At 34.4% G+C, this 60,948-nt stretch overlaps 5 protein-coding genes and 5 pseudogenes across 5 annotated transcripts; 5 read left to right on the top strand and 5 right to left on the bottom strand.

Annotated features, from left to right (window-relative positions):
- Window positions 1–753: 753 nt before the first annotated feature.
- Window positions 754–2,130, bottom strand: LOC128127410 (putative pentatricopeptide repeat-containing protein At5g40405; annotated as a pseudogene).
- Window positions 2,131–2,456: 326 nt separating this feature from the next.
- LOC128125921 (protein PELPK1-like) lies at window positions 2,457–2,807 on the top strand. Its single transcript, XM_052765895.1, has one exon. The coding sequence runs from the start codon at window positions 2,457–2,459 to the stop codon at window positions 2,805–2,807; it is 351 nt and encodes a 116-aa protein (XP_052621855.1).
- A 15,838-nt stretch (window positions 2,808–18,645) lies between these two features.
- LOC111894414 (putative pentatricopeptide repeat-containing protein At5g40405) lies at window positions 18,646–19,987 on the bottom strand (annotated as a pseudogene).
- Window positions 19,988–20,347: 360 nt separating this feature from the next.
- LOC128127411 (protein PELPK1-like) lies at window positions 20,348–20,698 on the top strand. Its single transcript, XM_052765896.1, has one exon. The coding sequence runs from the start codon at window positions 20,348–20,350 to the stop codon at window positions 20,696–20,698; it is 351 nt and encodes a 116-aa protein (XP_052621856.1).
- A 5,243-nt stretch (window positions 20,699–25,941) lies between these two features.
- Window positions 25,942–27,284, bottom strand: LOC128127412 (putative pentatricopeptide repeat-containing protein At5g40405; annotated as a pseudogene).
- Window positions 27,285–27,643: 359 nt separating this feature from the next.
- Window positions 27,644–27,994, top strand: LOC128127413 (protein PELPK1-like). The gene has a single exon (XM_052765897.1). The coding sequence runs from the start codon at window positions 27,644–27,646 to the stop codon at window positions 27,992–27,994; it is 351 nt and encodes a 116-aa protein (XP_052621857.1).
- A 5,243-nt stretch (window positions 27,995–33,237) lies between these two features.
- On the bottom strand, window positions 33,238–34,580 carry LOC128127414 (putative pentatricopeptide repeat-containing protein At5g40405; annotated as a pseudogene).
- A 357-nt stretch (window positions 34,581–34,937) lies between these two features.
- Window positions 34,938–35,288, top strand: LOC128127415 (protein PELPK1-like). Its single transcript, XM_052765898.1, has one exon. It carries the CDS (start codon window positions 34,938–34,940, stop codon window positions 35,286–35,288), a length of 351 nt encoding a protein of 116 aa, XP_052621858.1.
- A 5,246-nt stretch (window positions 35,289–40,534) lies between these two features.
- On the bottom strand, window positions 40,535–41,877 carry LOC111895000 (putative pentatricopeptide repeat-containing protein At5g40405; annotated as a pseudogene).
- Window positions 41,878–42,237: 360 nt separating this feature from the next.
- LOC111894090 (protein PELPK1-like) lies at window positions 42,238–42,588 on the top strand. Its single transcript, XM_023890196.1, has one exon. The coding sequence runs from the start codon at window positions 42,238–42,240 to the stop codon at window positions 42,586–42,588; it is 351 nt and encodes a 116-aa protein (XP_023745964.1).
- The last annotated feature ends 18,360 nt before the right edge of the window (window positions 42,589–60,948 follow it).

Genomic DNA, 60,948 nt, shown 5'->3' on the forward strand with positions numbered 1-60,948 from the left:
TGAAATCTTGTTATGTTATATGGTTGACAAGATTTACATAATTAAAGGATGTTGTATGAGAAGTAAAACTAGTGAACCATGTATGCAAGTTTTGTAAAGGGGAGTTCGTATACTATGTTCATATATGTACATAATTTGGGTCGTAAACTTGTAATAACAAGAGCTGAACATAATCCGCGTTAGTCCGATTCTAAACCGGTCCATAAATCGGGTCCCATCACTACTATCTTCATACCTATTTAGGTGGTGACATGTGTCATTCAATTTAATTTAGATTAGATTGAGATTTTAAATCTGTACATTTGTTACAATCTTAAATAGGTAGGAATAAAAGGTAGGAGTATATTGAATTTCTCTGAAATAAATATAGTTGAGACAATTGTAAAGCCATGGTACCGTTTCGGTTTTATTAGATTCCTTTTGTCCGATCTAATGTGCTTCAACTGATTTTTTTTTATAATAAAAACAATTTTTAATACCATATAATACTTTTAAAAATTATTGAGCATTAAGTGGTACAAATTTATAAATTGATTTTTTTAAAGAAATAAACTAAATGTTTTATAAAACTTACAAAAATGCATGGAAACTAAAAAATTACGAAACAAAAAATGCATTGAAATGACAAGAACTAAAATACCCATTAAAATTGCAAGAATTACAAAAAGATGCAATGAATGCTTAAATACTTTTCAAAATGAAACCATTGTCAAAAAGTCAAAACAAAGTTAAATACCATTGAACATGTTCAACTTAATTCCTATCGATAACCATAACAACATGGATCTTCACAACACCTTTTGACTTCATTTTATGCCTCACGCCATCAACACCACTCAAATTCTTGAAATCCGCAAAAACATTCGACAACTCCACATACGCAGCATCATTGTTAGCCTCTAATTCCACCATCTTTCTAGACGCAAGTTTAGCCATTTCCACATTTTTATAAATCTTGTTGGCATTTAGACGGTGCACCCCATGCTTCAGCAATCGGTGCACATGGCATACTCTGGATGAAGCGTAATGATTCATCCAAACGGATCAATCGGCCGTATAAATCAACCATACATCCATAATGCTCTACTCTTTGGTCATAGATTCAGAATGCTTCCAAACCTTCTTCAACATGACCCGCTACACTAGAAGCCTTTAAGATTGAAATGAAAGTGACCTCATTTCGTGTGATGTTTTTTTGTTGCATAAGGGTAAAAAGGTCAAGATACTCTTTACCATAACCATGCATGGCTAGTCCTCCCATGGCACCACTCCATGTGTAGACATTCTTTTCTTTCATCACCCAAAAAAACATTCATTGCCGTGTTAAAACCCCCACACTTTTCGTATATATGGACTAGTGCACTACCAAGAGTTGTGTTGATTTGTAGTTTTTTTATACTTTATATATCTATATGCCGGTTGTCCCGCATCTAAAGCACTTAACCGAGTGCATGCAGATAATACATGAACCTTCAAACCTTTCATTTCCATTGCGTTAAACAGTTTGAGTCCGTTTAAAGGCTCCCCGAAACGCACGTAGCCTGCTTTCATTGCGTTCCAGGCAATCACATCTCGGTCGAGCGTTATTTCAAACTCTTGGCGTGTTAATTTGATATCTCCTAACTTTGCACAGGCGACCACCATTGTTGTCTGAGTTACCAAATCTGGGTTGTTGATGCTAAAAAGCAAATCTTTTAAGTCCCTAAGAGACCCCATTTCAGCGTACAAATTAATCAACCCGCTTTGAACATGTGGGTCTTGATCCAAGGCGTATTTCAAAGCAGTCCCATGTACAGCCAAACCAAAATTCTTATCCACTAACTGTGCAGCAGAATTGATCAAGAACGTAAACAAGTAATTATCAGGTTTATGATTCGATTTTACAATTCTTTTATAGAAATCGAAGCTTTTTTCAGTAGTTGAGCTCTCTTGGAGTAAACTTTGATCCGAGAGTTTAAAGCAAAGACCGGAGGGACTTTCACATTGGTCCAATAGTTGAACAGAATAATCCATATTTTGTGGGTGTTTGAGGGCCATTGATGCAGCAAATTTAGATACAAGATCTGGGCCGTTTAGGAAACCATTGACTAGCAATTGTGAGTGAATTACTTTTTTTTTTTTTTTTGTCATTAATTTCATAAAAGGAAAACTCTCGATATTATGTGGCAAAATAGCTTACCTAACATATACGAGGGTTAATAAACGATTTCTTGTTATCAGGAAGTTGTTTAACAACATTACATGCCTTGGATATCTTCATACCAACCAACCTAATGTAAGTCTCAACAAAACTCATGACACGTTAATTATTTATGGATCAATCATTATCACTGTGCATTACCTATATATACATGGTCTCTTGTACATTATTTTTCACAGGTTAATCAACTTCATTAATCTTTGATCACCTCTCAGAGTCTTTTGACTCATCTTTAGCGACTCAAAAAAATCCTACAATGGCTTCCACCTCCTACCTTTACATTTTTGCAATTGCACTATTCTCAATTACAACAAATGAGATGTGTTTTGCTTCCCGCAATTTGCTGCAAGCAACCACATTCCCGACACTGCCACAACCACAGATACCAACAATCCCGACAATGCCACAGCCACAGATACCAACAATCCCGACAATGCCACAACCACAAATGCCCACCATCCCCACACTGCCACTACCACAAATACCCAGCATCCCTAACATGCCCAAAGTTTCATTGCCTCCATTGCCTTCTATGCCTACCATCCCTAACTTTCCAACAACTCTTCCCAATATTCCTTTCTTTGCTCCACCACCTTCCAAGAAGTAGATTGTACAACGATATCAAAAAAAGAAAAGAAAAATCCATTATAGAGCTCGGGCGATTTGATTGATCCGGAGATTATAATCTTTTTTATTTGATCGCATTCATGATATTTGTGGCTAGATTAAATTGTTGTCGAGTGCTATCATTCACATGTTTTTGTGTTTTGTGTAATTTGATATACTTTGTAATATATTTTTTCTATTAAGGTTGATGATTTCCATTACTTTTATCTCAAGTGTTTCCTGGTATACAAAATTAGGCAACATGCTTGATATATGTTAACATTACATAACAAAAATTATTAAAAATATACTTTATAAAAACAATTATTTCATTTTACGTTTACTATAAAATACTTAAAATCTTATAATAAGATGAAGTATATATTATAAAACAAATATATATTACAATCACATTAATCAATGACTTCAATCCATGGTTTGAGTGAAAATAAAACAAAAATTTATTTTTAGATTTAATGATAACTTTTTAACTATTGTTATTATTAATTAGTAAAAGCTTATCTATTTGGTTATTTTTATGTTCGATTATGTAGCTTTTTTAAAATATTAACCATTATGTATAGTTAATTAATGTAATTTTATTTATCAGTTTACGTTAATACTTTATTTTTTAGACAAAATTATAAAAATAGTCCTAATGGTTTGACAAATGTCACAAAGTCGGTCACTATTAATTTTCATTATGCAAATGGGAATTGTGGTTTGCAAAACATGCACGTGTGGCCATTTTACTAACTCCGTTAGTATTCAGGAATGACATTTTCGTCTTTTCAAGTATAAAATGACTGAATTCGTGACATTTGGTAAACCAGAATGACCATTTTTGTAACTTGTTTTAAAATAATATAGATGATAGAAAATGAGTTTTTTTTTTTATACTCAAAAGTTTGAGGCCATATGGGATTAATATTTTTCTTGTGTTTCACCTTGCATGTTTTGACTTCCCGAATAATAACATTATTCAAACCATCCACAACCGATCATACTTTGGAAGTAGGTATGAAAGAAGACTGTCATGAATCTGACTGTAGATTGTCTAAAGTGTCTTAGACATAACAAAAGTTTGTTGCAGGGTTCATCAGTGCTCCTGTAAGATTACAGTATTGGATTAAACACATGCTCACTTGGATCGCATCATGGATTTTATCACGAGTGATTAGTGAGACGATATTATCCTATATTCTTGAAACCGAGACGTGTGAATTTTATTCTGTAATTCGGTTGCACATTGATAATATGTAAACGCACCAGTAACTTGGTGTTATAAAACATATTGTTGTGTGTGATTTGATGAGTAGGTACAAGCGAGCATTGAGTCCAATTTTATCCGTTCCTTTTACCCAAAGTGGGATAAAAGCGATATATATGGGGCCCTCGATGATTTAGTGATGACACCCTAAGCGCTTGGCAGAGCCGGGACTAAGTTGATGTGTTGAATTGTAGTGTGTTGTCAGTCGTCATAAATCGGAAATCGGGAAACAACACATGAACAGAGAGTCTGATTAAAATCCATGTCTCAGTTCATACGATATCTAGAATGGAGGAACATATGATCCCTTATCTAAAGGACACGTTTCTGATATGATCAGAGTTCGACAACGGCTTTAGAAAGCTACGGTTGCTGATCAGGTTCCGAAGTCATATGCAACTGATAGGATAAACTAAGGAGAAAGAGGATTAATTATGATTTATTAATATATCATATGGATAATATATTATAAGAGAAATCATATTGTTTAATAAATATTAGTTAACAATTAATAATAATTAATTTTGTGGCTAAAAGAGATTAATTAAATAAAGGGGACTGATTGTGTAATTATAAGATAGTTGCATAAATGGGCTAATGGACTCCATAGAAGTTGGAGTGGATGAAATCTATGGGGAAACCCATAAGAATTCGTCCAAGGCCTCTAAAGAGGGAGTTCATGGGCTCCTTAGGGCCTAAGCAGTGAAATTAGGGTTTCCTAGTTCAAAACCCTAATAGCCTACCAATATAAGGAACCCCTAAGGCCCCCAAAATGTGGTGAAGTAATCCATAAGGGTCCTTGGACATTTTTGGTGCTCCTCCTCCTTCTCCTAATGTAACGCCTGTGTTTCGGGCTTGCCATTTGTAGCAATGTAATAGTCTAGGTTAACCTCTGTAACCCGTTTTGAAATAATAAGATTGTATTATTTGAGTATTGTGTGTTTTGTGCTTAATTGCTTAATTATGTGGTTTGATTAATTAAGAATAAAAATAAGCGTCAAAATTTAAAGTGTAAAATAAACTTAATATATTTGGTTAATGTTGTAGTAGTTGAAACGAGGTTTCCGAATATATATAGAACGCCCAAATCTGACTTCGTATGAGGAAGTTATGATTTATCGAAGTTCCGGCTTAGCGATATACAGCCTGTTTTACTCGATTTGAGATCGAGCGGTTGTTAGCCGAAGCAATCTAAATGAGAATCGAAGATCTCATTGTTGGTATTGAAACGATAAAAAGTTAGGCGAGAACGGACGTCAAACGAAGAAGTTATGAATTTATAACGAAAGTTTCTGTCCCGGCCTATTAAAAATAATTAATAAAAATAAAGTCAAAATTAGCCGACGGAGTCTAAACGAAAGTCGTAGAGCGTGGTCTCACCTTTCCGTGGATATAAAGAACGTCGAAAACGGAGTTCGTATGAAGAAGTTATGAATTTCCGAAGTTTATTAATCATTTTGTATTTATATTTAAATCAAAATTCGGAAGCATTATCCGAAGGAGTCACCGATCTGATCCGAGGTACGCCCCGCGTACTCGAGTACGCCCAGCGTACTCCGAGGGATGTCGACACTCGCACTCGAGCACTTCGGATACGTAAGCAATGACGTTTTGGGCAGTACGCCCCGCGTAACGCAGTACGCCCCGCGTACTCCGAGGCTCCAGCCTCCTATAAATAGGATGCGAGGGTTCCGGGTATTTTTGCCAATTCCCTCTCGTTTTCGTGTCGAAGCTCTGTGCAAAAACCCCCGAAGCTACCCCGAAGTCCCGGTATCATACTCTAGCCCCGAGGCAAGTCCCGAGATCCCGAAGATCCCGAAAAGTGCGGTTCCCGAGTCGAAGCTCTGCCCGCGAGAAGTTCGATTTTTGTGGAGATCTTCCAGATCTGCTGAGGAATACTACTTCTATAAGCCGTAGTGCTGTCCGATCATCTTCTGATCAAGTGAGTGTGTAGTTATTTCTTCTAATACAATAATACGAAGTATTTTATATAAAAATACGTGCTATGTGTATATATTTGGTTGTGTTATGTGTGAATGAGTATTCACTCTCTTCTATCTTATAGATCTGCTTATTTCTTTATGAGATATGTGTTATGTGTGTGTGTGCCTCATCTGTTATGTGATATATGTGTTGATTAAAGCATGCTATACAGGTTTTCTTTAAACTATGTATACAAATGTATATTTTTATCTACTAATATGTTGGGTAGAACATGGGTAGACAGTTGGTGTGTAATAAACAGATGAGAGGCCTCGTTGTTGTTTGATTGAGTCATCTAGCGGAGTTTAGATGACGACCACTGGCTATTCTAGACAGTCTTGTGGAAACATTAGCAGGTTCGCCACCTGTAGGTGTTAATGAACTTGGGTGTTCATTCGCTGTACTCCATCCCCCTCATGGTTGCCTTATTTGACTTATATTGCTGAGGTACCCCCGAAGCATGTGTTGTCGCCCCGATGAAATATTCTTAGACTAGGTCCCTTATGTTAGTTGTTTTAGGGACATTAAAGTGAGAATAACGGGAATGGGTAATTGGGTTATTGTTGGTTGGTGAAAATTAAATATGATATTTATTGTGGGTTGAAAACCCTATATGCTCACCAGGCTCCCAAGCCTGACCCACTCAGTTTTAAATTGTATTACAGGTAGTGGCGGAAGGGCATGAGATGGATGAACCATCAAGTTGTTTTGTTTACAAGTCTGCATATGTTTATATTTGTTATATGACTTGTAATGTATTCGTTTATGCTTATTGGTCTGTATCGGAACATGACACCCCGAGTTTTGATTATAATGAAAATACATTTCTTTTATGAAATGCTTCGATAAACAATGTTTTATCATGTTTTGTTTTTGGGAACAAATTCCGCAACTCTTTCAAATCAAAAGGATTTACTCTGAAAATATTTAAAAGCATAAATGAAAATCGGTCTTTTCTGGCCGAGATTTTGGGGATGTCACAGTTGGTATCAGAGCATTAGTTTAAGCGAACTAGGAATTTGTAGGATTTCTAGACTTAAACTTAGAATGCTAAGTGAAGTTTTGAGATGTGTGTCTGTTGTGATTTAGACACGAGCACTAGTTTATTTTAGGAAAGTTGCCTAAAATGCTTTATGTGCTAAATGTTATATGTTGCCATATATGATATTATTTGTTCGGATCTATGGTCTGTTGCCGACCGGATCTAGAAACCTTATGTGTGTAGGATTCTAAGCGTACATCTACGATATTAGAACTAGCATGTAAACGTTTCGGAGTGATAAGGATGATTTGAATATCTATCATGATTGAGGATCTAATTTCACCTTATTCGGTGTGTAGATCAAAATGGTGAGAACAAGAAGTGGAGTTGGAAATGCTGACGAAAACAGGAATCAACCACCAGTGATTGAGCCAATACCTGTCGTAGCAGCAGCACCTGAGCCAATAACCATGGCTGGTGTGCAATTGATGATTCAGACGATGTTGGATCGTCAGATGGATGAAACTAGACGGTTGCTTCAACAAAATCGTGAAGAACTGTCGATTCGTGTGGAAGAACCTGAACTGAATGAAGGGCACTCGGAAGGTGGAAACTTCAGTGGGTCTGTTGGTCCAGCCAACCCACCGATAGTTAGGCAAGATAACCATGAAGGAAGGAATGATGGAATGGGATGCAAGTACAAGGACTTTTTGACTTGTAAACCATCGACCTTCAATGGAAAGGAGGATCCGATTGGGGTTATGGATTGGATCTCCGAAATGGAGTTAGCCTTTATGACATGTGGCTGTAGAGGCAAGTTGCAAACTATCTATGCCGTGCGTCAATTCCGAGGTGGAGCTGTTCGTTGGTGGAACACTCTAGGGAAGACCTTAAGCCCTAATGAGCCACTGCAATTGTCATGGGCAGAGTTCTTGGTGCAGTTTAAGCGCAAGTTCTGCTCGGCTCAAAATCTGTTGGAGTTGGAGAACAAGTTTTTGACATTGACGAAGGGTAGCATGTCAGTGGATGAGTACACCAATAACTTCACCGATAAGATGGAGTTTGCCTTGCGTATCGTTCCAGACGAGCTGACAAAGGTGGATCGGTATGCGAAGGGACTTCCATGGGAGTACGAGGTGCCAGTACGTCAGGCACTTACTCTAGAGGCAGCTATCTGGGCTGCCAAGTCTGTGGAGAACATGATCAAGGGGAGAACCACCGTCAAGGTTGAGGTTGGTGAGAAAAGGAAGTTTGAAGGAACATCTGGTTCCAGTAAGAAGAGTAAATTTTCGAAATTTGATTCGAAAAAGTTTGGAGGAAAAGGAGGCGAAGCGAAGTGGTGTGATAAGTGTAGGAAAAAGCACTTTGGGAAATGTAGCGAGGATGTAACCTGCTACAAGTGTGGAAAGGTTGGACATTTTGCCAATGAATGTCCGAACAACAAAAGGATGTGTTTTGGGTGTAATGAAGAGGGGCATATTTTGAAAGACTGTCCGAAGAAGAAGGAGGCAGCTAGGCCCAACATTCCACCAAAGCCGAAGGCAAGAGCCTTCCAGATGACACTTGAGGCTGCGAAAGATGAAGCTGATGTCGCTTCAGGTACCTTTCTCGTAAACGAATTACCTGCTCATATATTGTTTGATTCTGGAGCCAACTACTCCTTTATTTCGCATGAGTTTGGTAGAAAGCTAGCTTTGCCTGTTGATAGACTAAATAATGCTTTATTAGTCGAAGTAGCTAGTGGCAAGTTTGTACCTGTTAGCCATCGTATGAAAAACGTCTTGATCGACCTTAATGGGAATAAGTTTCTCGAGGAATTATTGCCTATCGAACTAAATGGTTTCGACATCGTCTTGGGAATGGATTGGCTTAGCGCCAATGATGCCGAAATTTTGTGCAAGAAGAAGATAGTTAAAGTAAACCCGCCTGGAAAAGATTCGTTTATGGTGTATGGGGACAAACGCAGAGTGAATTCTGGAATCATTTCTCTAATGAAAGCCAGAAAGTGTTTGACCAAGGGATGTACATCATATTTAGCATTCGTGATTGATGCTAAGAAAGAAAAGAAGGTGATGCAGAGTATTCCAGTGGTGTGTGATTATCCGGAAGTATTTCCCGAGGATCTTCCTGGATTACCACCTGATAGACAAGTGGAGTTCAGAATAGACTTGTTACCAGGAACCACGCCAATAGCAAAAGCACCTTATCGATTAGCACCGACGGAGATGAAGGAGCTGATGATGCAACTTCAGGAGTTATTGGACAAAGGTTTCATTAGACCTAGTTCATCGCCCTGGGGAGCTCCGGTGTTATTTGTAAAGAAGAAAGATGGAAGTATGAGAATGTGCATCGATTACAGAGAGCTGAACAAGGCAACAATAAAGAATAGATATCCGTTGCCGAGGATTGATGACCTGTTTGATCAATTGCAAGGTTCGAGCTATTTCTCGAAGATCGATCTTAGGTCAGGATATCATCAGCTGAAAGTAAGAGAGCAAGATATCGAGAAGACTGCATTCAGAACTAGATATGGACACTACGAGTTCTTGGTTATGTCGTTTGGACTAACCAATGCTCCAGCAGCGTTCATGGATTTGATGAATAGGGTTTGTAATCCTTTCCTTGATAAATCCGTGATAGTGTTCATAGACGACATTCTGATCTACTCGAAAAGCCAGGAGGAGCATGGCAGACACTTGCGAGAAGTGTTAGAAGTTTTGAAGAAGGAGAAGCTTTATGCGAAGTTCTCCAAATGTGATTTTTGGATTCGTGAGGTCCAATTCTTGGGTCACGTGGTCAACCAAGAAGGGATAATGGTTGATCCAGCGAAGATTGAAGCTGTGACGAAGTGGGAACAACCGAAAAGTCCCACGGAGATTCGAAGCTTTTTAGGATTAGCCGGATACTACCGAAGGTTTATCCAAGGCTTTTCTTCGATTGCTACTCCATTAACAGCTTTGACCCACAAAGGAGCTACTTATGCTTGGAGTGAGAAGCATAAAGAAGCATTCGAGAAGTTAAAGAAGAAGCTATGCGAGGCACCGATACTTTCTCTACCCGATGGAGTTGAAGACTTCGCTGTTTATAGCGATGCGTCTGGTGTTGGATTGGGTTGTGTTTTGACCCAAAGAGGAAAGGTGATAGCATATGCGTCTCGACAGTTGAAAGAGCATGAAAAGAATTACCCGACTCATGATTTGGAGTTGGCAGCAGTAGTTTTCGCTCTGAAAATATGGAGGCATTACCTCTATGGCACGAAGTGCAAACTTTTCACTGATCATAAGAGTCTCCAATACCTCTTTAATCAGAAAGAATTGAACATGAGGCAACGACGCTGGCTAGAACTTCTCAAGGACTATGACTGTGAGATACTTTACCACCCAGGTAAAGCAAATATTGTTGCTGATGCTCTCAGTCGGAAAGTCAATCTTGAAAGGAAGAGGCCAAGAGCGTTGAAAATTGAAGTTGTCTCGACCATTGTGGAAAGTATAAAGAAAGCTCAAGAGGAAGCTTCTGAGAAAAATGACCGAAAGGAGGAACGTTTGGGTAAAACGTTGGTGTTTGGTACTAACGGTCATGGACTGAAAGTATTCCAAGATCGTATTTGGGTACCTAAGTCAGGAGGAATCAGAGATCTTCTGATGGAAGAAGCTCACAAGACCATGTACTCGATTCATCCGGGTAGCACTAAAATGTATAGGGACCTGAAACCCTACTACTGGTGGCCGACGATGAAGCTTGATGTTGCAAAGTATGTGGCCGAGTGTGTGACTTGTGCGAGAGTCAAGACACAACATCAGAAACCTTACGGGAGTTTAGAACCATTGCCTGTGCCTATGGGTAAGTGGGAAGACATTGCTATGGATTTTGTCACTAAACTGCCCAGAACAAAGAATGGTCACGACATGATTTGGGTGGTCGTTGATCGATTCACTAAGAGTGCACATTTCATAGCGGCCAGGGAGAAATGGTCTATGGAAAAGCTTGCGAATTCTTACGTGAAGGAAATTGTGAGGCTTCACGGTGTTCCGTTAACGATTGTATCGGATCGTGATAGCCGTTTCACCTCAAGGTTTTGGAAAAGTCTACAAGAGGAAATGGGTACCAAGTTATGTTTAAGCACAGCTTACCATCCGCAGACTGATGGTCAGAGTGAAAGAACAATACAAACACTTGAAGATATGCTGAGAGCATGTACCTTGGAATTCCTAGGTAATTGGGATGAACATTTACCGTTGGTAGAATTTTCCTATAATAATAGTTTTCACTCGAGCATTAAGATGGCACCTTATCAAGCTTTGTATGGACAGAAGTGTCGTACGCCGTCTTGTTGGCTTGAGGCTGGGGAAAAGCAGTTTATGGGACCGGAGTTGGTTCATCAAACTGCTGAAAAGTTGAAAATAATTAGGGAAAGAATGTTAGCAGCTCAAGATCGTCAAAAGAGCTATGCTGACAAGAAGCGAAGACCGATGACTTTTGAGGTTGGAGATTCGGTTTTGCTTAAAGTCTCGCCGTGGAAGGGACTTATAAGATTTGGTAAAAGGGGAAAGTTGAGTCCAAGGTTTATTGGACCGTTTAAAGTCCTTCAGAGGATTGGGAATCAAGCTTACAAGCTCGAATTACCCGAAGAACTGAATGGAATTCACAACACCTTTCATGTGTGTTATTTGAGGAAGTTCACGGGAGAAGTTCCCGATATAATTCCAATTTCTGAATTGAGAATTGATGAGAACAAAAGGTTGATTGAAGAACCAGAGGCAATTGTTGACCGAAAGACTAAGAAGTTGCGACGCAAAATGGTTGGGTTAGTGCTTGTCCGATGGAAACACACGAATGGGCCGAATCTCACCTGGGAGACGGAGAGTGACATGTTGAGTCGCTATCCGCATTTGTTTGTTGATGTGTGATTCCGGGGACGGAATCATTCTAAGGTGGAGAGAATTGTAACGCATGTGTTTCGGGCTTGCCATTTGTAGCAATGTAATAGTCTAGGTTAACCTCTGTAACCCGTTTTGAAATAATAAGATTGTATTATTTGAGTATTGTGTGTTTTGTGCTTAATTGCTTAATTATGTGGTTTGATTAATTAAGAATAAAAATAAGCGTCAAAATTTAAAGTGTAAAATAAACTTAATATATTTGGTTAATGTTGTAGTAGTTGAAACGAGGTTTCCGAATATATATAGAACGCCCAAATCTGACTTCGTATGAGGAAGTTATGATTTATCGAAGTTCCGGCTTAGCGATATACAGCCTGTTTTACTCGATTTGAGATCGAGCGGTTGTTAGCCGAAGCAATCTAAATGAGAATCGAAGATCTCATTGTTGGTATTGAAACGATAAAAAGTTAGGCGAGAACGGACGTCAAACGAAGAAGTTATGAATTTATAACGAAAGTTTCTGTCCCGGCCTATTAAAAATAATTAATAAAAATAAAGTCAAAATTAGCCGACGGAGTCTAAACGAAAGTCGTAGAGCGTGGTCTCACCTTTCCGTGGATATAAAGAACGTCGAAAACGGAGTTCGTATGAAGAAGTTATGAATTTCCGAAGTTTATTAATCATTTTGTATTTATATTTAAATCAAAATTCGGAAGCATTATCCGAAGGAGTCACCGATCTGATCCGAGGTACGCCCCGCGTACTCGAGTACGCCCAGCGTACTCCGAGGGATGTCGACACTCGCACTCGAGCACTTCGGATACGTAAGCAATGACGTTTTGGGCAGTACGCCCCGCGTAACGCAGTACGCCCCGCGTACTCCGAGGCTCCAGCCTCCTATAAATAGGATGCGAGGGTTCCGGGTATTTTTGCCAATTCCCTCTCGTTTTCGTGTCGAAGCTCTGTGCAAAAACCCCCGAAGCTACCCCGAAGTCCCGGTATCATACTCTAGCCCCGAGGCAAGTCCCGAGATCCCGAAGATCCCGAAAAGTGCGGTTCCCGAGTCGAAGCTCTGCCCGCGAGAAGTTCGATTTTTGTGGAGATCTTCCAGATCTGCTGAGGAATACTACTTCTATAAGCCGTAGTGCTGTCCGATCATCTTCTGATCAAGTGAGTGTGTAGTTATTTCTTCTAATACAATAATACGAAGTATTTTATATAAAAATACGTGCTATGTGTATATATTTGGTTGTGTTATGTGTGAATGAGTATTCACTCTCTTCTATCTTATAGATCTGCTTATTTCTTTATGAGATATGTGTTATGTGTGTGTGTGCCTCATCTGTTATGTGATATATGTGTTGATTAAAGCATGCTATACAGGTTTTCTTTAAACTATGTATACAAATGTATATTTTTATCTACTAATATGTTGGGTAGAACATGGGTAGACAGTTGGTGTGTAATAAACAGATGAGAGGCCTCGTTGTTGTTTGATTGAGTCATCTAGCGGAGTTTAGATGACGACCACTGGCTATTCTAGACAGTCTTGTGGAAACATTAGCAGGTTCGCCACCTGTAGGTGTTAATGAACTTGGGTGTTCATTCGCTGTACTCCATCCCCCTCATGGTTGCCTTATTTGACTTATATTGCTGAGGTACCCCCGAAGCATGTGTTGTCGCCCCGATGAAATATTCTTAGACTAGGTCCCTTATGTTAGTTGTTTTAGGGACATTAAAGTGAGAATAACGGGAATGGGTAATTGGGTTATTGTTGGTTGGTGAAAATTAAATATGATATTTATTGTGGGTTGAAAACCCTATATGCTCACCAGGCTCCCAAGCCTGACCCACTCAGTTTTAAATTGTATTACAGGTAGTGGCGGAAGGGCATGAGATGGATGAACCATCAAGTTGTTTTGTTTACAAGTCTGCATATGTTTATATTTGTTATATGACTTGTAATGTATTCGTTTATGCTTATTGGTCTGTATCGGAACATGACACCCCGAGTTTTGATTATAATGAAAATACATTTCTTTTATGAAATGCTTCGATAAACAATGTTTTATCATGTTTTGTTTTTGGGAACAAATTCCGCAACTCTTTCAAATCAAAAGGATTTACTCTGAAAATATTTAAAAGCATAAATGAAAATCGGTCTTTTCTGGCCGAGATTTTGGGGATGTCACACCTAAGCCATCTTGTTGCTCATGGTGTTTGTGAATCCATTAGAGGTGCAACATTTGAGGCACTAAGCTTTCAAAGGTCAAGATCAAAGGGAATTGAGATTGTTATTGCTACATAAAAATATATGTAAGATCTAAACTCTATTCTTTTGTCAATTTCGGTTATTGTATGCTAGAATTAGGGTTTATGAGTGTTGCATGATTATTGCATGTTCATTAGACAAACTAGATCCAAAGCTTTAGGGTTTGCATGTACACCATATGATTGATGTAGTGCTCAAAGCCCATCAGGTTTTGACCATACTAAAAAATGTGAACTAAGTAGAGTTTGTATGTGCCTTTGATGTTATCTAATTTTTGTTTTGACTATGCTTAATGTTATGGGGATCCAATGTAAAGGTGTGTTGGTTGGAGTCTATAACCAGTGATGGAGATTGAAGGTGAGGGGAAGGGGGAAAACTGTACAAGGCTTATGAACAAGACATGTGTACTACCATAAGCATACCTAGGTGGTTCCCGAGGTAGCCAAGGAAAAATTTTGGGGATAGCCTTTTACTTTGATCTTGGATCCGCCACTCTGTATGTGTACTAAGATTTGAAAATTTTGTAGCCACCCATGTGTAGATAATGAAATAAGTATTTCAAGGTAAGTTCATATAAGTAATATTATACAAAAACCTTAGATTTTATGCAATTCTTTTGTTACTAACTCCTAACTGGAAAAATATTTGTATTTTAATTCTTAAATTTATAACCTAACAGATTGATATGCCAAGCATTCAGTTACATATTTAAATGAAAAGTTGATGCATTTTTCGAGGAGTGCGTGAAGTTGTTATTATGTTTCCCATGCCTACAAGTTTGGAAGATATCAAACTACTTTAGTAGGTATATACATAGTGCTACTATTCATATTTGGTTTATAATTTTTCAGCCTTTATAATTTAGTTCTTTCAATTAATTTCTCATGTATTCATGAAGTTGCTATTATCCATATTTGGATTATAACTTTTCAGCTCTAATTTAGATGTTTGTGATATGATTTTAGGAAGCAAATATGGCAACCAACAACAAGTCTTGTATTTTGCAAGTTATATCTTCCATCTTCTTAAGTGTTTTTAAACATCAATTAAACACTGTATATTTAAAGCATTTAATGTGGAACAAAATAGCCTTAACTATACCTCTTTATGATGTTCATTGCTTTCTTAACACGTGCTTTTACTATATAAAACATTTACTTTTTTCGTTCTTTTACAACCACTACCATATGATTGTTTGGTTTGTCACTAACGTCAAAAGTCGATGGAAAAGCATGTTTATGTTATTGAAAATTTCCATTTTTTTAGTATAGCATTTTCATACAGTTTCTAATTATGGGAATATTTACTTAGGTCTTCGCAACCACAACTTCTGATGACCATAGAGCATTCCACTACTCTTTTTGCAATAATCAAAAAGATAATGCATGATTATTATAAATATATCATAAGGACAGAAACAAAAGCTTTTACAAATTGTGTAAATTTTACGTTGGTATTAATTGTGGCTAGTTTTTATTTAAGTTGAAAGTATGTTGCTAGTTTTTTATTCGATTTGAAAGTATGTTCTTATTAATAAAATGATACGGCTTGCTGTTTAATTTGGTGTAAACATGGTTATTATTTCTTTGTTAATCTTGAATTTAATTTGTGACACTTGGGTAAGGATTAGTGGTAGATTCAACACCTAATAGACCATTGCTAATTACATTAGTAACAATGATTAAATATATAGAAAAATTGTTCATTTACAAATAATCATACCTAGGTGAAGGGGGAAAACTGTACAAGGCTTATGAACAAGACATGTGTACTACCATAAGCATACCTAGGTGGTTCCCGAGGTAGCCAAGGAAAATTTTTGGGGATAGCCTTTTACTTTGATCTTGGATTCGGCACTCTATATGTGTACTAAGAGTTGAAAATTTTGTAACCACCCATGTGTAGATAATGAAATAAGTACTTCAAGGTAAGTTCATATAAGTAATATTATACAAAAACCCTAGATTTTATGCAATTCTTTTGTTACTAACTCCTAACTGGAAAAATATTTGTATTTTAATTCTTAAATTTATAACCTAACAGATGTATATGCCAAGCATTCAGTTACATATTTAAATGAAAAGTTGATGCATTTTTCGAGGAGTGCGTGAAGTTCTTATTATGTTTCCCATGCCTACAAGTTTGGAAGATATCAAATTACTTTAGTAGGTATATACATAGTGCTACTATTCATATTTGGTTTATAATTTTTCAGCCTTTATAATTTAGTTCTTTCAATTAATTTCTCATGTATTCATGAAGTTGCTATTATCCATATTTGGATTATAACTTTTCAGCTCTAATTTAGATGTTTGTGATATGATTTTAGGAAGCAAATATGGCAACCAACAACAAGTCTTGTATTTTGCAAGTTATATCTTCCGTCTTCTTAAATGTTTTTAAACATCAATTAAACAATATATATTTAAAGCATTTAATATGGAACAAAATAGCCTTAACTATACCTCTTTATGATGTTCATTGCTTTCTTAACATGTGCTTTTACTATATAAAACATTTACCTTTTTCGTTCTTTTACAGCCACTACCATATGATTGTTTAGTTTGTCACTAACGTCAAAAGTCAATGGAAAAGCATGTTTATGGTATTGAAACTTTCCATTTTTTTTTGTATAGCATTCTCATACAGTTTCCTATTATTGGAACATTTACTTAGGTCTTGACAACCACAACTTCTGATGACCATAAAGCATTCCACTACTCTTTCTGAAATAATCAAAACGACAGTGCATGATTATTAAAAATATATTATACGAACAAAAACAAAAGCTTTTACAAATTGTGTAAATTGTACGTTGGTATTAATTGTGGCTAGTTTTTATTTAAGTTGAAAGTATGTTGCTAGTTTTTTATTCGATTTGAAAGTATGTTCTTATTAATAAAATGATACGGCTTGCTGTTTAATTTGGTGTAAACATGGTTATTATTTCTTTGTTAATCTTGAATTTAATTTGTGACACTTGGGTAAGGATTAGTGGTAGATTCAACACCTAATAGACCATGGCTAATTACATTAGTAACAATGATTAAATATATAGAAAAATTGTTCATTTACAAATAATCAACGACGGATAAGCGACGACAATTAGCGACGGATCTTTGACAAAATGTAGTTAATCCAGAAGTCTTCCGCGATAGCTCAATCACTTGTTGATCCGTCGCTGCCCATTAGCTACCAAGGTTTTTTCGTCTGTATCCATCATTGATTTGTAACTAATGGCTTTTGCAACAGATTTCCCGACAGAAATGTTCGTCACCAATACCTATGTTTCTTGTAGTGCAACACATATTAAAATCACATCAATCAGGGCTTCATTGGGTGTAAATAAAACTGAATTTAATTCTCAATTTATTGTTACATTTTTAACTATTGTCATGATTATTTAATCCAAATTTTACTTATTTGGTCCATTTTAGATTTCAATTATGATAATATTCTAAAATACTAACCATTGTTTGTAAGTTAAAAAAACATATTACGTTTTTTATTATTATTAATTATTATTATTGTGCACTATTTTTAAACTAGTTATTACTATTAAAAAGTTATGAAAGATCATCCATTAGTTATTTTAAAACCATTAACTATTATTATTAGTAAATAATTCAAAAGTTACAATTCTATGTCTTGGTAGAAAATTTTATTTTTCATTGCAGTACTTATGTGAAATCTTGTTATGTTTTATGGTTGACAAGATTTACATAATTAAATGATGTTGTGTGAGAAGTAAAACTAGTGAACCATGTATGCAAGTTTTGTAAAGGGGAGTTCGTATACTATGTTCATATATGTACATAATTTGGGTCGTAACCTTGTAATAACAAGAGCTGAACATAATCCGGGTTAGTCCGATTCTAAACCGGTCCATAAATCGGGTCCCATCACTACTATCTTCATACCTATTTAGGTGGTGACATGTGTCATTCAATTTAATTTAGATTGGATTGAGATGTTAAATCTGTACATTTGTCACAATCTTAAATAGGTAGGAATAAAAGGTAGGAGTATATTGAATTTCTCTGAAATAAATATAGTTGAGACAATTGTAAAGCCATGGTATCGTTTTGGTTTTATTAGATTCCTTTTGTCCGATCTAATGTGCTTCAACTGATTTTTTTTATAATAAAAACATTTTTTTTAATACCATATAATACTTTTAAAAATTATTGAGCATTAAGTGGTACAAATTTATAAATTGATTTTTTTTAAAGAAATAAACTAAATGTTTTATAAAACTTACAAAAATACATGGAAACTAAAAAATTACGAAAAAAATGCATTGAAATGGCAAGAACTAAAATACCTATTAAAATTGCAATAATTACAGAAACATGCAATGAATGGTTAAAAATTTTTCAAAATGAAACGAATGTCAAAAAGTCAAAACAAAGTTAAGTACCAGTTCAACATGTTCAACTTAACATGTTCAACTTAACTGCTATCGATAACGATAACAACATGGATCTTCATAACACCTTTTGATTTCATTTTATGCCTCACGCCATCAACACCATTCAAATTCTTGAAATCCGCAAAAACATTCGACAACTCCACATACTCACCATCACTGTTAGCCTCTAATTCCACCATCTTTCTAGACGCAAGTTTAGCCATTTCCACATTTTTATAAATCTTGTTGGCATTTAGACGGTGCACCCTATGCTTCAGCAATCGGTGCACATGGCATACTCTGGATGAAGCGTAATGATTCATCCAAACGGATCAATCGGCCGTATAAATCAACCATACATCCATACTGCTCTACTCTTTGGTCATAGATTAAGAATGCTTCCAACCTTCTTCAACAAGACCCGCTACACTACAAGCCTTTAAGATTGAAATGAAAGTGACCTCATTTCGTGTGATGTTTTTTTGTTGCATAAGGGTAAAAAGGTCAAGATACTCTTTACCATAACCATGCATGGCTAGTCCTCCCATGGCACCACTCCATGTGTTGACATTCTTTTCTTTCATCACCCAAAAAAACATTCATTGCCGTGTTAAAACCCCCACACTTTTCGTATATATGGACTAGTGCACTACCAAGAGTTGTGTTGATTTGTAGTTTTTTATACTTTATATATCTATATGCCGGTTGTCCCGCATCTAAAGCACTTAACCGAGTGCATGCAGATAATACATGAACCTTCAAACCTTTCATTTCCATTGCGTTAAACAGTTCGAGTCCGTTTAAAGGCTCCCCGAAACGCACGTACCCTGCTTTCATTGCGTTCCAGGCAATCACATCTCGGTCGAGCGTTATTTCAAACTCTTGGCGTGTGAATTTGATATCTCCTAACTTTGCACAGGCGACCACCATTGTTGTCTGAGTTACCAAATCTGGGTTGTTGATGCTAAAAAGCAAATCTTTTAAGTCCCTAAGAGACCCCATTTCAGCGTACAAATTAATCAACCCGCTTTGAACATGTGGGTCTTGATCCAAGGCGTATTTCAAAGCAGTCCCATGTACAGCCAAACCAAAATTCTTATCCACTAACTGTGCAGCAGAATTGATCAAGAACGTAAACAAGTAATTATCAGGTTTATAATTCGATTTTACAATTCTTTTATAGAAATCGAAGCTTTTTTCAGTAGTTGAGCTCTCTTGGAGTAAACTTTGATCAGAGAGTTTAAAGCAAACACCGGAGGGACTTTCACATTGGTCCAATAGTTGAACAGAATAATCCATATTTTGTGGGTGTTTGAGGGCCATTGATGCAGCAAATTTAGATACAAGATCTGGGCCGTTTAGGAAACCATTGACTAGCAATTGTGAGTGAATTTACTTTTTTTTTTTTTTTTGTCATTAATTTCATAAAAGGAAAACTCTCGATATTATGTGGCAAAATAGCTTACCTAACATATACGAGGGTTAATAAACGATTTCTTGTTATCAGGAAGTTGTTTAACAACATTACATGCCTTGGATATCTTCATACCAACCAACCTAATGTAAGTCTCAACAAAACTCATGACACGTTAATTATTTATGGATCAATCATTATCACTGTGCATTACCTATATATACATGGTCTCTTGTACATTATTTTTCACAGGTTAATCAACTTCATTAATCTTCGATCACCTCTCAGAGTCTTTTGACTCATCTTTAGCGACTCAAAAAAATCCTACAATGGCTTCCACCTCCTACCTTTACATTTTTGCAATTGCACTATTCTCAATTACAACAAATGAGATGTGTTTTGCTTCCCGCAATTTGCTGCAAGCAACCACATTCCCGACACTGCCACAACCACAGATACCAACAATCCCGACAATGCCACAGCCACAGATACCAACAATCCCGACAATGCCACAACCACAAATGCCCACCATCCCCACACTGCCACTACCACAAATACCCAGCATCCCTAACATGCCCAAAGTTTCATTGCCTCCATTGCCTTCTATGCCTACCATCCCTAACTTTCCAACAACTCTTCCCAATATTCCTTTCTTTGCTCCACCACCTTCCAAGAAGTAGATTGTACAACGATATCAAAAAAAGAAAAGAAAAATCCATTATAGAGCTCGGGCGATTTGATTGATCCGGAGATTATAATCTTTTTTATTTGATCGCATTCATGATATTTGTGGCTAGATTAAATTGTTGTCGAGTGCTATCATTCACATGTTTTTGTGTTTTGTGTAATTTGATATACTTTGTAATATATTTTTTCTATTAAGGTTGATGATTTCCATTACTTTTATCTCAAGTGTTTCCTGGTACACAAAATTAGGCAACATGCTTGATATATGTTAACATTACATAACAAAAATTATTAAAAATATACTTTATAAAAACAATTATTTCATTTTACGTTTACTATAAAATACTGAAAATCTTATAATAAGATGAAGTATATATTATAAAACAAATATATATTACAATCACATTAATCAATGACTTCAATCCATGGTTTGAGTGAAAATAAAATAAAAATTTATTTTTAGATTTAATGATAACTTTTTAACTATTGTTATTATTAATTAGTAAAAGCTTATCTATTTGGTTATTTTTATGTTCGATTATGTAGCTTTTTTAAAATATTAACCATTATGTATAGTTAATTCATGTAATTTTATTTATCAGTTTACGTTAATACTTTATTTTTTAGACAAAATTATAAAAATAGTCCTAATGGTTTGTCAAATGTCACAAAGTCGGTCACTATTAATTTTCATTATGCAAATGAGAATTGTGGTTTGCAAAACATGCACGTGTGGCCATTTTACTAACTCCGTTAGTATTCAGGAATGACATTTTCGTCTTTTCAAGTATAAAATGACTGAATTCGTGACATTTGGTAAACCAGAATGACTATTTTTGTAACTTGTTTTAAAATAATATAGATGATAGAAAATGAGTTTTTTTTTTATACTCAAAAGTTTGAGGCCATATGGGATTAATATTTTTCTTGTGTTTCACCTTGCATGTTTTGACTTCCCGAATAATAACATTATTCAAACCATCCACAACCGATCATACTTTGGAAGTAGGTATGAAAGAAGACTGTCATGAATCTGACTGTAGATTGTCTAAAGTATCTTAGACATAACAAAAGTTTGTTGCAGGGTTCATCAGTGCTCCTGTAAGATTACAGTATTGGATTAAACACATGCTCACTTGGATCGCATCATGGATTTTATCACTAGTGATTAGTGAGACGATAATATCCTATATTCTTGAAACCGAGACGTGTGAATTTTATTCTGTAATTCGGTTGCACATTGATAATATGTAAACGCACCAGTAACTTGGTGTTATAAAACATATTGTTGTGTGTGATTTGATGAGTAGGTACAAGCGAGCATTGAGTCCAATTTTATCCGTTCCTTTTACCCAAAGTGGGATAAAAGCGATATATATGGGGCCCTCGATGATTTAGTGATGACACCCTAAGCGCTTGGCAGAGCCGGGACTAAGTTGATGTGTTGAATTGTAGTGTGTTGTTAGTCGTCATAAATCGGAAATCGGGAAACAACACATGAACGGAGAGTCTGATTAAAATCCATGTCTCAGTTCATACGATATCTAGAATGGAGGAACATATGATCCCTTATCTAAAGGACACGTTTCTGATATGATCAGAGTTCGACAACGGCTTTAGAAAGCTACGGTTGCTGATCAGGTTCCGAAGTCATATGCAACTGATAGGATAAACTAAGGAGAAAGAGGATTAATTATGATTTATTAATATATCATATGGATAATATATTATAAGAGAAATCATATTGTTTAATAAATATTAGTTAACAATTAATAATAATTAATTTTGTGGCTAAAAGAGATTAATTAAATAAAGGGGACTGATTGTGTAATTATATGATAGTTGCATAAATGGGCTAATGGACTCCATAGAAGTTGGAGCGGATGAAATCTATGGGGAAACCCATAAGAATTCGTGCAAGGCCTCTAAAGAGGGAGGTCATGGGCTCCTTAGGGCCTAAGCAGTGAAATTAGGGTTTCCTAGTTCAAAACCCTAATAGCCTACCAATATAAGGAACCCCTAAGGCCCCAAAATGTGGTGAAGTAATCCATAAGGGTTCTTGGACGTTTTTGGTGCTCATCCTCCTTCTCTAGGCCATCTTGTTGCTCATGGTGTTTGTGACTCCATTAGAGGTGCAACATTTAAGGCACTAAGCTTTCAAAGGTCAAGATCAAAAGGAATTGAGATTGTTATTGCTACATAAAAATCAATGTAAGATCTAAACTCTATTCTTTTGTCAATTTCGATTGTTGTATGCTAGAATTAGGGTTTATGAGCGTTGGATGATTATTGCATGTTCATTAGACAAACTAGATCCAAAGCTTTAGGGTTTGCATGTACACCATATGATTGATGTAGTGCTCAAAGCCCATCAGATTTTGACCATACTGAAAAAGGTGAACTAAGTAGAGTTTGTATGTGCCTTTGATGTTATCTAATTTTTGTTTTGACTATGCTCAATGTTATGGGGATCCAAAGTAAAGGTGTGTTGGTTGGAGTCTATAACCACCGATGGAGATAGAAGGTGAGGAGAGGGGGAAAACTGTACAAGGCTTATGAATAAGACATGTGTACTACCATAAGCATACCTAGGTGGTTCCCGAGGTAGCCAAGGAAAAATTTTGGGGATAGCCTTTTACTTTGATCTTGGATCCGCCACTCTGTATGTGTACTAAGATTTGAAAATTTTGTAACCACCCATGTGTAGATAATGAAATAAGTACTTCAAGGTAAGTTCATATAAGTAATATTATACAAAAACCCTAGATTTTAGGCAATTCTTTTGTTACTAACTTCTAACTGGAAAAATATTTGTATTTTAATTCTTAAATTTATAACCTAACAGATGTATATGCCAAGCATTCAGTTACATATTTAAATGAAAAGTTGATGCATCGTTCAAGGAGTGCGTGAAGTTGTTATTATGTTTCCCATGCCTACAAGATTGAAAGATATCAAACTACTTTAGTAGGTATATACATAGTGCTACTATTCATATTTGGATTATAACTTTTCAGCCTTTATAATTTAGTTCTTTCAATTAATGTCTCATGTATTCATGAAGTTGCTATTATCCATATTTGGATTATAACTTTTCAGCTCTAATTTTGATGTTTGTGATATGATTTTAGGAAGCAAACATGGCAACCAACAACAAGTCTTGTATTTTGCAAGTTATATCTTCCATCTTCTTAAGTGTTTTTAAACATCAATTAAACACTGTATATTTAAAGCATTTAATGTGGAACAAAATAGCCTTAACTATACCTCTTTATGATGTTCATTGCTTTCTTAACACATGCTTTTACTATATAAAACATTTACTTTTTTCGTTCTTTTACACGCACTACCATATGATTGTTTGTTTTGTCACTAACGTCAAAAGTCGATGGAAATGCATGTTTATGGTATTGAAAATTTCCATTTTTTTTAGTATAGCATTTTCATACAGTTTCTAATTATGGGAACATTTACTTAGGTCTTCACAACCACAACTTCTGATGACCATAAAGCATTCCACTACTCTTTTTGCAATAATCAAAACGATAATGCATGATTATTATAAATATATTATAAGGACATAAACAAAAGCTTTTACAAATTGTGTAAATTGTACGTTGGTATTAATTGTGGCTAGTTTTTATTTAAGTTGAAAGTATGTTGCTAGTTTTTTATTCGATTTGAAAGTATGTTCTTATTAATAAAATGATACGGCTTGCTGTTTAATTTGGTGTAAACATGGTTATTATTTCTTTGTTAATCTTGAATTTAATTTGTGACACTTGGGTAAGGATTAGTGGTAGATTCAACACCTAATAGACCATGGCTAATTACATTAGTAACAATGATTAAATATATAGAAAAATTGTTCATTTACAAATAATCAACAACGGATAAGCGACGGCAATTAGCGACGGATCTTTGACAAAATGTAGTTGATCCAAAAGTCTTCCGCGATAGCCCAATCACTTCTTGATCTTTCGCTGCCCATTAGCTACCAAGGTTTTTTCGTCTGTATCCATCATTGATTTGTAACTAATGGCTTTACCAACAGATTTCCCGACAGAAATGTTCGTGACCAATACCTATGTTTCTAGTAGTGCAACACATATTAAATTCACATCAATCAGGGCTTCATTGGGTGTAAATAAAACTAAATTTAATTCTTAATTTATTGTTACATTTTTAACTATTGTCATGATTATTTAAACAAAATTTACTTATTTGGTCCATTTTAGATTTCGATTATGATAATATTCTAAAATACTAACCATTGTTTGTAAGTTAAAAAAACATATTACGTTTTTTATTATTATTAATCATTATTGTTGTGCACTATTTTTAAACTAGTTATTACTATTAAAAAGTTATGAAAGATCATCCATTAGTTATTTTAAAACCATTAACTATTATTATTAGTAAATAATTCAAAAGTTACAATTCTATGTCTTGGTAGAAAATTTTATTTTTCATTGCACTTATGTGAAATCTTGTTATGTTTTATGGTTGACAAGATTTACATAATTAAATGATGTTGTGTGAGAAGCAAAACTAGTGAACCATGTATGCAAGTTTTGTAAAGGGGAGTTCGTATACTATGTTCATATATGTATATAATTAGGGTCGTAACCTTGTAATAACAAGAGCTAAACATAATCTGGGTTAGTCCGATTCTAAACCGGTCCATAAATCGGGTCCCATAACTAATATCTTCATACCTATTTAGGTGGTGACATGTGTCATTCAATTTAATTTAGATTAGATTAAGATGTTAAATCTGTACATTTGTCACAATCTTAAATAGGTAGGAATAAAGGGTAGGAATATACTGAATTTCTTTGAAATAAATATTGTTGAGACAATTGTAAAGGCCTGGTACCGTTTTGGTTTTATTAGATTCCTTTTGTCCGATCTAATGTGCTTCAACTGATTTTTTTTATAATAAAAACATTTTTTTTAATACCATATAATACTTTTAAAAATTATTGAGCATTAAGTGGTACAAATTTATAAATTGATTTTTTTTAAAGAAATAAACTAAATGTTTTATAAAACTTCCAAAAATACATGGAAACTAAAAAATTACGAAAAAAATGCATTGAAATGGCAAGAACTAAAATACCTATTAAAATTGCAATAATTACAGAAACATGCAATGAATGGTTAAATATTTTTCAAAATGAAACGATTGTCAAAAAGTCAAAACAAAGTTAAGTACCAGTTCAACATGTTCAACTTAACTGCTATCGATAACGATAACAACATGGATCTTCACAACACCTTTTGATTTCATTTTATGCCTCACGCCATCAACACCATTCAAATTCTTGAAATCCGCAAAAACATTCGACAACTCCACATACGCACCATCACTGTTAGCCTCTAATTCCACCATCTTTCTAGACGCAAGTTTAGCCATTTCCACATTTTTATAAATCTTGTTGGCATTTAGACGGTGCACCCTATGCTTCAGCAATCGGTGCACACGGCATACTCTGGATGAAGCGTAATGATTCATCCAAACGGATCAATCGGCCGTATAAATCAACCATACATCCATACTGCTCTACTCTTTGGTCATAGATTAAGAATGCTTCCAAACCTTCTTCAACATGACCCGCTACACTACAAGCCTTTAAGATTGAAATGAAAGTGACCTCATTTCGTGTGATGTTTTTTTGTTGCATAAGGGTAAAAAGGTCAAGATACTCTTTACCATAACCATGCATGGCTAGTCCTCCCATGGCACCACTCCATGTGTAGACATTCTTTTCTTTCATCACCCAAAAAAACATTCATTGCCGTGTTAAAACCCCCACACTTTTCGTATATATGGACTAGTGCACTACCAAGAGTTGTGTTGATTTGTAGTTTTTTATACTTTATATATCTATATGCCGGTTGTCCCGCATCTAAAGCACTTAACCGAGTGCATGCAGATAATACATGAACCTTCAAACCTTTCATTTCCATTGCGTTAAACAGTTCGAGTCCGTTTAAAGGCTCCCCGAAACGCACGTACCCTGCTTTCATTGCGTTCCAGGCAATCACATCTCGGTCGAGCGTTATTTCAAACTCTTGGCGTGTGAATTTGATATCTCCTAACTTTGCACAGGCGACCACCATTGTTGTCTGAGTTACCAAATCTGGGTTGTTGATGCTAAAAAGCAAATCTTTTAAGTCCCTAAGAGACCCCATTTCAGCGTACAAATTAATCAACCCGCTTTGAACATGTGGGTCTTGATCCAAGGCGTATTTCAAAGCAGTCCCATGTACAGCCAAACCAAAATTCTTATCCACTAACTGTGCAGCAGAATTGATCAAGAACGTAAACAAGTAATTATCAGGTTTATAATTCGATTTTACAATTCTTTTATAGAAATCGAAGCTTTTTTCAGTAGTTGAGCTCTCTTGGAGTAAACTTTGATCAGAGAGTTTAAAGCAAAGACCGGAGGGACTTTCACATTGGTCCAATAGTTGAACAGAATAATCCATATTTTGTGGGTGTTTGAGGGCCATTGATGCAGCAAATTTAGATACAAGATCTGGGCCGTTTAGGAAACCATTGACTAGCAATTGTGAGTGAATTTACTTTTTTTTTTTTTTTGTCATTAATTTCATAAAAGGAAAACTCTCGTTATTATGTGGCAAAATAGCTTACCTAACATATACGAGGGTTAATAAACGATTTCTTGTTATCAGGAAGTTGTTTAACAACATTACATGCCTTGGATATCTTCATACCAACCAACCTAATGTAAGTCTCAACAAAACTCATGACACGTTAATTATTTATGGATCAATCATTATCACTGTGCATTACCTATATATACATGGTCTCTTGTACATTATTTTTCACAGGTTAATCAACTTCATTAATCTTCGATCACCTCTCAGAGTCTTTTGACTCATCTTTAGCGACTCAAAAAAATCCTACAATGGCTTCCACCTCCTACCTTTACATTTTTGCAATTGCACTATTCTCAATTACAACAAATGAGATGTGTTTTGCTTCCCGCAATTTGCTGCAAGCAACCACATTCCCGACACTGCCACAACCACAGATACCAACAATCCCGACAATGCCACAGCCACAGATACCAACAATCCCGACAATGCCACAACCACAAATGCCCACCATCCCCACACTGCCACTACCACAAATACCCAGCATCCCTAACATGCCCAAAGTTTCATTGCCTCCACTGCCTTCTATGCCTACCATCCCTAACTTTCCAACAACTCTTCCCAATATTCCTTTCTTTGCTCCACCACCTTCCAAGAAGTAGATTGTACAACGATATCAAAAAAAGAAAAGAAAAATCCATTATAGAGCTCGGGCGATTTGATTGATCCGGAGATTATAATCTTTTTTATTTGATCGCATTCATGATATTTGTGGCTAGATTAAATTGTTGTCGAGTGCTATCATTCACATGTTTTTGTGTTTTGTGTAATTTGATATACTTTGTAATATATTTTTTCTATTAAGGTTGATGATTTCCATTACTTTTATCTCAAGTGTTTCCTGGTACACAAAATTAGGCAACATGCTTGATATATGTTAACATTACATAACAAAAATTATTAAAAATATACTTTATAAAAACAATTATTTCATTTTACGTTTACTATAAAATACTGAAAATCTTATAATAAGATGAAGTATATATTATAAAACAAATATATATTACAATCACATTAATCAATGACTTCAATCCATGGTTTGAGTGAAAATAAAATAAAAATTTATTTTTAGATTTAATGATAACTTTTTAACTATTGTTATTATTAATTAGTAAAAGCTTATCTATTTGGTTATTTTTATGTTCGATTATGTAGCTTTTTTACAATATTAACCATTATGTATAGTTAATTCATGTAATTTTATTTATCAGTTTACGTTAATACTTTATTTTTTAGACAAAATTATAAAAATAGTCCTAATGGTTTGTCAAATGTCACAAAGTCGGTCACTATTAATTTTCATTATGCAAATGAGAATTGTGGTTTGCAAAACATGCACGTGTGGCCATTTTACTAACTCCGTTAGTATTCAGGAATGACATTTTCGTCTTTTCAAGTATAAAATGACTGAATTCGTGACATTTGGTAAACCAGAATGACTATTTTTGTAACTTGTTTTAAAATAATATAGATGATAGAAAATGAGTTTTTTTTTTATACTCAAAAGTTTGAGGCCATATGGGATTAATATTTTTCTTGTGTTTCACCTTGCATGTTTTGACTTCCCGAATAATAACATTATTCAAACCATCCACAACCGATCATACTTTGGAAGTAGGTATGAAAGAAGACTGTCATGAATCTGACTGTAGATTGTCTAAAGTATCTTAGACATAACAAAAGTTTGTTGCAGGGTTCATCAGTGCTCCTGTAAGATTACAGTATTGGATTAAACACATGCTCACTTGGATCGCATCATGGATTTTATCACGAGTGATTAGTGAGACGATAATATCCTATATTCTTGAAACCGAGACGTGTGAATTTTATTCTGTAATTCGGTTGCACATTGATAATATGTAAACGCACCAGTAACTTGGTGTTATAAAACATATTGTTGTGTGTGATTTGATGAGTAGGTACAAGCGAGCATTGAGTCCAATTTTATCCGTTCCTTTTACCCAAAGTGGGATAAAAGCGATATATATGGGGCCCTCGATGATTTAGTGATGACACCCTAAGCGCTTGGCAGAGCTGGGACTAAGTTGATGTGTTGAATTGTAGTGTGTTGTTAGTCGTCATAAATCGGAAATCGGGAAACAACACATGAACAGAGAGTCTGATTAAAATCCATGTCTCAGTTCATACGATATCTAGAATGGAGGAACATATGATCCCTTATCTAAAGGACAAGTTTCTGATATGATCAGAGTTCGACAACGGCTTTAGAAAGCTACGGTTGCTGATCAGGTTCCGAAGTCATATGCAACTGATAGGATAAACTAAGGAGAAAGAGGATTAATTATGATTTATTAATATATCATATGGATAATATATTATAAGAGAAATCATATTGTTTAATAAATATTAGTTAACAATTAATAATAATTAATTTTGTGGCTAAAAGAGATTAATTAAATAAAGGGGACTGATTGTGTAATTATATGATAGTTGCATAAATGGGCTAATGGACTCCATAGAAGTTGGAGCGGATGAAATCTATGGGGAAACCCATAAGAATTCGTGCAAGGCCTCTAAAGAGGGAGGTCATGGGCTCCTTAGGGCCTAAGCAGTGAAATTAGGGTTTCCTAGTTCAAAACCCTAATAGCCTACCAATATAAGGAACCCCTAAGGCCCCAAAATGTGGTGAAGTAATCCATAAGGGTTCTTGGACGTTTTTGGTGCTCATCCTCCTTCTCTAGGCCATCTTGTTGCTCATGGTGTTTGTGACTCCATTAGAGGTGCAACATTTAAGGCACTAAGCTTTCAAAGGTCAAGATCAAAAGGAATTGAGATTGTTATTGCTACATAAAAATCAATGTAAGATCTAAACTCTATTCTTTTGTCAATTTCGATTGTTGTATGCTAGAATTAGGGTTTATGAGCGTTGGATGATTATTGCATGTTCATTAGACAAACTAGATCCAAAGCTTTAGGGTTTGCATGTACACCATATGATTGATGTAGTGCTCAAAGCCCATCAGATTTTGACCATACTGAAAAAGGTGAACTAAGTAGAGTTTGTATGTGCCTTTGATGTTATCTAATTTTTGTTTTGACTATGCTCAATGTTATGGGGATCCAAAGTAAAGGTGTGTTGGTTGGAGTCTATAACCACCGATGGAGATAGAAGGTGAGGAGAGGGGGAAAACTGTACAAGGCTTATGAATAAGACATGTGTACTACCATAAGCATACCTAGGTGGTTCCCGAGGTAGCCAAGGAAAAATTTTGGGGATAGCCTTTTACTTTGATCTTGGATCCGCCACTCTGTATGTGTACTAAGATTTGAAAATTTTGTAACCACCCATGTGTAGATAATGAAATAAGTACTTCAAGGTAAGTTCATATAAGTAATATTATACAAAAACCCTAGATTTTAGGCAATTCTTTTGTTACTAACTTCTAACTGGAAAAATATTTGTATTTTAATTCTTAAATTTATAACCTAACAGATGTATATGCCAAGCATTCAGTTACATATTTAAATGAAAAGTTGATGCATCGTTCAAGGAGTGCGTGAAGTTGTTATTATGTTTCCCATGCCTACAAGATTGAAAGATATCAAACTACTTTAGTAGGTATATACATAGTGCTACTATTCATATTTGGATTATAACTTTTCAGCCTTTATAATTTAGTTCTTTCAATTAATGTCTCATGTATTCATGAAGTTGCTATTATCCATATTTGGATTATAACTTTTCAGCTCTAATTTTGATGTTTGTGATATGATTTTAGGAAGCAAACATGGCAACCAACAACAAGTCTTGTATTTTGCAAGTTATATCTTCCATCTTCTTAAGTGTTTTTAAACATCAATTAAACACTGTATATTTAAAGCATTTAATGTGGAACAAAATAGCCTTAACTATACCTCTTTATGATGTTCATTGCTTTCTTAACACATGCTTTTACTATATAAAACATTTACTTTTTTCGTTCTTTTACACGCACTACCATATGATTGTTTGTTTTGTCACTAACGTCAAAAGTCGATGGAAATGCATGTTTATGGTATTGAAAATTTCCATTTTTTTTAGTATAGCATTTTCATACAGTTTCTAATTATGGGAACATTTACTTAGGTCTTCACAACCACAACTTCTGATGACCATAAAGCATTCCACTACTCTTTTTGCAATAATCAAAACGATAATGCATGATTATTATAAATATATTATAAGGACATAAACAAAAGCTTTTACAAATTGTGTAAATTGTACGTTGGTATTAATTGTGGCTAGTTTTTATTTAAGTTGAAAGTATGTTGCTAGTTTTTTATTCGATTTGAAAGTATGTTCTTATTAATAAAATGATACGGCTTGCTGTTTAATTTGGTGTAAACATGGTTATTATTTCTTTGTTAATCTTGAATTTAATTTGTGACACTTGGGTAAGGATTAGTGGTAGATTCAACACCTAATAGACCATGGCTAATTACATTAGTAACAATGATTAAATATATAGAAAAATTGTTCATTTACAAATAATCAACAACGGATAAGCGACGGCAATTAGCGACGGATCTTTGACAAAATGTAGTTGATCCAAAAGTCTTCCGCGATAGCCCAATCACTTCTTGATCTTTCGCTGCCCATTAGCTACCAAGGTTTTTTCGTCTGTATCCATCATTGATTTGTAACTAATGGCTTTACCAACAGATTTCCCGACAGAAATGTTCGTGACCAATACCTATGTTTCTAGTAGTGCAACACATATTAAATTCACATCAATCAGGGCTTCATTGGGTGTAAATAAAACTAAATTTAATTCTTAATTTATTGTTACATTTTTAACTATTGTCATGATTATTTAAACAAAATTTACTTATTTGGTCCATTTTAGATTTCGATTATGATAATATTCTAAAATACTAACCATTGTTTGTAAGTTAAAAAAACATATTACGTTTTTTATTATTATTAATCATTATTGTTGTGCACTATTTTTAAACTAGTTATTACTATTAAAAAGTTATGAAAGATCATCCATTAGTTATTTTAAAACCATTAACTATTATTATTAGTAAATAATTCAAAAGTTACAATTCTATGTCTTGGTAGAAAATTTTATTTTTCATTGCACTTATGTGAAATCTTGTTATGTTTTATGGTTGACAAGATTTACATAATTAAATGATGTTGTGTGAGAAGCAAAACTAGTGAACCATGTATGCAAGTTTTGTAAAGGGGAGTTCGTATACTATGTTCATATATGTATATAATTAGGGTCGTAACCTTGTAATAACAAGAGCTAAACATAATCTGGGTTAGTCCGATTCTAAACCGGTCCATAAATCGGGTCCCATAACTAATATCTTCATACCTATTTAGGTGGTGACATGTGTCATTCAATTTAATTTAGATTAGATTAAGATGTTAAATCTGTACATTTGTCACAATCTTAAATAGGTAGGAATAAAGGGTAGGAATATACTGAATTTCTTTGAAATAAATATTGTTGAGACAATTGTAAAGGCCTGGTACCGTTTTGGTTTTATTAGATTCCTTTTGTCCGATCTAATGTGCTTCAACTGATTTTTTTTATAATAAAAACATTTTTTTTAATACCATATAATACTTTTAAAAATTATTGAGCATTAAGTGGTACAAATTTATAAATTGATTTTTTTTAAAGAAATAAACTAAATGTTTTATAAAACTTCCAAAAATACATGGAAACTAAAAAATTACGAAAAAAATGCATTGAAATGGCAAGAACTAAAATACCTATTAAAATTGCAATAATTACAGAAACATGCAATGAATGGTTAAATATTTTTCAAAATGAAACGATTGTCAAAAAGTCAAAACAAAGTTAAGTACCAGTTCAACATGTTCAACTTAACTGCTATCGATAACGATAACAACATGGATCTTCACAACACCTTTTGATTTCATTTTATGCCTCACGCCATCAACACCATTCAAATTCTTGAAATCCGCAAAAACATTCGACAACTCCACATACGCACCATCACTGTTAGCCTCTAATTCCACCATCTTTCTAGACGCAAGTTTAGCCATTTCCACATTTTTATAAATCTTGTTGGCATTTAGACGGTGCACCCTATGCTTCAGCAATCGGTGCACACGGCATACTCTGGATGAAGCGTAATGATTCATCCAAACGGATCAATCGGCCGTATAAATCAACCATACATCCATACTGCTCTACTCTTTGGTCATAGATTAAGAATGCTTCCAAACCTTCTTCAACATGACCCGCTACACTACAAGCCTTTAAGATTGAAATGAAAGTGACCTCATTTCGTGTGATGTTTTTTTGTTGCATAAGGGTAAAAAGGTCAAGATACTCTTTACCATAACCATGCATGGCTAGTCCTCCCATGGCACCACTCCATGTGTAGACATTCTTTTCTTTCATCACCCAAAAAAACATTCATTGCCGTGTTAAAACCCCCACACTTTTCGTATATATGGACTAGTGCACTACCAAGAGTTGTGTTGATTTGTAGTTTTTTATACTTTATATATCTATATGCCGGTTGTCCCGCATCTAAAGCACTTAACCGAGTGCATGCAGATAATACATGAACCTTCAAACCTTTCATTTCCATTGCGTTAAACAGTTCGAGTCCGTTTAAAGGCTCCCCGAAACGCACGTACCCTGCTTTCATTGCGTTCCAGGCAATCACATCTCGGTCGAGCGTTATTTCAAACTCTTGGCGTGTGAATTTGATATCTCCTAACTTTGCACAGGCGACCACCATTGTTGTCTGAGTTACCAAATCTGGGTTGTTGATGCTAAAAAGCAAATCTTTTAAGTCCCTAAGAGACCCCATTTCAGCGTACAAATTAATCAACCCGCTTTGAACATGTGGGTCTTGATCCAAGGCGTATTTCAAAGCAGTCCCATGTACAGCCAAACCAAAATTCTTATCCACTAACTGTGCAGCAGAATTGATCAAGAACGTAAACAAGTAATTATCAGGTTTATAATTCGATTTTACAATTCTTTTATAGAAATCGAAGCTTTTTTCAGTAGTTGAGCTCTCTTGGAGTAAACTTTGATCAGAGAGTTTAAAGCAAAGACCGGAGGGACTTTCACATTGGTCCAATAGTTGAACAGAATAATCCATATTTTGTGGGTGTTTGAGGGCCATTGATGCAGCAAATTTAGATACAAGATCTGGGCCGTTTAGGAAACCATTGACTAGCAATTGTGAGTGAATTTACTTTTTTTTTTTTTGTCATTAATTTCATAAAAGGAAAACTCTCGATATTATGTGGCAAAATAGCTTACCTAACATATACGAGGGTTAATAAACGATTTCTTGTTATCAGGAAGTTGTTTAACAACATTACATGCCTTGGATATCTTCATACCAACCAACCTAATGTAAGTCTCAACAAAACTCATGACACGTTAATTATTTATGGATCAATCATTATCACTGTGCATTACCTATATATACATGGTCTCTTGTACATTATTTTTCACAGGTTAATCAACTTCATTAATCTTCGATCACCTCTCAGAGTCTTTTGACTCATCTTTAGCGACTCAAAAAAATCCTACAATGGCTTCCACCTCCTACCTTTACATTTTTGCAATTGCACTATTCTCAATTACAACAAATGAGATGTGTTTTGCTTCCCGCAATTTGCTGCAAGCAACCACATTCCCGACACTGCCACAACCACAGATACCAACAATCCCGACAATGCCACAGCCACAGATACCAACAATCCCGACAATGCCACAACCACAAATGCCCACCATCCCCACACTGCCACTACCACAAATACCCAGCATCCCTAACATGCCCAAAGTTTCATTGCCTCCATTGCCTTCTATGCCTACCATCCCTAACTTTCCAACAACTCTTCCCAATATTCCTTTCTTTGCTCCACCACCTTCCAAGAAGTAGATTGTACAACGATATCAAAAAAAGAAAAGAAAAATCCATTATAGAGCTCGGGCGATTTGATTGATCCGGAGATTATAATCTTTTTTATTTGATCGCATTCATGATATTTGTGGCTAGATTAAATTGTTGTCGAGTGCTATCATTCACATGTTTTTGTGTTTTGTGTAATTTGATATACTTTGTAATATATTTTTTCTATTAAGGTTGATGATTTCCATTACTTTTATCTCAAGTGTTTCCTGGTACACAAAATTAGGCAACATGCTTGATATATGTTAACATTACATAACAAAAATTATTAAAAATATACTTTATAAAAACAATTATTTCATTTTACGTTTACTATAAAATACTGAAAATCTTATAATAAGATGAAGTATATATTATAAAACAAATATATATTACAATCACATTAATCAATGACTTCAATCCATGGTTTGAGTGAAAATAAAATAAAAATTTATTTTTAGATTTAATGATAACTTTTTAACTATTGTTATTATTAATTAGTAAAAGCTTATCTATTTGGTTATTTTTATGTTCGATTATGTAGCTTTTTTAAAATATTAACCATTATGTATAGTTAATTAATGTAATTTTATTTATCAGTTTACGTTAATACTTTATTTTTTAGACAAAATTATAAAAATAGTCCTAATGGTTTGTCAAATGTCACAATGTCGGCCACTATTAATTTTCATTATGCAAATAGGAATTGTGGTTTGCAAAACATGCACGTGTGGCCATTTTACTAACTCCGTTAGTATTCAGGAATGACATTTTCGTCTTTTGAAGTATAAAATTACTGAATTCGTGATATTTGGTAAACCAGAATGACCATTTTTGTAACTTGTTTTAAAATAATATAGATGATAGAAAATGAGTTTTTTTTTTATACTCAAAAGTTTGAGGCCATATGAGATTAATATTTTTCTTGTGTTTCACCTTGCATGTTTTGACTTCCCGAATAATAACATTATTCAAACCATCCACAACCGATCATACTTTGGAAGTAGGTATGAAAGAAGACTGTCATGAATCTGACTGTAGATTGTCTAAAGTGTCTTAGACATAACAAAAGTTTGTTGCAGGGTTCATCAGTGCTCCTGTAAGATTACAGTATTGGATTAAACACATGCTCACTTGGATCGCATCATGGATTTTATCACGAGTGATTAGTGAGACGATAATATCCTATATTCTTGAAACCGAGACGTGTGAATTTTATTCTGTAATTCGGTTGCACATTGATAATATGTAAACGCACCAGTAACTTGGTGTTATAAAACATATTGTTGTGTGTGATTTGATGGGTAGGTACAAGCGAGCATTGAGTCCAATTTTATCCGTTCCTTTTACCCAAAGTGGGATAAAAGCGATATATATGGGGCCCTCGATGATTTAGTGATGACACCCTAAGCGCTTGGCAGAGCCAGGACTAAGTTGATGTGTTGAATTGTAGTGTGTTGTCAGTCGTCATAAATCGGAAATCGGGAAACAACACATGAACAGAGAGTCTGATTAAAATCCATGTCTCAGTTCATACGATATCTAGAATGGAGGAATATATGATCCCTTATCTACAGGACACGTTTCTGATATGATCAGAGTTCGACAGCGGCTTTTGAAAGCTACGGTTGTTGATCAGGTTCCGAAGTCATATGCAACTGATAGGATATAATAAGGAGAAAGAGGATTAATTATGATTTATTAATATATTATATGGATAATATATTAAAAGAGAAATTATATTGTTTAATAAATATTTGTCAACAATTAATAATAATTAATTTTGTGGCTAAAAGAGATTAATTAAATAAAGGGGACTGATTGTGTAATTATATGATAGTTGCATAAATGGGCTAATGGACTCCATAGAAGTTGGAGCGGATGAAATCTATGGGGAAACCCATAAGAATTCGTGCAAGGCCTCTAAAGAGAGAGGTCATGGGCTCCTTAGGGCCTAAGCAGTGAAATTAGGGTTTTCTAGTTCAAAACCCTAATAGCCTACCAATATAAGGAACCCCTAAGGCCCCAAAATGTGGTGAAGTAATCCATAAGGGTTCTTGGACGTTTTTGGTGCTCCTCCTCCTTCTCCTAGGCCATCTTGTTGCTCATGGTGTTTGTGACTCCATTAGAAGTGCAACATTTAAGGCACTAAGCTTTCAAAGGTCAAGATCAAAGGGAATTGAGATTGTTATTGCTACATAAAAATCAATGTAAGATCTAAACTCTATTCTTTTGTCAATTTCGATTATTGTATGCTAGAATTAGGGTTTATGAGCGTTGGATGATTATTGCATGTTCATTAGACAAACTAGATCCAAAGCTTTAGGGTTTGCATGTACACCATATGATTGATGTAGTGCTCAAAGCCCATCAGATTTTGACCATACTAAAAAAGGTGAACTAAGTAGAGTTTGTATGTGCCTTTGATGTTATCTAATTTTTGTTTTGACTATGCTCAATGTTATGGGGATCCAAAGTAAAGGTGTGTTGGTTGGAGTCTATAACCAGCGATGGAGATAGAAGGTGAGGGGAAGGGGGAAAACTGTAAAAGGCTTATGAACAAGACATGTGTACTATCATAAGCATACCTAGGTGGTTCCCGAGGTAGCCAAGGAAAATTTTTGGGGATAGCCTTTTACTTTGATCTTGGATTCGGCACTCTGTATGTGTACTAAGAGTTGAAAATTTTGTAACCACCCATGTGTAGATAATGAAATAAGTACTTCAAGGTAAGTTCATATAAGTAATATTATACAAAAACCCTAGATTTTATGTAATTCTTTTGTTACTAACTCCTAACTGGAAAAATATTTGTATTTTAATTCTTAAATTTATAACCTAACAGATGTATATGCCAAACATTCAGTTACATATTTAAATGAAAAGTTGATGCATTTTCCGAGGAGTGCGTGAAGTTGTTATTATGTTTCCCATGCCTACAAGTTTGGAAGATATCAAACTACTTTAGTAGGTATATACATAGTGCTACTATTCATATTTGGTTTATAATTTTTCAGCCTTTATAATTTAGTTCTTTCAATTAATTTCTCATGTATTCATGAAGTTGCTATTATCCATATTTGGATTATAACTTTTCAGCTCTAATTTAGATGTTTGTGATATGATTTTAGGAAGCAAATATGGCAACCAACAACAAGTCTTGTATTTTGCAAGTTATATCTTCCATCTTCTTAAGTGTTTTTAAACATCAATTAAACACTGTATATTTAAAGCATTTAATGTGGAACAAAATAGCCTTAACTATACCTCTTTATGATGTTCATTGCTTTCTTAACACGTGCTTTTACTATATAAAACATTTACTTTTTTCGTTCTTTTACACCCATTACCATATGATTGTTTGGTTTGTCACTAACGTCAAAAGTCGATCCAAATGCATGTTTATAGTATTGAAAATTTCCATTTTTTTTAGTATAGCATTTTCATACAGTTTCTAATTATGGGAACATTTACTTAGGTCTTCACAACCACAACTTCTGATGACCATAGAGCATTCCACTACTCTTTTTGCAATAATCAAAAAGATAATGCATGATTATTATAAATATATTATAAGGACAGAAACAAAAGCTTTTACAAATTGTGTAAATTGTACGTTGGTATTAATTGTGGCTAGTTTTTATTTAAGTTGAAAGTATGTTGCTAGTTTTTTATTCGATTTGAAAGTATGTTCTTATTAATAAAATGATACGGCTTGCTGTTTAATTTGGTGTAAACATGGTTATTATTTCTTTGTTAATCTTGAATTTAATTTGTGACACTTGGGTAAGGATTAGTGGTAGATTCAACACCTAATAGACCATGGCTAATTACATTAGTAACAATGATTAAATATATAGAAAAATTGTTCATTTACAAATAATCAACAACGGATAAGCGACAACAATTAGCGACGGATCTTTGACAAAATGTAGTTGATCCAAAAGTCTTCCGCGATAGCCCAATCACTTGTTGATCTGTCGCTGCCCATTAGCTACCAAGGTTTTTTCGTCTGTATCCATCATTGATTTGTAACTAATGGCTTTACCAACAGATTTCCCGACAGAAATGTTCGTGACCAATACCTATGTTTCTAGTAGTGCAACACATATTAAATTCACATCACTCAGGGCTTCATTGGGTGTAAATAAAACTAAATTTAATTCTCAACTTATTGTTACATTTTTAACTATTGTCATGATTATTTAATCAAAATTTACTTATTTGGTCCATTTTAGATTTCAATTATGATAATATTCTAAAATACTAACCATTGTTTGTAAGTTAAAAAAACATATTACGTTTTTTATTATTATTAATCATTATTATTGTGCACTATTTTTAAACTAGTTATTACTATTAAAAAGTTATGAAAGATCATCCATTAGTTATTTTAAAACCATTAACTATTATTATTAGTAAATAATTCAAAAGTTACAATTCTATGTCTTGGTAGAAAATTTTATTTTTCATTGCACTTATGTGAAATCTTGTTATGTTTTATGGTTGACAAGATTTACATAATTAAAGGATGTTGTGTGAGAAGCAAAACTAGTGAACCATGTATGCAAGTTTTGTAAAGGGGAGTTCGTATACTATGTTCATATATGTACATAATTAGGGTCGTAACCTTGTAATAACAAGAGCTAAACATAATCCGGGTTAGTCCGATTCTAAACCGGTCCATAAATCGGGTCCCATCACTAATATCTTCATACCTATTTAGGTGGTGACATGTGTCATTCAATTTAATTTAGATTAGATTAAGATGTTAAATCTGTACATTTGTCACAATCTTAAATAGGTAGGAATAAAAGGTAGGAGTATATTGAATTTCTCTGAAATAAATATTGTTGAGACAATTGTAAAGGCCTGGTACCGTTTTGGTTTTATTAGATTCCTTTTGTCCGATCTAATGTGCTTCAACTGATTTTTTTTATAATAAAAACAATTTTTTTTAATACCATATAATACTTTTAAAAATTATTGAGCATTAAGTGGTACAAATTTATAAATTGATTTTTTTTAAAGAAATAAACTAAATGTTTTATAAAACTTACAAAAATACATGGAAACTAAAAAATTACGAAAAAAATGCATTGAAATGGCAAGAACTAAAATACCTATTAAAATTGCAATAATTACAGAAACATGCAATGAATGGTTAAATATTTCTCAAAATGAAACGATTGTCAAAAAGTCAAAACAAAGTTAAGTACCAGTTCAACATGTTCAACTTAACTGCTATCGATAACGATAACAATATGGATCTTCACAACACCTTTTGATTTCATTTTATGCCTCACGCCATCAACACCATTCAAATTCTTGAAATCCGCAAAAACATTCGACAACTCCACATACGCACCATCACTGTTAGCCTCTAATTCCACCATCTTTCTAGACGCAAGTTTAGCCATTTCCACATTTTTATAAATCTTGTTGGCATTTAGACGGTGCACCCTATGCTTCAGCAATCGGTGCACACGGCATACTCTGGATGAAGCGTAATGATTCATCCAAACGGATCAATCGGCCGTATAAATCAACCATACATCCATACTGCTCTACTCTTTGGTCATAGATTAAGAATGCTTCCAAACCTTCTTCAACATGACCCGCTACACTACAAGCCTTTAAGATTGAAATGAAAGTGACCTCATTTCGTGTGATGTTTTTTTGTTGCATAAGGGTAAAAAGGTCAAGATACTCTTTACCATAACCATGCATGGCTAGTCCTCCCATGGCACCACTCCATGTGTAGACATTCTTTTCTTTCATCACCCAAAAAAACATTCATTGCCGTGTTAAAACCCCCACACTTTTCGTATATATGGACTAGTGCACTACCAAGAGTTGTGTTGATTTGTAGTTTTTTATACTTTATATATCTATATGCCGGTTGTCCCGCATCTAAAGCACTTAACCGAGTGCATGCAGATAATACATGAACCTTCAAACCTTTCATTTCCATTGCGTTAAACAGTTCGAGTCCGTTTAAAGGCTCCCCGAAACGCACGTACCCTGCTTTCATTGCGTTCCAGGCAATCACATCTCGGTCGAGCGTTATTTCAAACTCTTGGCGTGTGAATTTGATATCTCCTAACTTTGCACAGGCGACCACCATTGTTGTCTGAGTTACCAAATCTGGGTTGTTGATGCTAAAAAGCAAATCTTTTAAGTCCCTAAGAGACCCCATTTCAGCGTACAAATTAATCAACCCGCTTTGAACATGTGGGTCTTGATCCAAGGCGTATTTCAAAGCAGTCCCATGTACAGCCAAACCAAAATTCTTATCCACTAACTGTGCAGCAGAATTGATCAAGAACGTAAACAAGTAATTATCAGGTTTATAATTCGATTTTACAATTCTTTTATAGAAATCGAAGCTTTTTTCAGTAGTTGAGCTCTCTTGGAGTAAACTTTGATCAGAGAGTTTAAAGCAAAGACCGGAGGGACTTTCACATTGGTCCAATAGTTGAACAGAATAATCCATATTTTGTGGGTGTTTGAGGGCCATTGATGCAGCAAATTTAGATACAAGATCTGGGCCGTTTAGGAAACCATTGACTAGCAATTGTGAGTGAATTTACTTTTTTTTTTTTTTTTGTCATTAATTTCATAAAAGGAAAACTCTCGTTATTATGTGGCAAAATAGCTTACCTAACATATACGAGGGTTAATAAACGATTTCTTGTTATCAGGAAGTTGTTTAACAACATTACATGCCTTGGATATCTTCATACCAACCAACCTAATGTAAGTCTCAACAAAACTCATGACACGTTAATTATTTATGGATCAATCATTATCACTGTGCATTACCTATATATACATGGTCTCTTGTACATTATTTTTCACAGGTTAATCAACTTCATTAATCTTCGATCACCTCTCAGAGTCTTTTGACTCATCTTTAGCGACTCAAAAAAATCCTACAATGGCTTCCACCTCCTACCTTTACATTTTTGCAATTGCACTATTCTCAATTACAACAAATGAGATGTGTTTTGCTTCCCGCAATTTGCTGCAAGCAACCACATTCCCGACACTGCCACAACCACAGATACCAACAATCCCGACAATGCCACAGCCACAGATACCAACAATCCCGACAATGCCACAACCACAAATGCCCACCATCCCCACACTGCCACTACCACAAATACCCAGCATCCCTAACATGCCCAAAGTTTCATTGCCTCCATTGCCTTCTATGCCTACCATCCCTAACTTTCCAACAACTCTTCCCAATATTCCTTTCTTTGCTCCACCACCTTCCAAGAAGTAGATTGTACAACGATATCAAAAAAAGAAAAGAAAAATCCATTATAGAGCTCGGGCGATTTGATTGATCCGGAGATTATAATCTTTTTTATTTGATCGCATTCATGATATTTGTGGCTAGATTAAATTGTTGTCGAGTGCTATCATTCACATGTTTTTGTGTTTTGTGTAATTTGATATACTTTGTAATATATTTTTTCTATTAAGGTTGATGATTTCCATTACTTTTATCTCAAGTGTTTCCTGGTATACAAAATTAGGCAACATGCTTGATATATGTTAACATTACATAACAAAAATTATTAAAAATATACTTTATAAAAACAATTATTTCATTTTACGTTTACTATAAAATACTGAAAATCTTATAATAAGATGAAGTATATATTATAAAACAAATATATATTACAATCACATTAATCAATGACTTCAATCCATGGTTTGAGTGAAAATAAAATAAAAATTTATTTTTAGATTTAATGATAACTTTTTAACTATTGTTATTATTAATTAGTAAAAGCCTATCTATTTGGTTATTTTTATGTTCGATTATGTAGCTTTTTTAAAATATTAACCATTATGTATAGTTAATTAATGTAATTTTATTTATCAGTTTACGTTAATACTTTATTTTTTAGACAAAATTATAAAAATAGTCCTAATGGTTTGTCAAATGTCACAAAGTCGGTCACTATTAATTTTCATTATGCAAATGGGAATTGTGGTTTGCAAAACATGCACGTGTGGCCATTTTAGTAACTCCGTTAGTATTCAGGAATGACATTTTCGTCTTTTCAAGTATAAAATGACTGAATTCGTGACATTTGGTAAACCAGAATGACCATTTTTGTAACTTGTTTTAAATTAATATAGATGATAGAAAATGAGTTTTTTTTTTTATACTCAAAAGTTTGAGGCCATATGGGATTAATATTTTTCTTGTGTTTCACCTTGCATGTTTTGACTTCCCGAATAATAACATTATTCAAACCATCCACAACCGATCATACTTTGGAAGTAGGTATGAAAGAAGACTGTCATGAATCTGACTGTAGATTGTCTAAAGTGTCTTAGACATAACAAAAGTTTGTTGCAGGGTTCATCAGTGCTCCTGTAAGATTACAGTATTGGATTAAACACATGCTCACTTGGATCGCATCATGGATTTTATCACGAGTGATTAGTGAGACGATAATATCCTATATTCTTGAAACCGAGACGTGTGAATTTTATTCTGTAATTCGGTTGCACATTGATAATATGTAAACGCACCAGTAACTTGGTGTTATAAAACATATTGTTGTGTGTGATTTGATGGGTAGGTACAAGCGAGCATTGAGTCCAATTTTATCCGTTCCTTTTACCCAAAGTGGGATAAAAGCGATATATATGGGGCCCTCGATGATTTAGTGATGACACCCTAAGCGCTTGGCAGAGCCAGGACTAAGTTGATGTGTTGAATTGTAGTGTGTTGTCAGTCGTCATAAATCGGAAATCGGGAAACAACACATGAACAGAGAGTCTGATTAAAATCCATGTCTCAGTTCATACGATATCTAGAATGGAGGAATATATGATCCCTTATCTACAGGACACGTTTCTGATATGATCAGAGTTCGACAGCGGCTTTTGAAAGCTACGGTTGTTGATCAGGTTCCGAAGTCATATGCAACTGATAGGATATAATAAGGAGAAAGAGGATTAATTATTATTTATTAATATATTATATGGATAATATATTAAAAGAGAAATTATATTGTTTAATAAATATTTGTCAACAATTAATAATAATTAATTTTGTGGCTAAAAGAGATTAATTAAATAAAGGGGACTGATTGTGTAATTATATGATAGTTGCATAGATGGGCTAATGGACTCCATAGAAGTTGGAGCGGATGAAATCTATGGGGAAACCCATAAGAATTCGTGCAAGGCCTCTAAAGAGAGAGGTCATGGGCTCCTTAGGGCCTAAGCAGTGAAATTAGGGTTTTCTAGTTCAAAACCCTAATAGCCTACCAATATAAGGAACCCCTAAGGCCCCAAAATGTGGTGAAGTAATCCATAAGGGTTCTTGGACATTTTTGGTGCTCCTCCTCCTTCTCCTAGGCCATCTTGTTGCTCATGGTGTTTGTGACTCCATTAGAAGTGCAACATTTAAGGCACTAAGCTTTCAAAGGTCAAGATCAAAGGGAATTGAGATTGTTATTGCTACATAAAAATCAATGTAAGATCTAAACTCTATTCTTTTGTCAATTTCGATTATTGTATGCTAGAATTAGGGTTTATGAGCGTTGGATGATTATTGCATGTTCATTAGACAAACTAGATCCAAAGCTTTAGGGTTTGCATGTACACCATATGATTGATGTAGTGCTCAAAGCCCATCAGATTTTGACCATACTAAAAAAGGTGAACTAAGTAGAGTTTGTATGTGCCTTTGATGTTATCTAATTTTTGTTTTGACTATGCTCAATGTTATGGGGATCCAAAGTAAAGGTGTGTTGGTTGGAGTCTATAACCAGCGATGGAGATAGAAGGTGAGGGGAAGGGGGAAAACTGTAAAAGGCTTATGAACAAGACATGTGTACTATCATAAGCATACCTAGGTGGTTCCCGAGGTAGCCAAGGAAAATTTTTGGGGATAGCCTTTTACTTTGATCTTGGATTCGGCACTCTGTATGTGTACTAAGAGTTGAAAATTTTGTAACCACCCATGTGTAGATAATGAAATAAGTACTTCAAGGTAAGTTCATATAAGTAATATTATACAAAAACCCTAGATTTTATGTAATTCTTTTGTTACTAACTCCTAACTGGAAAAATATTTGTATTTTAATTCTTAAATTTATAACCTAACAGATGTATATGCCAAACATTCAGTTACATATTTAAATGAAAAGTTGATGCATTTTCCGAGGAGTGCGTGAAGTTGTTATTATGTTTCCCATGCCTACAAGTTTGGAAGATATCAAACTACTTTAGTAGGTATATACATAGTGCTACTATTCATATTTGGTTTATAATTTTTCAGCCTTTATAATTTAGTTCTTTCAATTAATTTCTCATGTATTCATGAAGTTGCTATTATCCATATTTGGATTATAACTTTTCAGCTCTAATTTAGATGTTTGTGATATGATTTTAGGAAGCAAATATGGCAACCAACAACAAGTCTTGTATTTTGCAAGTTATATCTTCCATCTTCTTAAGTGTTTTTAAACATCAATTAAACACTGTATATTTAAAGCATTTAATGTGGAACAAAATAGCCTTAACTATACCTCTTTATGATGTTCATTGCTTTCTTAACACGTGCTTTTACTATATAAAACATTTACTTTTTTCGTTCTTTTACACCCACTACCATATGATTGTTTGGTTTGTCACTAACGTCAAAAGTCGATGGAAATGCATGTTTATGGTATTGAAAATTTCCATTTTTTTTAGTATAGCATTTTCATACGGTTTCTAATTATGGGAACATTTACTTAGGTCTTCACAACCACAACTTCTGATGACCATAGAGCATTCCACTACTCTTTTTGCAATAATCAAAAAGATAATGCATGATTATTATAAATATATTATAAGGACAGAAACAAAAGCTTTTACAAATTATGTAAATTGTACGTTGGTATTAATTGTGGCTAGTTTTTATTTAAGTTGAAAGTATGTTGCTAGTTTTTTATTCGATTTGAAAGTATGTTCTTATTAATAAAATGATACGGCTTGCTGTTTAATTTGGTGTAAACATGGTTATTATTTCTTTGTTAATCTTGAATTTAATTTGTGACACTTGGGTAAGGATTAGTGGTAGATTCAACACCTAATAGACCATGGCTAATTACATTAGTAACAATGATTAAATATATAGAAAAATTGTTCATTTACAAATAATCAACAACGGATAAGCGACAGCAATTAGCGACGGATCTTTGACAAAATGTAGTTGATCCAAAAGTCTTCCGCGATAGCCCAATCACTTGTTGATCTGTCGCTGCCCATTAGCTACCAAGGTTTTTTCGTCTGTATCCATCATTGATTTGTAACTAATGGCTTTACCAACAGATTTCCCGACAGAAATGTTCGTGACCAATACCTATGTTTCTAGTAGTGCAACACATATTAAATTCACATCACTCAGGGCTTCATTGGGTGTAAATAAAACTAAATTTAATTCTCAACTTATTATTACATTTTTAACTATTGTCATGATTATTTAATCAAAATTTACTTATTTGGTCCATTTTAGATTTCAATTATGATAATATTCTAAAATACTAACCATTGTTTGTAAGTTAAAAAAACATATTACGTTTTTTATTATTATTAATCATTATTATTGTGCACTATTTTTAAACTAGTTATTACTATTAAAAAGTTATGAAAGATCATCCATTAGTTATTTTAAAACCATTAACTATTATTATTAGTAAATAATTCAAAAGTTACAATTCTATGTCTTGGTAGAAAATTTTATTTTTCATTGCACTTATGTGAAATCTTGTTATGTTTTATGGTTGACAAGATTTACATAATTAAAGGATGTTGTGTGAGAAGCAAAACTAGTGAACCATGTATGCAAGTTTTGTAAAGGGGAGTTCGTATACTATGTTCATATATGTACATAATTAGGGTCGTAACCTTGTAATAACAAGAGCTAAACATAATCCGGGTTAGTCCGATTCTAAACCGGTCCATAAATCGGGTCCCATCACTAATATCTTCATACCTATTTAGGTGCACTACAAGAAAAAAGGCCTTTTACGACGCGCAAAATACGACGCTCATTGATCTATGTTACGCAAGAGAGAGTGACATTAAAAAAATGTCATCTCTTCAAAAAATTTAAGTATATATGTCGCGTTTTATTGAGTGTCTTTAGAGTTAGTGTCTAATGTAAAAAACTTAAAAACACGGAGGGCACTTAATGTAAAATGTGCGCCGTCTCAAAGTGTCGCATTATAATTTTAGTGAAAGGCGCGCATCTGTTCACAAAAATCGAGGTTACTAACAAAATATCTAACACTCACTATTCATCAGTCACTTCACTCTCTACTACGATTCTATCGACGGTGAGACCTCGACTCGCCTTCCCTTGCAGACAACGTCTCCTCCTCCGATCGTTAGGTTACTTCTCTGGCTGATTTCGCCTCGCCGACGATCGTGGGTTCAACTGACATCATTGGAGACTGCTAAAATTTACGTGCCCTAGGTCCGATTAAGGTGTTCCTGTTGAACCGATCATCGACCCAAGTGAGCTTCCCGGTTGGCCATATAACGTTGTAACAAAAGAGAAAGAGCAGAAGAAAGTCGAGACAAGGGGAAGAAGCGCCTGGTAGCCATGAATCTGATGCTAAGTTGAACACATTCAAGGGTTTCTCACCTACTGAAGCTTCTCAAGTCGAACACAAGGTAAAATCTCAAGCTTCTCAAGTTATATGTAATGTTTTTATCCCCTTCTTTCATCTTGCGAACATTTTCTCTACTTTTTATCCCAAACTTTCACCTTGTTCTCAAGGTGAAGAAAGGATTAGCTAACCGTGTATACATAATGACAGTTGCCTAAGAAAAGAGTCGAAAAATCCCTCAAAATACTCTTAATCTAACTCCCCTGTGAGATGTTTCTCTTCAGGTTCTTCGAACCCTGGTCTGGTAGAACATAATTTTTTATGTTTTCTGATTGTACTTATGAAATTATGAAATCATGTTGTATCTTTCATTTCGATTGGGTGTATGTATGGACGATTTGTAATAGGGATTGAGATTATGAAATCATGGTTGAAGCATTCATTAAACCCTAAATGTAGATGTCTGAGTCTAGATTTATTTTTTAACTGTTGAGAAATTCTGCAAGGACACTTGATCTTCTTAAGAACATAGAAAAAAGTTCTAAGTTGTTTCACTTAATTAGTCAAAAAGCATCTTATTCTGGAACCAAAAGACTAGTTAGAGCATATTAAACATTGAAAGTGTATGTATTTATGAAATCAGCCATTGATTCATTTTGCATTTTGATCATCACACAACCTCTTTGATAGAAACCAAAATCCAATAATAGATAAATGAAACTCAAATATGAGATATATAGATCTAGGAAGCTATTTGATTACTAAATGGAAATAAGAACAAATCAGAAAGGAAATCCAAATAATTATCCTCCTGCCCTAATCAGAAAAGTTCTCTCAAGAGAAACTTCCTGCACAAAGACCAAGTCGATAATCAAAGTTACAAAATACTAAATGATTCAATACTCTTAAGAATTAAAAATCTATAAAAAGCTTGCCTGTTTGTTTAAAGCATCCAAAGTTTCTTCATTGAGGTCATTACCAGCAGTGATTCCAGTCTTTCCAAACCTCGGAACTCCAAATTCCATTCCAATTATTTCAAAGAACTTTCTTTTGTCACATGAAAGATAAGCAAGATCACCAAAATCCAACCGAATTCCCTTTGCTTTATACCTATACAAATAAATACATCAATTAACATATTAATTATTATCATTAAAGTTTAAACCTTGTGTATCATAAAATAGAAAAAGACAATAATACCCTAGATCATTTAGTGCTAGAAGAACAACACAGAAGTTAGGAACACCACTCTTCATCACTGTGTGTGAAGGTTGGATCTTCCAAAAAAAATCACGTATTAAAAACCCACCCAACAATCTTTCTCCGAACTGGGTATCAACTATCAGGTTAGAGCTGCTACTCTCCACCAATACCAGCAACCATTGCAATCATCAAGGTGCGTTCATTGGAGAGTGCAACCCAATTGTTTTATCCCTCCGATGCCTTTCAGATATAATATTTGCTAATTTGCTGTCATCATCTGAGCTTCCCAGTCTTCCACGAACACCCTTTCGAATCAAAAGATGTAAAATACCCCGATTACCCTTTCTATCTCTCTTTATCTGTGGGTGTGTTTGCAAAAATAGAAATAAACCTCTTTGATTTCGAATTTCATTATCTCACCTCTTCATCACTTCTATAACCGTCCCTCTCCCTCTAAATGAGAAATCTTTGTTGATTAGATCTGAAAAGCGGAGGAAGAGAAAAGACATCATGAACCTCGGAAAAATTTGACCAGGTAATACTTGTCTTATGTTTTACTTCATATATGTTCTTCTGTTACGCCTATTCCACTCCGATCCCAACTTAATTTTCCAACATAGTTAAGGTTTCACATAGTTGCTCTCGACTTGTGTTTTTGTTGGAAATATTTTAATTAAACTACTACGTTTGTTAACATCTTTGATTTTTTTGGAAGATCCAACCTTCACACACAATGAAAAAAAAATTATCTGATAAGTGTTTGCTGACATGCAAACTACGTGGCATGTACTTGGCAAATTATTAAAAGGTTAAGGTCATATAATAACTCACGTATTTGTACTTTCTTACATATATTTTTTAGTTAAAATACTTCAGGCCTCAAGTATTTTATGCAAAAAAAATAATCCCTGTCAATTTTCATCACATACAAAAAATTTCAGGAGTGAAAATGTAACACCCAATGCACAAAGACCAAATTACCCTTTGCCTAATGCCTACCTTTTGCTTATGACTACCTTCAGCAGTTTGTTTTGTTTCAATAACAGTGCTACGTAGGGATGTTTCTGCATAAGAGCAAAACAGATATACTCTATCAATACCACCATCTTGAAGGTCCATTCTTTATCACATTCTCTATCAATACCACCATCTTGAAGTAGAGGCTTGTAAATAATGATATACTCATCAGACTTATCATATTCAATTTTCAAATAGGTGCATAATTTGCAAAAAAAGACAAACACAAAACTGCTAGCTAAAGAAAATTCTGATTTTATTGCAACAAATCTTCTGGCTACAAACAAACAAAACATTCATCTCATCGATCTTGTTAAAAATAAAGTCGATTCTTTGCCTTAATACAAAGCCAATTAATAATTGTTCATGTTTGTATATCAATAACAACTCTTTATTAGTTGATTGTACTAAGATATAACACCAATAAACATCAACCACTAGACAATTCAATTCAACAGTGGAACAGGGAACCAAAATAACATTGTGATCCGGAGGTTTAGGAGGTATTAATTCCCCTAAAGCATACAAACCTCTGTATGAAGAATGAACTAACTCTATATGTTTTTCCAATTGGACTCCAAAGCTGTACAAGGCTTCATTTGTTAAGCCTCCTATTAGCCCCTTAGATGGATCATTGACTCCTTGCGTGGAGATATCTGAAGTTGATTTAACTTCACTGACAAACACCCATGTACCAATCTCAGTAGAGAAGAGTAGTTTAATCTTACACCTAGGCTTATCAAGGTAGACCGAGTTATAAATAGATGGCAAGGAGATTGCAGGTACAATCAATCCTCCTGAATTGTAGTATTTAGCTTGCATGTGGGTCGATGAAAACAGAAAGCACACAATATTACAATTCGGTCCCTCCACTTTTCCCTTGTTTTCAAAGAAGATCCATTCTTTTGGCTAATGGCTACTTCCAAACATACATACATACATAATACATAGCCACACACATGTTCAATTCTTTTGGTCTCTCACACCTTTCTAAAACCAAAATATATACACCAACTTATCTTACTATCTTGTTTTATGAATATTAGTATTAAACCACTTTACAATGTTTATTTACAGCCAAGGGTCAGATTCAAAAACTACATTAAAACATGGGTTCTTAAATAATTATAATTTGTATAAACATGAGCATGCCTAATAAGGCAAGCCTATCTTCAACTTCTTTTCTGTACACCTATATCAAACCACTGCCATCTGTAACTTGAAGCTTCCCATTTAACATTGTCTTGTATTCATCATCTGTAACTTGAAGCTTCTCATTAAACATTGAAAGTGTATGTATTTATGCTTCTAACTATTTTTGCTTGTAGGACTATTGGCAAGAGGATTAAAAGTGCATTGATCTGGGTGGTAACTACAGCTGTATGTCGCTTGGTGCTGTGCATATTATACGGTTAGTATCTCCTCCAATTATTAATTTATTCTTACAAGAAACATTTTCACTTATGATCAAATGCAATTAGGAGTAGAACCTACTTTTAGTCATTTAGAAGGTTGATGTCCCTGGTTTCCCATGCAAGTAGGTATGATGGGCACTGCCAAAAAAATTAGCTTACATGGCAAAAATTACTATTCTAGCTTTGCATTTTGTATACTTATAATAGGATTGATGAATGAGATGTTTCTAGGCTTTGACATAATCTGACTGTGGTTTGTACACTAAATGGTGTTCGTTAATTTTTTTCATAATTGTGCATTGCAATATGCATGTAGTTACAATGAGTTACAATTTTTTGTTACTTGCTGCAGGCTCAAAGGGTGATAAAGCAACAGTTTCTGCTATAAATTACACTGATATTCCACATACTCAGGTAAGAAAAGGAATTTATTTTTAATCTATCTATTTTTTAGGGTACATAAGTTTTTTATTTTTCATTTTCTAATATAGATTCTATTATATTATTTTGATTAAAAATTCACTTTTGTGAATATTCGTTTAAAATATCCAAGCCTTTTTAACTTAACATTAAAAACAATCAAAAGCCTAACATATATTGTACATACTTTACAATAAATACATATAACATATAGCTCAACAGAATGAGATTAAAAAGAATGTCATCCAAAAAGCTTCTTGCTACTCTACAAGCAATACATATAACACCTGCACCTCTTCTTTTCTAACAGATCCATCATGTTCACCCTTTAACAGGATTCATACAAATCAATTCAATCATATTATAACAAAAACAATAATTAATCTATAACTAAACTTATTACAGATTCTAAAAACAACCTTGAGAAACAGAGAGTTTACCTGTGATGAAAATTTTATAACAAAAACAATAATTACTCACCCTTTCACAGGATTCATACAAATCAATTCAATCATCTTTAAATAATAATAAAATGATAATTAATCGACTTGTGATGAAAATTTTACTAACCTCAATCTCCCACATTAAATCAGGAATGGAAACAAGTAGAAACATCAACTCATTAACCAACAAAGACAGAAGAGAAAGAAAGAAAGAAAAAAACAACAAAGAACAGCCATACCTATAGATCTTAGGTACTCACCCTTTAACAGGATTCATACAAATCAATTCAATCATATTATAACAAAAACAATAATTAATCTATAACTAAACTTATTACAGATTCTAAAAACAACCTTGAGAAACAGTTACCTGTGATGAAAATTTTATAACAAAAACAATAATTACTCACCCTTTCACAGGATTCATACAAATCAATTCAATCATCTTTAAATAATAATAAAATGATAATTAATCGACTTGTGATGAAAATTTTACTAACCTCAATCTCCCACATTAAATCAGGAATGGAAACACCACTATAAATTAACCAACAAACATAAATATTTATACATTTGTAGAAACATCAACTCATTAACCAACAAAGACAGAAGAGAAAGAAAGAAAGAAAAAAACAACAAAGAACAGCCATACCTATAGGAACTTCTTATGTAGTATTAATCACAATTAACATCAAACATAAATATTTATACATTTTTAGAATGTAACTGTCAACTGACAGTTAATACCTAATTTTAAACAGATTGACCACCCAAGGGTATAAAGGTCAAACCCATAAATTATGAAATAACGGGTTTGCAGGTGGTTTTGTGCTGGACACATGTTTAGTCCATTTCTAACTTTAAAATTTCTGCAAAAAAGATCATATTCAAAATTTTAAAAGTATTTCTAATTTTCAAATTTCTGTAAAAGTTCATAAAATTTTATAACAAACACATAAAAATATTCAAACAAGCTGAAAAAGTAACTGGATGCTGAAAAAGTAAATGATAACCTATACAGTTTTGTTCCCTGCTTCAGTTTTGTCACTGTACAGTTTTGGCCCCTGTATAATTTTTTTGTCCCTGTATAGTTTTGGCCCTGTACAGTTTTGTTTTTGCATAGTTTTTGTCCCTAAACATGCGTAATCATTATTGCTTTAAATGTTAAATAATTATGTAGGTTGGCAACAAATGTTTAATGGATAAATCATGGATTTCCTCTAGTAGATTATCAAATGCATATGATGAAGGTGTGAATGCTTTTCTAGAGTTTGCACAAACTAATAATCCAAAGTTAGATGTTATTCCATGCCCTTGTGTAAATTGCATCAATTTGTGTCACCACTCAATTGACAATGTCCGTTATCATTTGTTTGCCCACGGCTTCGATGAGAATTATAAGATTTGGTCTTTCCATGGAGAAAAACAACCCAATAGTGATTCTAGATGCCCTAACAATTCCATTCCTCCTGATGCTATTTATACAAAGGATATGCTTCATGATGCCTTCAAATACGTAGACGATGAACCTGATTCGTTGAAATCACTTCTTGAAGAGTGTGATAAGCCACTTTATGTAGGGTCAAAGTATAATGCACTTAGTGGATTATTGAAATTCCAACATTTGAAGGGTCAATTTGGATGGTCTGATGCTAGTTTTGATGCTTTGTTGTCTGTCCTAAAAGATATCTTACCATCAAACAATACCATCCCTAGCTCGATATATGAGTCCAAGAAGTTGCTAAAAGGAGTAGGTCTACAATATGAGAAGATTCATGCATGTGAAAATGATTGTGTTCTATTCTGGAAAGAACATAAAGATGCTTCTCATTGTCCAACTTGTGGCACTTCTCGTTGGAAGAAGAATTCCAAAAACGTACCTTCAAAAGTTTTGTGGTATTTTCCTATCATCCCTAGATTTAGAAGAATGTTTTCAATACCACAAATTGCTCATGACTTAACTTGGCATGCACAAGGTCGGGTCAATAGTGGGAAGCTTACTCATCCTCGCGATACCCCTTCTTGGAAGCTTGTTGATAACACGTGGAAAGAATTCGGACAGGAAAAACGAAATCTTAGATTAGCCTTGTCTGCTGATGGTATCAATCCACACAAGTCATTAAGTTCCAAGCATAGTTGTTGGCCAGTTATCCTAATAACATATAATCTACCCCCTTATTTGTGTATGTCAAGAAAATTCATGATGTTGACTCTGTTGATATCCGGGCCAAACCAACCTGGTAACAATATTGATGCCTACTTGGCACCATTGATAGAAGATCTAAAGCTCTTGTGGGAAACTGGCGTTGAGACTTTTGATTCTCATAAGAAAGAATACTTCAATTTAAGAGCAATATTACTTTGGACTATAAGTGATTTTCCCGCGTATGGTAATCTTTCGGGGTGTGTTACCAAAGGTTATTATGCTTGTCCAATATGTTCAAAGAATACTTGTTCACAATGGTTGCCAAAGTCCAAAAAAGTATGCTTCCTTGGGCATAGAAGATTCCTACCACTTGAACATCCTTTTCGCAAAAGAAAAAAACATTTCAACAATCAACAGGAGCACGATTTTATGCCACAACCATCATCAGCTGAAGAGATTTATGACTATCTGGCGGGATTTGAGACTACATGGGGTAAGAAGATAAAGCCAAAGAAGGTAGTATCAAAGAAGGTAGGATCAAAGAAGATAAAGTTAAAGAAGATAAAGTCAAGGAAGGGAGTGTCAAAGAAGGAAACGCCAAAGAAGGAGAAGACAAAGAAGAAAAAAGAAAGTATCGACGAGAGATCTAAATTTTGGCATAAAAAGTCAATTTTTTTTGAACTTGAATATTGGAAGAAGTTGCCTGTTCGGCATCAGTTAGATCTCATGCACATAGAAAAAAATGTGACCGAGAGTGTTTATGGGACAGCGTTGAATTTGCCTCACAAGACGAAGGATGGATTAAAAGCACGACAAGATCTTGAAGCGTTGGGCATCAAGACTGAATTACGACCTGAACCAAAAGGGGATCGACATTGGCTTCCGCCTGCCAAGTACACATTGAATTCTGCAGAGAAACATCTATTTTATGAAACCCTGTCTAACATAAAAGTTCCTTATGGGTATTGCTCTAATTTCAAGAATCTCGTGTCGGATGATGTTTCAAAGATGAATGGTTTGAAGTCTAATGATTGCCATGTACTAATGCAACAACTTCTTCCATTTGCAATCAAAGGGGTGTTAGATGTGAAGGTGCGGAGAACAATCCTAAGCCTGTGTCATTTTTTCAATGAGTTGTGTAGTAAAGTTGTTGATGTTAGTAAGCTAGGCAAGTTGCAAAGTGACATCGTATTAACATTATGTTTGTTAGAGAAGTACTTTCCTCCTTCATTTTTCGATGTCATGACTCACTTGATGGTGCATTTAGTTAGAGAGGTGAGGTTGTGTGGCCCGGTTCATTTTAGGTGGATGTATCCATTTGAGAGATACATGAAAACACTTAAAGGGTATGTAAGAAATCATCATCGACCCGAGGGTTGCATTGCAGAGTGTTATGTGGCAGAGGAGGCCTTAGAATTTTGTTCAGACTACTTAAAAAACAAGAAATCAATTGGCAATCCTCATGAGCGTGTTGATGAAAGAATCCGCAGTGGCAAGCCTTTATCAAAGGCTACAATTGATGCTGTAGATGCTCAGTTACTTGATCAAGCTCATCTTTATGTATTACGAAACACTGCTGTTGTGGAGCCGTATATAGAGTAAGAATTACATGAAACTGTATACTCTTATACCATTATCTATCATATAAAACATTCTTTTAACTTGTAATACACTTCAGGCAGCATATGTTGGAATTGAAGGATCTGAACCCCCGTCATGCTCGCAAGAGTACATGGTTGCAGAGCCAACATAGTCGGACATTTATTAGTTGGTTTAAGAAAGAGGTTTGTTTTTAAAATAAGAATGTTAGAATTACAATATTTTTAATTATTTTTTTGAATTACATTAATTATATATTTTTCTATTAGGTTGGAAAACGTTTGGCTAACGGGGAAGATATTTGTGATGATGTTCGTTGGTTGGCCAAAGGGCCTAATTTTGCTGTTACTAAATATAGCGGTTTTGCCATAAATGAATATCATTTTCATACAGCATCTCGAGATGAGTCTAGAACAACTCAATGCAGTGGAGTGTCTTTAGTTGCACATACCATGCAGATTGCTAGTGCAAAAGACTCCAATCCTGTGTATGGTGCTGTAACTTACTTCGGCCGTATAAAGGAGATATGGGATCTTAATTATCACATGTTTAGTATTCCTGTATTCATGTGTGATTGGGTTGATAGTCGTGGAGTAAAAAAGGATGATTTAGGATTCACGGTAGTTAACTTTGATAGGCTTGGTCAAAAGTCTGAACCCTTCGTATTAGCTAGTCAAGTCAAACAGGTTTTTTATGTTCAAGATCAAGAAGATGAGAATTTGCATGTTGTTGGATTCACACCTCATAGGATGTACAAGTATGGATCAAATGGTGAAACTGATGATATGTTGGAATTTGATGTTACTTTTGATTTAACACAAGACTCCGCTTTATTAGACCTTGATGATGATTTTTTGTGTACGCGTCCGGATGGCGAGGGCATATTAGTTTAAATAATTATTTTTGCAGAATAATAAAGTTTTTGGTATGTTTTTATTTCAGATTTTGAATGTGATTAATCAATGTCCAACTGCAACAAATAACAACGTACTTAATTTAATTTGAATCTTGTTGAAACAGGTTGTGTTTTTGTGACATGGAATCAGATTCAGCTTCTGATCACGAGGACTCCAAACAAAGAGGTCCGACAACAAAGACAAAAGCTAATAAAGTGAAGCTTGTAATAACTTACAATAAAAAAGGTGTCCCGGTTGGAAAGGAAGCCACAAAACTGTCTACTTTTGAGGGTTTGGTTGCAAGAACAATGGTTCCCATAACATATGACTCGTGGCTGGAAGTTGGTGAGGAAGTAAGGGAAGGATTATGGCAATATGTTTTGGTAAGTCTCTGTTTTCTTCCTGTTATTACCTTTGTTCAGATATGTTTTTGTCCCTGTTTTTGTCCCTGTTCAGATTTGTTTTTGAACCAACCTTTTTTTTATGTTTCAGGAAAAGTTTGTAGTTGACCCAAAGAGCCGGAAGCAAATTCTCCAATCGATCGGGAAGAAGTGGAGAAACTTCAAGCATTATCTATATGCAAAGTTCATTAAGAACCGAAGTAAAGATCCCAAGGCAAATCTATTCAAACCTCCGAAAGATTATCCGTTTATAAAGAAAGAAGATTGGAAAGTTTTTGTATCCCATAGAGTTACAAAGAAGTGGGAGGTTTGTTAAACTTTTCTTATATGCATTTTTAGTTACAATTTTAATGTTTGTATTTATAATTTTAATGTTTCTAATGCAGGAGAAAAGTATGAAAGCTAAAAATACTCGTGCACATCATAAATACAATCATCGTTTGAGCAGAAAAGGATATGCTGGACTCATTAATGACATTGTATGATTCCCACTAAATATTGATTATTTTATTTGTATATATTTATGTTAATTGATTTTGTTATTCTTGATAATTTAGATGCAAGAAACCGGCAAGACGGAAGAGGAGATTGATAGGACAGTGCTGTGGAAAAAAGCACGAGAGTTGAAGACAGGAGGATACGATGCAGATGTGAAGACGATTGTTGATAAAATTGTAAGTTTCATTAATTCCCAAATATATAAAAAAACATAACATTTGTCCCATTTTATTTTTCTAACATTTGTCCCATTTTATTTTTTTACAGGATGAGCTTCAGAAATCGGGAAGCTTTGGAGAGGTTACATGTGGAACACATGATGTGCTTACAGAGGCGTTGGGTACTCACGAACAACGTGGGCGTGTACGAGGGATGGGTAGATTTATAACGCCACAACAATACTTTTATTTACCCAAGAATGTTAAGTATTACTTGGAGATTGAGAACGAGAGGGTGGATAAACGAATAAACAAACTTGAAGATGACTTGGAGAAACTAAAAAGAGGTGTACTTAATGTTTCTGAAGCTGCAAGTTGCCAAATAGGGGGCGTCATTGAAGATTTTGAAAAACAACCACAGAATGAATCACTTGTAAGTCCTTGAAGACAATTATGAAAAATATATTTAAATAATTTTCTTTTTCTACAAACTAACATACTATATTTTGCAGGATAATTCATGTCTTCTTGCGGTTGAATTTGCTGCAAATGTGGTTGCTAAAGGAACCATAATGAAAGCATCGGGTATTTTGAAATATATTTGCATTATTATTATTTATATATTTTCATTTTTTAGAAGACTGAATCTTAATTATTTTTTATGTTTATGTAACAGATGAAAACATTGAAGTTATGATTGAAACAATTTTGCAAGGAGAAGCTTTAGTACCCTTTCCACTTGAAGAGGAGTTCATTGTGAAGGTCAAAGATGCACTGGGACACATACTAAGCTGGCCAAGACACTTAGTTATTCGATGCTCTGACCTGGTAATACTATTTGAACATATTTTCCCTTGGTTATCTTAATTTTTCTGATATTTGAGTGACTTCTTAATTTTTTTGGTAATACTATTTGTATTTTTGATTGCATTTGTAGGGAAAAGTGGTGGCGAAATCTGTGAAAAAGCATGCAACACCAGTGAAGAAAGCTGCAACACCAGTGAATGAAGATGTAACACCAGTGAAGGAAGATGCAACACCTGCAAAAGAAGAAATAGGAAGTAATAAGAAAGAAAAACAACCATGTGATATGGAAGGAGGGAATGATGTGGAAGAAGGGAATGATGTGGAAGAAGTACTGATTGGGATAGAAAAGAAGATTAAAAAGGAGAAACAAAATGTGACCGTTCAGAGAAGGTGGACCAGAGCACAGATGAAGACAAGGATAAGGATTGAGAACAGTAGTATTTTGAAAATGACTGCAATGATGGCTGATGGACAAGTTACAAAGGTTGATTCTATAAGAGTGCAGAGTGAGAATGATCTTTTTGGGTACGATAGTTACACGTACTTAACTTGGGATGATTTTGAAGCAGTTCTTACAATGGATGAGCTGACAGGTGCTGTTATTGTGTCTTATATGATGTAAGTGCAAGAAATTTAATTTAAATAACAATGTGTCTTAAAAAAATGTTTAATGAATTTAGTGTTTGTATGATAACAGGGTGTTGTTTAACAAATTGAAGTATGGCTCCCCAGAAAGAGACCATGGAATTTGCTTTGTGAACCCGGCAGTAATCTCACCAAGTACGCGTAAAGGGAAATCTAAGAATGTTGACGATGCAAGCAGAGGTTTAGCAGATCGATTGTCTAAAAGAAAGGGCAATGACATCATCTTTATGCCCTACAATCCTGGGTATTGTTATTTGAAATTTTATTTTTAAAATGACTGCAATTATGTTATTTGACATTTTATTTTTTTTTGTGGTTTTTGTAGAAGACATTGGGTATTGGGTGTACTAGACATGAAATCGGATACTTGCTATTATCTTGATTCCTTGAGCTCTGGCAATTTCAATATGCAGTTGAAGCAAATTGTTGATTCGTAAGTAATATAAATTATCAAAACACTTGATGTGAGTACAATAAACGCATATTTGTTAATGTTTTTTTTTATAGGGCAATGGTTTTGTACACTACACAAAGTGGATCCAACAAAAGGGTTAAACTAAATTGGGTTAATGTTACGGTCAGCACTTAATTCCTTATTGAAATTGTAGTTTTAACTTTATTTTTTGGATCAATTGAAATGATCATTTTATATGTAACTTTGTAGTGTCCAGTTCAGCCCGGATCTACCGAATGTGGCTACTACATGCTAAGGTTCATGAAGGAGATAGTGGAAGAAGGAATTGAAGTGTTGGTCAAAGACAATGTAAGGATATAGCATTCTACTTTCATTACTATAATTTATGGCATCCTTACTGTTACAGAATATTTTAATATGCTATTTTTTATTAATAAAAACAATATGCAAATGTTTTCACAGATCGGGGATGGCAAAGCTGAGTACACAACTGCTGATATCGATGAGATACGTGAAGAATGGTCAACGTTTGTTACAGGCTTCATTTATCGATGACATGTATGGTCTTTTGACAATGTATCCGCAAAACAATGTTATGGTTAACCACTAATGCTAGGTATGGTCTTTTGACATGTGTAATGTTAGGTAGTCTTTTGAGACACATGTACAATTTTTTGCTAACTTTTAGTAATGTTACTTAAGGTAACATGTAGTTACAACTTAGGTAATTCAACATATATGTAAAGTTTTGGTATATTTGACGTTTAGATGAAATGAATGTTTTGGTATATTTGTCATTTATTATGTGTATTCACGTTGTAAATGTGTGTTGTAAATGCACGTCGTAAAAACGTCGTAAAGGCGCGTAGTAAAAACGAGAGACGTAAGGTTACGACATGCATTTGAGCGTCGTCTTTGTTTATGACATGGCCTTCCTTGACGCGCATTGC

This window comes from Lactuca sativa, chromosome 7 (assembly GCF_002870075.4).
Source record: "Lactuca sativa cultivar Salinas chromosome 7, Lsat_Salinas_v11, whole genome shotgun sequence".
Classification (NCBI taxonomy): domain Eukaryota; kingdom Viridiplantae; phylum Streptophyta; class Magnoliopsida; order Asterales; family Asteraceae; genus Lactuca; species Lactuca sativa.

Coding starts and splice junctions, on each gene's coding strand:
- LOC128125921 (XM_052765895.1), top strand. CDS start 2,457: ATGGCTTCCACCTCCTACCTTTACATTTTTGCAATTGCACTATTCTCA.
- LOC128127411 (XM_052765896.1), top strand. CDS start 20,348: ATGGCTTCCACCTCCTACCTTTACATTTTTGCAATTGCACTATTCTCA.
- LOC128127413 (XM_052765897.1), top strand. CDS start 27,644: ATGGCTTCCACCTCCTACCTTTACATTTTTGCAATTGCACTATTCTCA.
- LOC128127415 (XM_052765898.1), top strand. CDS start 34,938: ATGGCTTCCACCTCCTACCTTTACATTTTTGCAATTGCACTATTCTCA.
- LOC111894090 (XM_023890196.1), top strand. CDS start 42,238: ATGGCTTCCACCTCCTACCTTTACATTTTTGCAATTGCACTATTCTCA.